The sequence below is a fragment of the Galendromus occidentalis genome, unplaced genomic scaffold (genome assembly GCF_000255335.2).
Source record: "Galendromus occidentalis unplaced genomic scaffold, Mocc_1.1 scf7180000077183, whole genome shotgun sequence".
In the NCBI taxonomy this organism is placed as follows: Eukaryota; Metazoa; Arthropoda; class Arachnida; order Mesostigmata; family Phytoseiidae; genus Galendromus; species Galendromus occidentalis.
In genome coordinates, this window is record NW_003805171.1 from 584,918 (window position 1) to 656,278 (window position 71,361).

At 51.4% G+C, this 71,361-nt stretch overlaps 3 protein-coding genes across 3 annotated transcripts; 1 reads left to right on the top strand and 2 right to left on the bottom strand.

The window, feature by feature from the left end:
• Positions 1 to 1,482: 1,482 nt before the first annotated feature.
• LOC100906300 (eukaryotic translation initiation factor 4E-1) lies at positions 1,483 to 2,037 on the bottom strand. The gene has a single exon (XM_003741481.2). The coding sequence runs from the start codon at positions 2,035 to 2,037 to the stop codon at positions 1,483 to 1,485; it is 555 nt and encodes a 184-aa protein (XP_003741529.2).
• Positions 2,038 to 4,334: 2,297 nt separating this feature from the next.
• On the bottom strand, positions 4,335 to 40,907 carry Jupiter (microtubule-associated protein Jupiter). The gene is made up of 5 exons (XM_003741483.2): positions 40,802 to 40,907; positions 5,643 to 5,742; positions 5,314 to 5,539; positions 5,126 to 5,181; positions 4,335 to 4,822 (listed from the first exon to the last, which is right to left on the bottom strand). The coding sequence occupies exons 1-5, from the start codon at positions 40,837 to 40,839 to the stop codon at positions 4,730 to 4,732; spliced, it is 513 nt and encodes a 170-aa protein (XP_003741531.1). The 5' UTR covers positions 40,840 to 40,907; the 3' UTR covers positions 4,335 to 4,729.
• On the top strand, positions 27,129 to 28,587 carry LOC100906443 (uncharacterized). Its single transcript, XM_003741482.1, has 5 exons — positions 27,129 to 27,244; positions 27,348 to 27,489; positions 27,721 to 27,746; positions 27,995 to 28,121; positions 28,362 to 28,587. Exons 1-5 carry the CDS (start codon positions 27,207 to 27,209, stop codon positions 28,368 to 28,370), a joined length of 342 nt encoding a protein of 113 aa, XP_003741530.1. The 5' UTR covers positions 27,129 to 27,206; the 3' UTR covers positions 28,371 to 28,587.
• Positions 40,908 to 71,361: the final 30,454 nt, after the last annotated feature.

A 71,361-nucleotide genomic window follows, 5' to 3' on the forward strand; every position in this document is an offset into this window, starting at 1 on the left:
TCTAGAGGCTCCGTGTCCAGAATATAGCTTCTGCTCGTATACACACATACATGTACATACATACAGTAGCGACCAAAAGTATTTTTAAACATACATCCAGCGCTTCTTCGAGGAAACGGGTGTACGTAGGGAGCTGAAATTAATGTCTGAGATGCATCGCATCGAGGCCCATCCGGAACCTATGTGAGCACATTGATTCCACATACTGTGGGGGCGAAATTTTTTCTTAAACCATGTTTAATCACCATAGGGAAACACGTCGGCTAGCAGGAAGCGGTCTCTAACTTCGGCCCACGTGGAGGTACCGACCCACAAGATGGTGGCCGGGAGGTTAAAGTCAGGGCCGAACTCCGACATACTTTGAAGCTCGAACGGATACCTGCTCTCAAAGTTTATGATGGTGCCGGAATCGCGCTCGTCCGATGACGTCGCGTGGGGAGATTCAATTAATTCCTCATCCATACTTGCATCGGGAGCACCGGCTGCGATTAGCGATCCGCTATCACTCAGGACCGATGCACACTCGAAGAGTCTCACCATCGGCGGAGCTGACGCGTCAGTCGAAAACAATCTCCAAGATTAAGCATAGGTCCCCGATAAAGAAATGGCGCACGTCGAGATGAAATCATATCCAATTAAAATGAGATGGACGTGAAATTAAGGAGCGAATTTCTTTCCCGATTATATCGCCCTCAATACATTCATAGTGTGCTGAAAAAGCACTCCGCTGCCGAGTCTTGCTTCCCCGAGTGGAAGCTCGCCTGCGGGACTTCTTACCGAGTCAAAACAGATGTAACCTTGATGCCAGGAGTGCGAGATTACTGGATTGATGAGGGATTGAGGAGAAATCCTGATGCGAACGGGAGAAGGAGCTAGTCGAGCCGGATAGAAGAAGCCTAACGCCTTAAGCCGAGGATTGGCGTTCGTTTACCGAAAGCCATCGGTGAGCGACCACAGAGTCTTGCTCGAAGAACATCCTCAAAGTCGTCTTTGAGGCTGCATGATGTCTCGGAGCTGAGCTAAGGTCTCTCAGTTATAGATCTCGGAAAGCGTTCCCCGGGAACTATAATAACAGCGGCGGTCTCGTGTAGCTACCGAAAGTGATCGAGTTTCACGAAATGAAATCTCTGCTCGGGAGAGGGAGTTCCGTTGTATTCTGTTTCGCTGGAAATCGGCAGAGCCGGGAGAAATTCAAATAGTATGCAGAGGGTTCAACTTCTCCTCACCATTTATTATTGTGAGTCTCACCACCTTTTGTCGCTGGCGACGGAATCGTTCATTGGGAGGCATTCGACAATCATCCCAACGTTCCGTCTCGCTAAACACGATTCGTCCGAATGTTAAATAATTCCACCGATTCTCTCTTTTGGGTTTGTCTGTGCAATGGGAAGCTTGCGGTGCCTCATCCTCGACCCTGCCCGATTGTCTGATTGAAGGCTTAACCAGAGATCAGAGGAATTCAGACGAGCCCGAGAGATCGGCTTAAGCAGCCGGTTGATGCATATTACAAGATGCGTTGGATGTCAAATCCGATCCAATGACTTCACTCCAATAATTGCGTATATTCTTGATATCTGACGTGTCGGCGCCGTCGGCAAACCATAAGGCGATCCTCGCTCTTCCTCGAATCATTAGGTATATGCCGGTGACCGCGCTCCATTCGCTCTCTTTGGCGCGGAACCAGGCCATGACGCTGCGGTACCACGCTATGTCGACTTGAGGTTTTTTCAAATCGACGGTCCATCGGCCTCCTCGAATTTGGAGTGGATCTTCCCACATTGGCACGATGTGTGATCTGAAGATGCACAAGTCACCCCTAGGTTGTCCGGGACTCGAGGGTAATCCAAAGGCATTCAATTCTTCCAGAATCTCGATCGCTGTCCCCGTGGCTATTTCGAGCAGACTGTCGGACCACGGGCCAGTATTCTGTTTAAGATTGTACCACAGAGTGTACGTTTGTGCGGGATGTACGTGATTGATTGAGCTCCGCTCAGCCTCTTCGGGAGCCTCAGACGAGCTCTTCATGAGAATGCCCATCTGGAAGGTGCAGGGAACCTAAATTTTCAGAAGCTCTCGATCTGAGCGAGTTGCTCCGGCTTCGAGCATTGAGAACACCTTCATTAAAAGTTTCTGCCATCACACGACTCAGCTCCGAGACTCGGTATTTCCCCCCTCCCTCCTTCAAAGCCTCCTTTTCACCTCCCATACAAAGATTCTAATGTCTGTCGTCTTAATGAGTGATGAGATGAAAAGCTTCCCAATGCTGTCCGCCGGTGGATTTTCCAAATTGCAGGGACGAAGAAGGAGAGAGAATGAAAGCCCCCGGCTTTGGGGAGGAAATTGAATGGGCGAATGATTCTCACTTGACCAACCGGAGACGGAGCGGGGCTATCTCGAATCTAATGAACGAGAACAATTCCCTCACCTTTAAGGGAACTTTCTTTGATATCTCACAGAAACGGCACTCGGAGACGACGTTCGAGAAAGTGGGCAGTCTCGTGAATCCCACACAGGGCTTCAAATTCCATTCGGATTTCCTCCTCACCCAGCCAGCCGGAAATGAACTTCCAGCCAGGCAGCGGGAAGGTCGGTCCCCTCGGGCAAGTCGCGCCGCATAGGGTGAAGAGCTTTTCTCGGAAAGATGTCGTTCGACAATCCATGATTTCAGCTTTTTAGTGGGCGCACCGCACCAGAAAACACAGCTCACGGACGCAAGACTATTTCGTTTTCTTTCGTGAGCGAGACAACATAGGGCGACGAAAGGATCGAGTTTCGCAGCGGCTCATGCGAACTGACTCGACGCTCGGAGATACTGGCTCCAAGACTTAGTATAGGAATAACATCACTCAAACGACAGCGTTGGGCTGCCGAACTCTCGATTTCTACCCTATTCCCTATTAGATCGCCGATATCGACCTGACACAAATCTGCTGCAGCTGATGATCATAATGATTTCTGCTGATATAAATTTTTCTCCGAAGAGCTCCGCCACAACGAGCTGGAGTGAGAAGGGTTCTCGCTGCGGGAGGGCTTGATCATTGTATGAGCCGGATGTTGATGTCGACTCTGATTCCGGCTCTTATCTGAGGACAATCAGCGCCTCGCAAGCCTGCAATGGTGTTCGATATCACATAGGAACCGTTTGGATTCCGGTGCATTGTTGGACTCTCGTCTCCTGAAGTAGCTAGAAGGATAATGATTATACATATGGAATAGACTCTAATGTACGTGTACACATATTTTATTCAGACTTTGCTCGCTCGTCCCATTGTGTTCGCTACGGTACGCTTATCGATTGTGATAGCTTCATTTATTCTGCTAGCAAGCGATAGAAGTCCCAAAACGACTATCGACGTATTGAGTTCATGTTCTGCGTGCTGGGGCGTGGTGCTACCAGGGTTTGGACTGCTGCCGCTGCTAACGCTGCCGTTAACCACGGGCAGATCCTCTCCTAGGGCTTGGGCCCAGAATTCCATCCACCTTCGTCGGCTTTACGACAAAGTCAGAGGAGGGCAATACTTCTGTATGTACACCTCATACACTCCGCGCGTTGTGGTTTAGAAAATAGTTGCGGTGATGCAACGGCGGACGAGACGGGTTGTCGAAGGGGAAGTTTCCAGTCGTTCCCGCGGATTTTCTTTCGATCCCGCTGCTGCTGCCGTTGTTCTCCTTGCCACACAGACACGAAAAATAAAAGCACTGAATTTGCACTGGTTTGTAGGTAGGTCGCTTTGTTAGTGGGTTGGTCGGTGTTTCAAGGCACTCGGGGAGGCCAGCCCTGGCTTGTATTATTCTACCTCCGGGCTTCACGGGAAATACGGGACAGTAATACACTGACGAATTCGACTGGCTCATTATCCTATCGTAGGGGGGAAGAGGGGACCGACGGATTTCAGAGTGATTCCGCGGTTAGATTCCGGGCTTCAGTATCGTTCCGAGCGATTCAGACTGCTGTGTGTCTCAATATCCGTAGCTTATCCTAGAATATGGCATTGTTGACGACCTCAAGCTTGCGAGACGAGTTGTTTGCTTTGTGGATAGTCGTCGATCGGCACTGACGACGAAGAATATTCCCCAGTTCCCGATCCCGGTGAGTGCTCTCGAAGACTGCTGAAGAACGGTATACGGCACGGCGAATCACCGAAATCTCGAGCAGAGCTGCGAGCATGTATCGAGAAATTCGTAACGGTTGAAGTCTTTGAAGCTCGACCGTCGGCACTCACACGGATGATTTCTAACCTTCATTTCTCGACTTCGAATAATGCGCTTGCACGGCTTTTCATATTTCATAGCTTTTTTTTGTTGTTTTTTTCCTCTGTTTCTTTCCCTCGGTATCCTTCGAAAGAACTGCGGAAGGGACGGTCCTTCTCAGATTTTTCTGACCTCGGCAGAATTCTCATTCGAACCCATCGTCTCTCCATCTTGAGTGGTGCAGCGAATAATTGCAATGGTGCAATCGAACGAGATCGGATAGATCGGCTGTATGACCGGGTGGATTCGAATTTTCGCTCACATAAATTAGTGAGACCCGATGCTTAGAGGGATCGTTTTTCGGACTTGGGTGCCTCACGCTCGCGGACTCTGAGCGGTGGAGTCGAAAGACGGAGTACAGAGGTTCCCAGAACCACAAATGAGTGAAATATGCCAATTAGGTCGTTTCAGTGCAATACGCAGATAGGTTACGGATATTGTGTTGTTTTTACAATGTAAAACACGGCAGAAAGATTGCTTAGAACAGTGGCCCGGACCGGCCGTTTGGGCGAAGGCCCTCCACTGGCGACACGGATCCGTTGCTGGAGCAGTCTGATGAGCCGCCACGGATCTGGAAACGGCAACGCGTTTAGTACTACAGATGATGGGTTTGAACGCTTCGGAGGAGACTCATCCCAGCAGCCTCTTGAAAGCGGACACACTCATCAGTCATTTATGTGATAAGGCCCCGGAAAGATACATGAATTCATCGATCTCTCCACGGTCATTCGACGATAGAGACCCTAGTACCTAATTGAAGTTCCTATCCGGTCCGAATATCCGGCAAGAGAAATTATTGCTGGGTCTCTACAGATAGGTCGATTCCCCGACTTCCGTTCCAGGAACGCGGGGAGTCAATGAATCAGCTAGTTACCTGACGAGTTGGGGATCCTACGGTGTACACGTCTCCTGTGATGGGGTTGCGAGAAACTGGAATAGAGGGAGGTCTGAATATTGCATGGAAATCAGGTCAGATCTGTCAGACCGTCGCAATCATGTGGGGAGGGAACACAAATTTGAATACCGGGAGACTGGCTCTGTGCCCCGAGTTCGGCTACTCACTATACTTCTTGTTCACGGCGACCGGAGTTGTGGGCGCTGAGCGCTGGCCGTCGAATACGGAGGACTTCATGCGATCTACGACGCGTCGTGGAGTCGAGAATTCCTCAGAGCCGAACAGACGTTCTTGAGAAGAAGTCGACATCTTCCTGCGGGGAGTCGAGGCTCCAGAAGAAACCGATGCTCTATCGATTTCATCCCCGTAGCCGAAGATAGACGAGGCCTGACCCTGCGGCGGGAGCAACAACGGTCACAAACCTACCGACTGAATTTCATGACACCATCATTAGAATACTATCGATGATATCCGTCAGTAATGAGTAATGACAAACCTTGGATCGACGAGGGGAAGCGGTGAGAGGAGTGGACGGAGTCGACGGGGTCCTCACGCCGAAAATGTCGCTGTCTTCACCACCAGGAGGCTTGAGAACCCTGGAAAAATCAATTCCGATCAGAGATTGAATGATTCTGCATTTGGCGACGACCTTCATATTCTCAGCATCACAAGACCTCGGCCCACCCGCCGAGCAACAAGTCTATGAGGCTGGTAAGTGAAGCGTCGGCGATTTCTTTTTCGCGAAGCGCTCGCTTAATTCACTGAACAGAGCTAAGGCTTCTAATAGCTGATTAGGAGAGAGAAAAGTTTCGGCGCCCGAGAACCAAGCCAGACGCTCAGGTACTAAGCACGGCGCGCTCTTAAAACAGTCCAAGGTTGAAGAGGAGCATACGATACTATTCTAGAGAAGTCCCGAGCATGCGAATCTGAGCTTCGTTCCATCGAGGGCTTACACGAACGAAAAGTCTCGGAGGTGTAATCCCCCTCTATTCTCGATCATCACCCCCTCCCTCAACCGGCTGCCGTCCCGCTCGAATAACAAAATCCACCCCTCGGAGAATAACTGAGTAGCTGACTCACTCACCCGCCCGCTCCCTTCCCCGCATCCATCGTTTATGCTCAAAGATTAGAGGAAGGCACAAGTGGCTTTCTATTCCAACGATTAAACTCTCTGTCGGTGATGAAGCGACGTTCGAATCCTTCATTAATCGCGCGATACGAGCGGCCCATCCGAAGGACGCTTCAAAGTCTTCATTCACGCGAATTCAACACCGACCCGTCAACGATCCGCCGTCGTCTAGCGTCACCGGTGGCACACGTCCCTATCAGAATCCTTGCCTCAGAGTCACGGAGTGAGCATGAGGAATTTCTCATGAAATAAGGCCGACTTTTTTGATTCACGCCACTAAGTCATGGATCTGGTTAACGATCAGAGCTACTTCCCCCACAATGTTTCAGTGGGAGCGGATATTTTTTGCTCTGTGCTTCGTGATTGTATCGCGGGCCGGTCAGAGAGATGGTGACGCTAGTCAAAAATGCACCCAATGCCGACTCGGACTTCATCGACAACATGAACTCTGCGCGGCACTTTAGGTGGAGTTGGATTTCGTTCCGTCATTATCCTCACTCTCGTCATCATCATCAGCTGCTACATCGCCAGCTCTGTAATTATGGGTTGCTGCTGGGAATGAGATACGAGTGTTCTCCTCACGCAGTACCGTACCGATGTTTATCATCTTGTGGTTGTTTCGGACGGGATACGATCCTACCGAAATGACTTGATGGTCGTATCTTGACGTATTAATCGAAGCACCGCGATAAAAACTATGAGAACGTAAGACGTGTATCGTAACGAAAATTATCCTCCCCTCGTAGGTCGTCTTCAGTCGTCCGCATGATTCTGACTGCTGTTGCCTTACCGGGTGATCCTCAGAGAGATTTTCTTCTGGTCAGAATATATCGTACCATTATCGGATCATCTGCGTCGTGCTTGGAAAGAGCTTCCTCTCCCGAAGCATCCGTCTAGCGAGCCTGCGTCATGCGACCGTAGCCGCTTGCGAGACGGAAGGATGCAGAGGTCGAGTTTCGAGAACTTCCGAACCCGAAACTTTGATGCCTGAGCAAATGTCCAAGAGATTCCTATCTTCAGCTCGTTGACCATGCACTCGTGATCAACATAGTTAAGCTGAGCCACCGACCAGCTCGTGATAAACGAGCTTATTTGGCACAAATGATTTGGATCGAGCGAGTACCTACCCTATCGAATTAAGATCTTTCGATTGGTACGACCAAGTGCTGAGCCGACGCTCGGAACCCAACTCGTCATCTGGGTCGTGGGCAGGCATTTTTGCATTCCCAGCTCCAGCATCGAGCGATTCATCGATCCGGTTCGAGCTCGCTCGCAGTCGCGAGGCTCATTCGAGCGTGGAATTCTCTCCCCATTCATCTCCATGGAGCCCACCGCAAACGGGTCGAGCTGGACTCCGGTGGAGACATGGCGAGAAACATATCAAATGATATCGCTGAGAGACCATGAGCGGGTCAGTTTCGGCCGTATAGAAACGAGCAGCCGACGAGAGAGCAGGGTTTGGGAGAGAGACCCGAAAGAGGAGAGAGGAAGAGAGACTTCGTGCACAGTCACCCAACGGAGCTCGACCCGGTCACTCCCCAACCAACAAGCTCGTTTCGATAACTAACACGACCTGCGTGACCTGCCCAGGTGAACATATATGCTTCTCAGGTTGCTGAGAGCGGGAGCGCTAGCGCTCGATGGACCCTGATTCCAAATCGTGTTTTGTCAAAAATATTTTTCAGAGAGCCACGGAGTCTCCGTTGATCTTCTCTGCTCGCCATCTCTCGCGAAACGTCGATCAGGCATGTTTCCGATGGGGGATGGGAGTCTTTATAATAGACTCTGATCAGAGGTCGTGATGGGGTCGCGTTTGACAACGCCGGATAATATTATTGACTCTCTCATTTTTTGAATGATATTCGAGTCGTGCTTCGAATGATTGTTTCGACTGCCTCAACCTCCAACGTGATCTCTATCCGAGTGCGCAGCGCTTTCCCGGACAGCTGCTCCTCCCCAAGCTAAGCCGTGAGGCTATTCTGATTTATTGAAAGTGAAATCAATTTTCAGCAGAGGAGTCTTCTCGTCACTTCTGACCGGATCTCGTGATTCACGATCTCCGTCGATTATCAGAAAGTCGGCGGAACTTTCCGGCATAATCAAATACATAGACGCATGTCAACACAGACGGAGGGAGGCTCGTTACAGCTCTGATCGATTCGGGTCGTGCATGAGTTTCTTCGGCGTAAAATTAGGCGCTTCCTCCGCGAATCTGATTAATGCGAAGAAAATTCGTGAGGTGAATGTGTCATGTTCCTAATAGATGGTTGAAATATGTCGTGAAAAGCATGATCAAGCATCCCATGAGTCCGACGGGAATGCAGGAACCGTGACTCGGACCAGGAGGAGTCGCCGGGAGGCTTAAGTGAGCTTGACACTGGGCAGTCTCGAGAAACATGTCCATCTTCATTCGAACCCGTTCCCTCCGTTAGCCGACGAGACGAGCTCGCCGTACAACCTCTCGGGTGAGTGATAATCCGACGCATTTCATTCGCTCGAATGTTTCCGTTGAGCTCGCCGGTGGGAGGTCACAGGATTCGCGATTGAGGCAATAACAGTTCGTAACTGGTCAAAAAGTAAAAACTTTCGGTGGAAAACGAAAGAAGAGAACGGTTGAAAAAATAGGAACGATAGACGACGGAGAAGAAAACGGCCAGAGATGAGCACGGCATCCGAGCAGGGCGCCGACCTGGGTGACTGGTGAAGTTTTTTAGAGAAGCTCTGGCGGCACCGTGGCTCCGGCAATCGAGCTGCTGTCGGTGGATCTTCGTCAGCAAAGCGCTGCTCTTCGGCAATGCGAAGATTTTCTAACCTGACTTGAAGTCGTAAAGCCGTTAGAAACGTCTTCGCTGTCTAGTAGTGGCCTACTACAAAGAGCCCTACTCATTGACTCTCTCTCTTCTGATCTCTTCCCCTCGATGTGCTGTGATAGTAATGGCCGAGCTGGCGGCGGTCTGTCTTAACGATTTACGCAGAAGATCCGATTTCACTCTGTTCGAACATGCTTCGAAATCATTTGGTCGATAAGGATTATGCGGCGCCGAGTCTTCGACGGGCTCCACTTTCGTGGTCGACATGGGTACGTTCGTTATTATTATTATTTCCTACCCTGCAGGGTGGGAAGGGATTCCTTGCTTGACGTAGTGAATGTACAAATAAATATGAAACAGTCTGCGTTCTCAAACTCGGAACCGGCTGAGGGGACCGACGCGCCGTAGACAGGAGCAGAAGATCGAACGAAGAAGATACTTCTCCCGTCAGAAGTTGGAGCGGGGATATTCTTTGACGATTCCGGATTTGGAGCAGAGTGACTTCCGCGTCCCAGATCACTGCCGATCGCCGTCAGTTTTTTCACTATCCGACGTACGTGAGATTTCTTTGGCGTTTCGAATACAAATCGAATGGACACATCGAACGTCAGAATCGCCGCGAGAGAAGTGAGCAGGTCAGACAGATAGAAAGAGGAAACGAAAAGTTATAGGAAAAATAAAAATCGGATTGATCCACTCGGTTTTTTGGGAACCACAGCTCGACGGAAGCAAAGTCCGTCATCACGGGCTTCTGCGCGACAGTCAGGTCTCAATATTCCGAGGGGGATAGCTCCCGGAATCCATTTGACTCATTCGCTTCGTTTCACGCGTTTCCGTCGCTTTCTATTCGAAACGAATCACGATCTTCGAGGAGCTGACCGAGGGTTCGACCGCCGGCGCCGCCGTATTCACCGGATGGAATTGTCCAGTAATCTCCCTCTTATCGTTCTCATCGACACCCGCTCCGTGACTTCAGAGAGAGATCGATCGATTCCAAAGTCACATGTGGAAAGCAAATTCTCTCATCTTCGGTCTTCCGGGACAGGGAACAATCTACTTCTGGAGGGAAACTCATCGTGACGAATAAATGAAGTTTCCGGACGCGAGCGAGCGACAAGAGGGCGAATCGACTCGCAAGAGATCTCTCCGTTTCTGTTGACAGTTGGGTGCGTATGTTCACACAACCATGGCCATTTGTGCGCACAATTACCGGATCGTTCCGGAGACGGAATTTTCTTAATGACTGCGGCACGATGAGGCGTCAGTGCCCGAGGCGGTCGCGTGTCACTGTCGCATCATAACGGCAGCGTCGGCAGGCTCTTCTCGGTGGTCGCAGCAGGATATTAGATTGAAGGTCGGGAATGAGGATCTTCAGAAAAGGATCAGGCACCCTCTCCGGGACGCGAGATCTCCTTTCTGGCCTCGGCGCATGGGCTGCCGGTCGAATCTGCGGCCGCCTGTCAAAACCCAGCGATCATCCAAAATTACGCAGTGACGGAAGATTTTCATTCTCTTTGTGTCGGCAGAGACGATTTGTTTGACGCGACGTGAGCCAAAAGGTTTACGAAAACGCATTTTTAAAATAAATGTTCAACTCGGTGTATGGCGGATTGATCGGGATTAAAGTTCGAGTCGGTCAGACACCGTCGTATTCTCAGAAGAACGAATGGGTTGTCAGGCGTGATACGATTCGATAATCCTTGCGTGGCATTCATACCTATGTTTCGAATCCGATCATTCTCAATAATCTCTTGTTGGACATCGCCGGTCGCTGAGGCGACACTATCCGTCATGGAACCTTCGGAATTTCGTAGACTCGGAGCGATAATAGATCATAATCGGTGACGTGTTTCCCTCGGAGGATCCGCATTGGACGCTCAGAGCTCGAGCTCGGTCGCGGGATCGGCTCTCTCAATAATCTGTGGACTCCTCAGTTCCTTCCAACCTAGTCGGACTAGTCGTCGAGCTCGAGAGCAACTCCAGATGAAAATGGTTCTGTGACACTGTAGGTGTAGGGATGATACAGATCCACCTGACCGCATCGAAGTCTTCATGCTTAGCGATACTTCATGATCAAGAGAATTTCTCTCCTCATCAAATGACGCGTTCCAGGATTATCCTCAGGTGTTTTCTCGACATTACCATCAAGGGTCTCTGGAGCCGTCTCGACTCGGAAATCGGGAGGAGTTCATATATTCCGTGTTTCTCTGTAGGGTACACCGGACTCGTGAGTTAGAGCATCCTGCTCGGATTTCTTGACACGGATTCCCGTGCCCGCACCGTGCTTGAACCTGTTCATGTGAAACAATTAGTGTCACTTGAGAAATGATCTGGCTCCAGTACCGAGTCGCCAGTCGACACTTCGGAGTCTTCGTTCGAATGGCGACCATTTTTCAAGATTCGAACCTTACCGCTCGCGACTCATCTGCATTGCAGATCAGTACGTGATTGGGGATCGCTTTTGCGGTTTTCGTCTCTCACATTGTGCTGCGGAGGAAGAGCGCCTTTTCAGATATATCGGGGCCAGAATACATTGGGCTCTTTCCGTCGTGTGTCTGAACCTCAAACATTCCAGTCCGACTTCTCGACCGAAGACCGAGGTGGACGCTCGACGTCTGCTCCCAATGAATGCTTCCTTCCTTTCTCTCTCTCTACCGACTGAATGCTTCGAGTTGCGCGCCGCGTCCCCCGGCGAACCTCGACACGATCAAGACGTCATTGATTGTCATGGCAGAAATCTTCCTAAAGCTTTTTGTGCATTCAGGCGTCTGTTTTTTTCAGGCAGAGCGAGTTCGGCAAAACTCCCAGAATCCAACCATCCACGATTTTGATTCAGTCGGATGTCGTTCGCCGTAGGGGTCGGACGTGAACTTTGCCCAAGAAACTCGTCCGCTTGTGCCCGAACACTCGCCCGTAATCCGAGCATCTCTAATGATCAAAACAAGGGGAATATGCATTACTTCTGTTTCCGTTGCATCTAAACCCGCAGGCTGGTCTCAGGCTAGAATGGAAGATGCGAAACCCAGGTATTTCTGCTTCGCGGGAAGAATCATTGTGTGGCATTCGGAGAAGCCAGACAGCGAATCATCGTTCGTACGAGTGGCAGAAAAAGGAACGTGGAATCGGCAACGATCTCGGCGCCTCTTCACGCCTGGCTGGCTAGCGTAAAAGCCCCGTGGACGCCAATGGAGACATTTCGTAAAAATCCCCGAGCAAGTTGAAAAACCATTAATTGCAGTCATATCAAAGGAAATGACATGACGAACCAGTCGCCACTGTCCTCGCCTCCGCTTGAAAGGCTGGAGTCGCGGCCGACTTATCGTCGCTGCAGCGAGTCAACGCTGAATCATGTCCTACAAATCATGTAAATCTTAAAATTTAAATGAGAATACAGTGGGTTTTTCTTCCGCGCGACCTCAAGGAACCCGCAGCGGACCAGGAACGTCTGTAAATTATTATCGGATCTTAAGCGACTTCGGAAACTCGTAAAATGTAGTACCCGGGGCTCATGAGCCTTCGACGAAACCGTAATGAAGAGCACTACGTGATTCCTGCGTCTGAATGGATCGAACGACCGGCGATTTAATGTGCGTGAAAGCAGCGCTAGTACGAAATGCGCGATTCAATCATGGGGCATTTGGTTGCGGATTCAAAATCCCCGCTCCCCCTTCCTATACCTCACGTGTTGAAGAAGCACGCCTCGAACGCGCCGCCGCGCCGCTCTTCTCTTGAAGAATTCTACCCCTCCCCATTCCTTCCAGGAGAAACCCGGGATCCGCCACTTGTGCAGAGAGCGCATGCAGTTGCCAGACACGGACTGGAGCATGACTTCGATTTCCGAGCCCCCGGCTCAGCTTCGTTGGGAATTCTCGATATTCCTCCCACATGGAGCGTCCGAATGCGTTCCGATACGTTTCCAAGCTCACAATATTCCATTTCGAGGAAATTTGACCCGCGGCTCTTAAAACTACTCACTCAGCGCTTCGCGTGGAACCCAAATGGATACTCGAGCTCTAAAAGCAGTTCACTTCCCAATGCTTGCGGCCCGATGAAAGATTGACCTGATCCTGATGATCGCTCGAAATCCAAACTATCGACAATACGGCCACGCAGCGGAACAACGACGATTGGCCGATTTTTCGCGGAATTCCCCAGAATCGAGAAAATTTCCATGTCGCTCTCTTGAGCGATCGGATCTAGTCGTTCCACGTGGCGAACCCTTGCAATTTTGATCGCGGTATCGATAGGCTAGACGATCAGATTCGGTCGTCCGAGACATCCGCGGCGCGAAGATGCTCCTTTGACACTTTTCAGGCGGCGGACAACAGCAGCGAAGTCTTGCTTCTGAAAATAGTCTACCAGTCTGACACGAGAATCAGCACCCTGACTCGACATTTGAGTCAAGAGCAACGGAGATCTCACTGCGATGAGACGAATCACTTTCAGCGATATTGATCTAAGGGGGCAATCATTTGCAACCATGCGTCATCGATGGAGCCATGTCGATGAAAGGTGGCCACGGAGCTTGAATCTCGGCGGTGCGCCTCAGAACGGAAAGTTGATTTAAACTGTCATCAGACGTGGGTCAAGTTGGGTTTCCAGCCAAATCCTTAGTCCTTGAGTAAGAGTTCAATCGGCCGTTTGGAACAGACAGGAAATCTATGGCGAATTCAACTTCGGTAAACAAATGTGTCGTCAACGACGCGAGTTCTCCCTGTGTCGCGATGAATTTCCACATTACCAGGGGTCATCACTCATCACTTTCTTATTACGCTCATCAGATTCTCCCAGTGACGAAAATGCCACGCTCGACTGTTTCCGATGCAAAAATGCACAAATCGCCACGAGCTACACCGTTGACTTGAACATCAGCGAGGGGGCGAAAATCATTTTAGGGCATGGACTGTATACCCCGGGTTCCCTATCCGCGCCTGCCGGTCCACGAAGCGTAGATCTTCAGAAAACTTTGCATGTCGTCTCCCGAGTCGAGCTCCGAAAAACAATAAATTCGTTCCCGATCGACAAAAAGGCATCGTTCAAGAATTTTTCGACGCTGCGAGCAGACTGATCCCGGTGCTGATCGCTATCGAGATGTATCACATACAGCTACGACTGGCATGGAACAGAAAATTCAGACAACAAAACAGATTCATGAAAATGGATCCATGGTCCGTGGATTGCCGATAGGCCTGCAATCGAGTTTTTCGATTTTGTCGTCGTGGTTGTAGTTTCGGGAGTTACAGCCTCAACGGCTGTCCCGGGCAGCGACCGTTGTCGTCGTTGCCTCCACAGCACTTCTTGATACCGACGCCTTTGTTGCCGCTCTTGAGATGACCACTGAAGTCGAAATTGATCTTTTCTTGCGAGAGGCGCCTTTCTTCGGGTCAGAAAATAGCTGTTCTCGTTTCAAAAGTTCTGTCCAAAACGGCTACTGGCAGGCTTGCCTGTTCGGTCAGTCGTTCGGACGCTCGTTCGGTCAATCAATGCGACTCGAGCAGCCCTTCTTCCACAGAGTCCGTTCGACGAGCTGCCGAACAGACGGTGCTCTGCCCGAACGGAATACCAGACACATCGCCCCCGTCGCCTCGCGAACAAAATGTTGCGATGCGTGAAACAGAGCGATAGAAAGTACATAGAATATAAGAGTGGACGAGTAGAAGCACAGAAGCGGGCACAGAAGGAGCATGGGAGGCATAAATTACGTTTATGTCAGCAGTCGGAGTTCGTCGACACGGCGATGCTCGTCGTCTGTTTTCCGGCCGGCTGCCTGGCTGGCCGGCCAGCGCTCCGAGTAAACGTCGAGCCATCGTCGACATAAATGTGGCGTGACTTGTGAAAGGGTTTTTATGTCAGAATGGTCAGAGCTTTCCTCCTCGGACCGCTCACTCGACGATGCTTCCGTCGTTTCGTTTCTTTGATTTTTATATTTATCCTCAGTCCTCTCGTGTAATTAGACCATACTGTGCGCGCTCTCTCTCTCTCGTTGGCGGGAGGTATTATTACCGCAGGCAACATAATGACGGGCTTCGCCCAGATCGCACGGGGGGATTTCCGCTATTTCGACTTCACGGGCTTGTGCAGTGCTTCTCAACGCGGGATGAGACTCCGATTTGGTTTGACCGCGGCCTTGCGGAAAACGATCGAGACTCGTTCAGAGCTCATGTCCCAGCATTGGTTAGAGACAATGGACGGATTCGAGTCGAGCATCGCCGGGAGGCGACATTCAGAAAGGGACCGATGTTGCGAGCGCTCTGTGGTAAATTTCTGCGGAAAACATCTGATTACAAGACATGAGCGGGACAGCTGCGCTGGCAACAAGAGAAAATCACAGTCATCCGTTCTCGAGTGTGTGGTCCTCACGATCAGTGGTGGTCGAGGGGAGCCACACCATCGGACGAGGGTCGACATCCGCGGATCTCGCTGGGATAAGATGCCACGAGATGAATTTGTCGTCGTTGCGATCGTTTACGTTGTTCATTTCGCTATTGTTGCTCTCATTTTCGTCGCTTCTTCGGATCCGATCATCATTGTCGTTAGGATGAGCTTTTCCCGAAAGACCCTTCGAAGCGACCGAAGGGACCGGTAGCTCGAGCGGCGAAACTGCTTCCAATCTCGTTAAGAACCAGAAGAGGAAATGACCTCTACAAAAGATCCGCTCCTTTAGATCCGTGACCAGGTCTCAAATGGGTGAGCGAAAGCACCTCTTCTTCACGGGATCATAAGTCGAGACGCCCACATCGGTAGATTTACGAAATCATCGCTTCACCGAGAAGCTGCTGATCCCGTGCTTGACCGCCACCAACGGTTACGTTATCGCGTTGTCTGCTTAGCGGATTTCGCTTCTCAACAAAGAACAGTTCGCCCTCACCAGCATCAACGAGGAGGTGTTGACGTGGTAAACCATGCGTTCAGACAGGCTTTTACGACGAAGCCGGCGTTGAAAGATCGACAGGAGCTCGTCGGAATCGTTCTCATGAGCCAGGAGAATGCGAGAGATCATACACCCGTTGTTCGCGGTCAAACTGATTATCGGACCGAGGGCTCATGTCAGGCTGGCCTTTTCGGTGTGATCGTCAGTTTTTATCATTGAGAACGACGCGCGTTCGCCACAGAAAACTGATTCTTCATCGAAACATGAGGGTGTCTGGTAAGCCCGTGCGCTCCAGATATCTTCACGATGAAGAAATCCAATGATCTTGATTTGTTGTCGCCGATATGAGTTACTCAGGACGGCTTGGTGGAGAGTCAGCTCCTCTTCGGTACTTGCATCAGGCGTCTGTGCGAGACTGCGCTGATATCACGGAATCACGACTCACCTGCAATAGAGAGAAGGTCGACATTCAAAAAACTGATTCTCCCGGGACATTGGAATACAGAGAAACCTCTTCGCAACGGATCGCCTTGGGGACGAAAATCCCGCTCCTTGTGCCGGGATTCCTCCATCGAGCCGATCATGGCCATAGCCAGTAATCGGCTCCCAGGTCCCGATCTCTGACCAGAAGGACGGGACGCGATAAGTCATTCCTGTCCTCACGGTGGGACTTTCCCACATAAACAGATCGACCAGGTGATATCGGACATCTGGCAAATTCGGGGACTCATTAGAAATCCAGAAAAGCGTGGATCTACTCGAATGACAAGCATACTCTGGGCTCCCGTAGGAAGCAGCCAGACGCTCCGTTCGGACTTACGATCCCTTGAGCCTGCATATCTGGTATTTTAAACGATTCGCTCAGATCGTCCGCCGATGAGGAACCATTTAATCAAGTGAATGATAATCGAGAGCTCGATTGACAAAAGGAGTCGAAGTCGGGTGGTTGACTCGCCTGCGGACGCTCCGCTTCCGTTATGAGCGTGAACGGGAATCGCGCCACGTGATTTTCCACGTCTCTATCGGCAGCGCCGAGATGAAATTGACTGATAGGTGAGCCTCAGACCGTAAGAAAATCTCGATTAAGAAATTACAGGCGCGAGGGTTTGTCTTCTAACAATGAACGGACTTTTTCGGAAGCTTCTCTGTATTTAGACTTGGGCAGGGCACTGTTGATCGCTCGGTCGCCATCTCTCTGACGATGTGCACTCCCTTGAACACAATGCGGGGCCCCCGGCCGGCACTGAAGCTCGCTCAGCTTTCTCTTCTCGGCTTGCTCTCTTCGCAGTCAGTCACTTCTCCGAACGGGTGGAGAACTTTGCCACCTGGCAATTGTGGCAACGGTGGCAATTCCGACCGCACAATTCCCACTCTCTCGCAGCGCAGCTAGCGGAGCGCGGTATGCGCGATTCCGAGCTGGCGTTCTGTCATCATTGTGTGTGAATGGCTTATAGCAGTTCCCGCCCCAAGTTCTCCACATGTCGAGTTTTTCATATTGCTAATTACTCGATCTCACTCATACGGCAGCAGTCCGAACGGTGATTCCTGCACTGGCCCCGTTCACACACTTGATGCGGGGAAGACGTTACAGTCTATTCATTTGGTATAGCCTTGCGGACGATTGCGTCCGCGTGCCGCATTTGTAACGAGACATGATCCTTCACGCATGAAGGAATGATTCTTTTCCCGAGTCAGCGCAAGGTGAACTCACTCGACATGTGAAGCTACGGAAATTCCATCGAGCTTCTCAAGCTTGGACGTCGTGGATCGTCCCGGGAAACGATCCATGTAACGAAGCCGTCACCGACGTCTGCACACCGAAGGGATAAAATCGGATAAAGAAAACGGGGCCATGTCTCTAGGTTGACTTTTTGGGCTGTTTTCAGGTTAATTCCGCGATTTGCTGTCAACTAGTCTTCCATGCGATCTGCTCGCTGTAATTTCGGTGCACATACTCTTCGACGGACATCATAACCGTACGACGGAGTTTTATGCATGGCAAGCCCCTATTATAATCCGCTGGCCTGTCCACCGTATTCAGCATCAGCAGCCGTATTCCGGGACTGAAGAAGCGACGATTGGTCGGAATAAACGGAACACCGAACAGGAGAGAAATCATTGTCGAATCGAGCGAACGCAAGCGATCGCCATTCTCACATGATAATCAGCTGACCGACCGGCTAGCTGGTGCGCTCGATGCTAACAGGATAATGATAAGGAAAATCATCATCATCAGCAATAAGATATTTGCCGCGTTTCGCGTGTTAACGAGCTCGAACGCCGTTACCGCGAACGCGGCGATGCTTCTCCTCTGATTCCGTCGTCAGAAAAAAGCGAACAACACAAAATCTTCGACCCTGTCCATCAGTGGCTCGAATCTGTACCCCTGCCCGACCGTCGATCGGTCGCTCGGTTGGCTGCTCGATCGATCGAAAGAACGGGTGGACAGATGGACGGACGGACGGAATACGCAGTGATCATCCCGGTCCTCAAACGTTACCGCCTCTGCCGGCTGTCGAGAATCGACAAAGCGCTGTCATCTTGCGTGTTTTTTTCGCTATTCGTCCCCGCCGGAATTTCTGGCTCGCAGTCCCGAATGGAGGCCTGCTCACTCGGACAAGTCTGGATTCGTTAGGATGAGCCAGTCCGAGCGATTCCTGATTTAGAAGATTTACGATGCTCGGTCACTCATCGGCTCCGAAAAACGAATCAGGAGGATCCGACGTGTTCAAACGCCAGAGAGAAAGCGTCGACTTTGGATGAAAAGAGACCGACGTCCGGAAGCAAAGACGAAATTCCCCGAGAAGTTCGGCATTCGCAAGCGCTGATCGCTATCCCGAAACCGACAGGACATCAATTAATGCTGAGCATGATGTCGCTCACCGAATCCTTCTTCAAAACTCAGATGTGAGAACGTTCAGTGTCGTTCGGAAATTTCATCATGCCCCTTGTTTTCCCCGAGTTTTTCTAGGAGCCCATTCTTGTCAGATTGAGCTTGAAACATTTGCCGCAGCGTCGGCGGCGGCTCAATTTTGAAATCCGTCAACGGTGGATGGTAGTTTGACAAATTCCGGTCGAGTCACGCTTATTCCGCTAGGTCAACAAGCCGTCCGAGAAGATCCCGGACGTTTTGTCCGATTGGCAGACACCGGCGTTGAAAGGAATTTTGACGCATCCAATTTCCAGCCGAGACAGGACTTCTCTAGAGCGCTAAATTCTAGCTCGGGCTCTTGCCCGAGCAGTTCAGACAGTCGCTTCTTCACAGTTTGCTTCCCGAACAACGACTGCGAACAAGCGTCTTTTCTCACGCTCCGCAATCGGTAGGGATTTCTAGAAGAATTCAGGAACGACATCGAGGAAGAGGGATGAAGCCTGGGGTAAGAAAATATGAATCACAGCGAGAAGAGCGTCCCGACCGAGAATATTCCCACTTCGAAATGTTTTCCAGCTCACACGAGCGTCGAGCCATATGCACTCACGAGGAGCGGAACATTTTTGACTGATTCCTCGGTGGCCGTGGACATGACGTGCTACCCGACCCATGGTCCGACGTGTGAAACAGCAATGGGTGCTCGGTATGACGCACTCGATCACTGCTTCGGAGGAAATACCGCTGAGAACGCCAAACCGCATTCGGTTGTTGCCCGCTTCGAACATGTTCCCGGGTCATTACACTTCCCGGAAGATCATTCGAACGATATGGCTATCGCGGGTCGCCTCGAGAATTCGAAACTCCGAAACGCATATTTTTCCGCCGAGGATTCTTATCTCGACGGAGCTCACGTTCGGGCATACCACAAATGTACATGCACACAGACAAACTGTCGAACCTCAGTTCCGAGAGCTGGGATTCGGTCTTGTGCTTGCGAGTCATTTGCGCTAAACGCTTCTTCTCCTTCTAGAATGAAGCCAGATTAAATGACTGATGACGGATAGTATCCAGACGTTTGATATTCTTCGCAAACAGCTCTCTGTCGATCGTAAACCGCATGAGTCAATCAAGTGCTCGATGGACTGATAAAAGACAGCGGTCTACTAAAGGCTCGTAAATTTTTCTTCTAATCCAGCTTCGGTCTCTGGATATTAACGAAAAGTTCGCCACCTCTCCCGAGGCAGACGGCATTTGTTAGCTGGTCATCGTTTCGAGATGTCAGCTCGGCGGCGGGCGACGGGCGGCAACCGACAACTGGCGTCATTAAAACCAGCCCGAAATGCGGGAATCGAAATTCGAAATAAAGAATATCTTGTAGAGCATCCAATGTGCGGAAATCTTCGTATTATAAGCAGATCCCTCGGGGACATCGCTCGCAACATATATGCAGAGCTATCACGTTCTTTGGATCTCGAAACAACCCGGCGGGTTCTCCGATTTTATCGTACGAACAGTCTCGCTGCGAGCTGAGTTGCAGATGCGTCCCGAGAAAATCAAGAATCCGATGCCAGCGGATCGCGTGGGAGAAGAGCGCCGCGTCGTACGTCGAACGAGTGGGTCTGCAGGGAGGGAGCTCTGAGTTCAAGCAGTACATACTCTTTACATACATGAGAGTGTTCGAGCCCGGAGCAGCTCGGGTCAACAGGTATGCTGGCGGTGTGTTGAACATCTTTAGCTCGTCCCCCCACCTCCGCACCGAAGCCGAAAGAGAGTAGAGTGAATGATGGCCCGTGGCGATGCCGACCATTGGGAATCCTCTTGGAGGGGAGAGCGGGGGAGCAGATATATTTCGGGAGGGTGCTGGGTCCCTTCTCCCGCCAGCATTCATTTTTCACACACACACACGACGAGCTTTACGAAAAGCGATTGTTCACCTGGGAGTACTTTTTTTTTCGACGAAGAGTCATTCCTGACCGTGGCTTAGCGGGAGTCGGTCGTGGTGCATTATATGATATACCTATAATACGATTTGAGATCTGCTCGAGCTCGCTGATCAAATCGTTCGACCCTTCCGAACATTCTCGAATGGCTATGCAAAATTCCGGGGGAAATCCCGACAGGAATCAAGAAGAAAACAGATACCCGTCCAGGCCTCCTCTTCCTCGAAGTACTCTGAATAGAATGAATTGCACGAACATCCAGATAAATAAGCCAGAGATCTGCCCCTCTCGCTTGATGACCGAGCCCAGACGACTTCCTCCTGCCGGAGCGCTGTTCCGATAGCGGTGAATCTTTTCTCGAACGAGACGAGAGAAGCCGCAAGGGGCCCTGGCCCGACTCCCTAGGACACTGACCATATTCGGAGGGTACCTTCTTGGCAGAGTCAACTCCTTTTCCGGCAGAGACACAGACACAGCGAAAATATATAGAAGAAAGCTGCGCGACCCCGACCCGCCATGGTAGCAATAGGGCCTCCAGAAACGACGACTCTAGCCAGCTCGAATCTTCTTTCCGACTCGCAACGCACTGGCCCGCCCGAGTCGGACACTCCACGCGGATCTTCCGAGGAGATATGAGACCGCGGTGTGGCATCTGTCTTTTCTCACCGCTCCGAAGTCCCTCAGAGATATAAGAAATTACTTCCGGGTCGAGTTCCGCTCTTCAGAGTTCATTGCGCTCGAATGGGAAAGCTGTCCTAGGGAGAGCTTCCTATGGCCTTGACTCGAAGGCGAACTTGACCGACGCGGCTCGTTCGATCGTCACATGGTTGACGGTAATCGCTCCGGGCGATACACGGAATCCTCTCGTAGATCACCGGGGACATCAACTAATTTACGATTAACGACCCATCGAAGGGACATTGCGGGACCGCTCCTCGGGATATTCAAACGGCAAATGAACTGGGATTCTCATATGCGGTGCTCTCACGCTCTGAATTCGATTGACAAATCACCGAGTCCTGTGTTTGGGGAGAATCCCCGTCGGAAAAGCGCATCGGAATAAATGAGCGAAGCACGCGGCTCGAGTGTAATTGCCTCATCGACTCATCACCAATATTTCCAGCATAGCGCACCCAAAAGCGATTCGCGCAGAGTCATTCAAGATATTCGGTGTAATTAGAAGCCTAAATGAGACCGCAGACGCTATAGGGCATCGTTTTATCCGTTGTAGTCTCTCTGAAATACCTACTTTCTTTTCCCGATCGGTGTTGGAGTGCCGTGTCGTGCGCTCGATCGTTCCTTCGCTCTTTCGAAACGGAACCAGTGAGTCACCCACCGCTCGCTCAAAGTTAGTGCCCGGGATCTCCAGCCGCGACTTAGTTCACAGCGCACTGGTGGCCGGAGACTAGCTCTCCTCTTTCCTCTCCGCGTCCCCTAGCACCGCGTGCGAGCGAACTGAGCAACAGTCCATAGGAGCCACACTCACATTTATTGGCCTTATTTATGTGTTCTTTCGCCAATAGACATATTTATTACCACTGAAGCCCGATGTCTGCTCACTGCCTTGCTCCCTCCGATTTCCAACATGCGGCCTGCCGATACCGACAATACCGCGCTGCTTTAGCTGCAGAGGCGACAGGTTTTGAGGGCATTCGCTTTCAGCCACAGGCTGAGTGCCTGACACGGCGATCGCGGCTGCTCAATCCCGGAGATCGACAAGTTCCTGCGTAATGCAAGTTCTTGAGGAGACGTTCCGCGAAGATGCATATTTGAGGACTCCGAGGATCGATAGCGTCTCTCGATTGGATTTCGCCTTCGCGTTCCAGAAACCAAATTGTCCCAAGTCCCCCCAATGGCTATAATCGGCCGCACGGCGGAACTCAGCCTCTCAAGCGCGAAGTGAGACAATTGAGACATCAAAAAAAACAGAAAAGCAGCTGCCGCGAGAACAAGAGGAGAAAAGTTGTCGACTGGTTAATTCGACTGGATGGGAGCACAAAATCTGAAGAATTGCCGACATTCAAAACAGATGATCTCGGGGGCGGTTCAGTGGCTCTACTTCTCCATCGTTCCCCTCAACGATCCCTGGTCGCAGAATAAGGCTCAAGTTTCTTTAAGACCAATTTTGTCTCGATAAATCTTCGCTGCTCACCGACCGAGAGCCATCTTGAAACTTTAGTTGATGCTATTTTCGAGCAAATGGTTGACTGCTCGACTACAGCAGCATGTAGCAGCAGCTTTCCGTGTTCATGATCCTCATTACTCATTCCTATGAGGATTTATTTTCTGAGCTCACCAGAAGATGCTCCGTGCGACTCAGTGAGGCGATTCGACTCTGCACCACACCACCGCATTCGTCAGGGAGGTGTATTCCGTGATTCGAGAACAAGTTCGCGCTTCCGTTCCGATCATGTTGAATGATCGGCGGAACTTCCGCGGGAAGTTCTTCTCGCACGTCCGAAATATTCCGAACCTGCAAAAAGCACCGTGTACAGGCGAGACGAGATATTCTCGCGGAGATTCACGGTAAGATCGATGCGCCTTCGGATGCTTCTCCTCTCTATCGAGCAGTGGTCTTTGTGCCGACGCGATCTCAGAATAGAGACGCTTTGAAAAGCGGGCTGGGGAGGGAGGAGAGCGCCCCTACAGCATCTTGGGAGCGTAGCAGGGTCTTGAGTTGCATATCACGGGCCAAGCGAGCCTTGAGAGACGCTTAGTCATCCCGAGTCGATCTCCAAACTTAAGTAATCGGCCACGAAGATCTCGACGAGAGCAGCACACGCAGCTCCGGAAAGGGGGCCACCCGTTATCATTGATTAGATCTGCCTCCTCTGTTCCCATGCCCATTAAATAGCTGCCTCGTGTAGCATTGTCCACCCTTTCCTTCTGACCGAGCACGACTTTATTTCGTTACACTGTGATCCATCTTAGCGTCGAGGAACTTCGTTTTTCCCAAGTCTTTGAATGCCGCATGTCCCGAAGCAACAAAAGACATCGCGATGGAAGTCGTCGAAATTCAGCTTTCGTTCAAACCTCCTCAAAGAGGTCCCGTCCCTCGAGCGGTACGGCCCTCCAATTGCTAGGGCACGTGCGCTGGAGAAGCTCATGGCCCATGAGTATAAATACGATCCAAGTCTGACGAGAGGGAAGACGGAATGTATATGGAACTCGAAGGGCAGCCGCTAATGAGCGCACTTCAATTCATTCTTCAGCAGGGGCCAAGATGGATCCGAGAGAGCACTTTTCCTTCTATTGACGGTTCCCGACTTTCTCTATTGTGTGCTCGTCTCCCGCGGTCGTCGCTGCTCGGGTCGTCCCGTCCTGATGTCCCTCGTTGCCCTGGCGAAAGTTCTCTCGATTCTGACCCGCGTTGCCCTGTCAGAGTAGCACAAGTAGCACCCACGACGGCATCATCTTCTCTATTACTCTGAATGCTTTTCCCGCTCGGTTGCATCTGGAACCCCCGTGAACGAGGGAGAGAAGGCCACCGAACCAAACCCCAGCCCAAACCCCGCTTGGGGCCCCTAACTTTGCTCTTGAGTGTCCTCACCCGACTCCCTCCGCGATTCTATTGCCATCTCATGGTCTGCCACTTCGACCGATCCAGACTATTCCTCGCATTCGAATTCTAACGGAATGCCGCACACGAGACGCGTCGGACTCTTTTTCCATCGCGAAGCGGCGCGGGAACGACGAGCAACGACTCCAATATTCTATTCGAAAATTTCTCTTCCCTTTCGGGACGACCGCAAATTCTGAGGGCGACTCGTGGAGCGAACGCCGAACAGGCGGCTCTCAGTCAGATGAGAAGCCGCCCGAGACGCCAAATTCGCTGTTCGCTGAACCCTTGTCGAGAGCCTGCTCCGATTTCTGTTCGCAGCCATTGTATAACGATACAAAATAATCCTAATTCAATTCAGAGAGAAAAAAACTGCCAAACGGAGCGACTGGTCATTGATCTTTCCTCCTGTCTGTGTGTTTTGGGTGTTGTGTGAAATCAACCAAACCCAACAGAAGATCGGCAGGGCAGCAGCCAACGAACTGTCATAGTGGCGGGAGCAAGAGGAGGAGGAAAACAAACTTCGGAAGTATTTTTAGCAAAGTTGAGGGGTCGAGCGATCGTCGGGCACTTAGATGTAGTGTTTGAACTCCACTCCAGTGACGTACCGCAGCTTGGGCTCTTTCTCGGAACCCATGAGCTTTTGCGATTCTCATCTCAGAATAGAAATAGACGAGAGCTAGAGCCTGTGCGTCGAAGGAAAATTACCGCCTCGAGGCGGATCGACAGAATCAGAATCTTTGGATTAGAGAAAACACAGCTCCTCCGAGACCGAAAACAGGATCGAGGAATGGGAATGTCGCGATTCTCGTATGGGAACCTCGGATCTTTGCCGGAATCAGTCCCCTTCCGACCGAAGCACAATAGGAGAAAAATCTTTGTCGGGCTCTCGGCCTGTGCTAATCCGCGACATACTCATTGAACCGAGTCTCTTCCCTCTCACGAGTACCCACGCCAGCGTCGAGGAGTGAGACTTCGGGGAACTTCCCCGTCATTGGATGTATTGATACGAAAAAATCTACTTTCCCTCCAGCTTTCCGCGTAATGAGGTCTTACTTGAATATTAAAGGCTCAGGAACGGATTTACTCGGGGAGCCCAGGATAGCAAGTGAGGTGATGAATTATTCCACTAGAGGCTAGCCGATTCACCCGTCTCGAGGGGAGTCGACTGCATCCGGAGGTAAGTGTCAAGTGAGGCTGGCTTGAACTCTTGGGAAGCTCGATGTGGGGTTGTGATGGTCGTTGTTAGCGGTTCGCGGGGAGATGCCTTGCTGCCAAGAGCAGAAGTGCCTTTCAGCGGTCGAATTGTGTCTTTGAAAGCACAACTCTAGCTCGAGGGCTTTTGGGGAGAATAACAATTACCGCGATCGTCGCGTCGTAGGAAAATTCACTGAAGTCCTCCATGTAGAGGAAAATATATCGTTTGGTTTTCGGGAAAAATTAATCAAATCTGTCTGGATGCGTAAATGGAAGAAGCGATGCGGGATCATGTCGCGGCTACTAGACATTGATGGATCGATTTCGTCATTTGGAAGGGAAAAATTCGGCGACCGAGCAACGTCCCAATCCATGCGTTTGTTGATGGATATTCAGGCGGTGACCTCAGCGCGTCCCGTGTTTGACCCGACATCGTACATACTGACCTCAGAATTCGAACTCATCTACGTGGCAGCGAACGTTTAGGCGAACAGGCCAGCAAATGCGATTATCGACTTACCTGGAAAGAAGGGAATGTGAGTTTTGAAATGGATTTCTCCGCGAGCTCCGAGTCTCGATCCGGAGGAAAAATCGAGTTCACATGGCGTTCGGATCGCCGAGATCCACGGGCTCGTCATGTGAATACCGCAGCACACAACGTTCAATGAGAAGACCGAACCTAGAGATCATGAACTGGAACTGCCAAGGAAGGCAATCAATTCGCTCCCGTGACGAATCCAAGATGCCGTGATACACGTTCGATTGGAGCACATCCGCTTTCCGCGGAGCGACTCCTGCCGGAGAAATAAAAAGTTCTCGAAGCCCTCAAAGATCGTCGACCTGCTCCTCGGGGTGGAGTTGTACCGCAGGGAGGAAGAATCGCTTGCTCACCTCGCCATCCTTCCGACGATGTACTCGTGAAGCCATTGACATATACACAGGACTCTCGTGCCTCAGTTTCGTCGAGAAGATTCCGCCGGCGAATTTATGACCGCTTCCTCGAGTCGAGTTTATGGCCACCCGGAGCGTGATTCGAAAGAAAGAAGGGCCCGGAGCGCGATCCGAACGCCAAAAGGGAAAGAAAACGGAATCTGCCGCTAGATTCGAGCGGGACTCGTCACCGCTGAAAACGGAAAGCCTCGACGACTTTGTTCACAAGTGTCGCGGAGGTGAGAACGGCGATCGTGTTGGAACCATTTTCTGGATTTCTGACCATTAAGCTTCCCTATAGAATGATCCGAATGAGGCGAGGCAGTAATCGTGAACGACTAGAAGAAGAATGAGAAACCGACCAAAAAAGCTGAAATGTATCAGTCTTTCCCTCTTTATCTCGTGATGGAATGGAATTCGGGGTGGAAACGGCCTGCCGCTTATGGGCCCCACGCTCGGAATGTTTTTCCCCGTGTCACGAATATCTCCAATGTTGAAACGAGGGGAAGATATCTCAGTTCGTGGAGCGGAGATTGTCGAGCGAATTCCATCCAGCGCACGCGTTCCACTCATGATCGGCGTCAAGACCATTCGTTCAGGCTATTCCTCTATAATGGAATGTTCTCCTCGGCGGGAACAAAGTGCACGTTCTCCCACGATCGACACACGATTCGAGGTCTGTGCATCAGGAACGGGATCGGAATGTATACATCGATTCACTGACTGAGCTGAGCATCGCAGGGGGAGACAACATGAACCCAGAGTCCGATTCGAGAATCTCGCAGAGAAGGTAAGCACGTGGGGTCGTCGGACAGACACCCGAAGATCTCGTCCGATGTGCGTCGAATTGGAGAATCGTCGAAATTGTCAATCGGGCGATTCCATCGTTCCAGAGTGATCGAACCTCCGGACGGCCTGACCCTCTTCTTGATGGAGCATAGCGAAGATGATTGGGACGGCCTCGAAACGTCGCCGAGTTTTCATGACGGAGAGGAGGATGATCCCAACTCCACGGGACAATTTGATGATTCGACGGTTCGTGCTCACCATTCGAATGTACCCGAGCGCGTCTCGCCCGCGGTATTCACAAACTGAGTCAGTTCGAATTTCGTTCGAGTTCGGCTGCCTGGAGCGATTCCCCTGTAGCGCCGAGATTCAGCCAGTTGGGAGAAAAACACAATTGCGTGTGGATTCGCCGTCTCGGACATCATTGTTGATGGTTTGAGCGTAGGAGAATCTTCGAATCTAAAGCTGGCGACTTTTTAGAGTCGGGGCGCATCTCTTCGAAGACCGTGAGTACCGAATCGCCGCAGTTCGGATTGACATCGGCAAATGGACTCCAGAGAGGGAAATCTCGCGAACGGAAGCAGCGAGGAGCTGCACCACGTCAGGAGACAGCTCAGAACAACAGCTCACGTTTTTTCACCGATGTGGAATCGGTCGCTACTTCGGCGAGCTGAGAGAGCTCGTCGCACAGAATTCACCTCAGAATCGCGCTGTCCGTGAATGTTCTCTAATAGATAATGTTCTTTTTCCACAGGGTCCAGCCTCCGTTCGAGCTGCGGTCCACTCTGAGAGATGAGGCCGAGGGAGAAGGGTTGAAACGTGCGAATAACTTCGGTTGGAATTTCTTGACCGCCTTCATGTGGTCATTGTCTCGAGTGAAGGCAAGTTACCCACGTCAGCGCAAAACAGCCTGTATTTGCTTGCCAGTTCGCATCGCAGTGCCGGTTCCCATTGATCACGGGAGGGCGGCCGATTCGAGCCGATCAGCGACTCCATCGTCTGCAGCGACCACACCACTTCCAAGCTGTGTGATGGACGTGGGACTGTCGGCATGGCGCTGCTCTGAGTTCTAGAAACTGCAACTACATTGTTCTCGACTGATCAGACTGGAACTGTTCCAGATTTCTTGAGGCGACATCCTTCAGACGATCCCGTGTCTCTCCCGTGAGCCGCCCCAACGCAGCGGGATCTTGGGAAAGAAACATCGTTCGAGCGCTTTGCATCTTTTGCCGCATTCAGATGGCTCTCTTCCGGCTACGTGTCCCCCTTTAGGAGCTTACGGACTCTGGTTCACGCCGCCGCTCGATGATGTTGGAAAATTCCCCAATTTGATATAAAGTATTCTAAGGCTAATCGCGGGGACTATGATGAAATTCCTTGAGCCCATGAGAGTTTCCCCCCTTGTAGAAGTAGAAAGTTGGGCTCCACCTGCCGGTGCCAGAAGAGCCTTCGGAGGCTGCAAGCTCTGATTCTTGTTTTGGAACACGCGCGACAATGAGGCGGATGATTCGATTGACCGGCGCGCGTCTCAGTCAGCTAAAACGTGGGAGGAAGGAGGCTCCCTTCTCCGACCCTCTTCCCGTTACTCGGGCGATCCGCAGGTGGCGAGTCTCTGTCTCGCCACGGATCCTAGCTTCCCCGGAATATGCCAAATTTCTTCTCTGCCCCAAGTTCCCGGCCTCGCTGGACAGCTGGTGGCATAACGTGCTCCGATCGAGGCACGGGACTCTGCGCCCTCGGAGTAAGCGGAAGCGGAAGCCGTTCTCTCTCGGAGCGATTGACTCGTCGTCGAAACCCCGGCACAAAGTGGTTTCGTTTTTTGCCCAACATGCGACAGGGCGGAGCAGTGTGCGCTATACCGTGCCTGCGCCGACGCTCGCCGATATCTTCCAGCAAAGAGAATACGTTTCGAGCGGATCTCCTCCGAGCTATTGACAATCCGGCACCGCTGTGTCAATGTCGATTAGCGGAAGCAGCCTGAACCATCTCTCAACGCCAGTCCACTGCTTTTGGCCAAATTCTGAGCGCATGCGAGCGGAACAGATTTATTTACATGTCAAGTAAGCAAGCACCCAAGTCTCGGTAAGGCGTTGGCGTTTAGCCACCACGACGGCATCAGGCACATGGTGAGATCAGCGTGTCGCTCTACGCCATCCGGGAAGCCGCCTCGACGACTGTGTGCGGTTAACCGGTTCAACTACTGTCGATGATGTAAATACAACTACGAGTCAGCTTGACTGTAAACAGTTATGTGCTACCGCTCTGAATATGTTTCAGTATGGACAGACGCTCGCTGAGCGGATTCCCTGAACCAAACAGATTCCACGGACGAAAAATGCTGACTGGAGCAGAAAATTCTTGCGAAGAAAAGCCGATGGATAGCTAGTCGTGGATGGGGATTATTCGGGTCTCCGCTCGCTTTCGGTGATCTTTCCGCGCCGTGTTCAGCCAACACGTAGTACCTATGAAAGCGTCATTCCAGGGTGGATGAGTTGAGAATCTATTCGAGCCATTACGCACGTTTGCGGACCCAGCGTAGACGGCACAACGATTGCGGGCGTGCAAGTATGAGAAACGTCTACTCAAGACGGGTCGTTACCCTTTGCCCGTTTGTGCATAGAGTTCTATCCCACGTGAGAGCAACTACCGCTGCTGCTGACGCCGACTGTTGGAATGGAATGCTGAAGTATAAGCAGGTTCCTGTTTACAGGCGCGGCCATTTATCCACGATCCCTCAGGCTTCGAGCTTTTCGCAAATACCTACTCCGAAGGTATCGAGTGCGATCATTCGCCACTCTCATTGGGTCGCTTGTCCGTTTATCCGAGCGAGCGAGCGTCCCTCTATCCACCCACCCATCTCTCTGTGTATCTATCTGTTCATGAGTCCGTTCGTCGTTCAGTATATTCAACAACAACCTAAACAGGGGTCGAGCACTTGAGAGGGGCCCTGGCTTAGGTAATCGCCAGAGCCATCCAGCCACGTGCGCCCGTCTCACTCGCGCGCGAGCGTAGTAAATAGTAACAAGCTTCCACTTCTAAAAATACTCGTTTTTGAAACATCGAATCGGTTGACGCCCTGAGTAAGGCGGGCCACGCGTTTTTCCGCGCGATTCACGCGTCGGAACGAACTCGGTCCGGAGGTGTCGATAAAGCAGCGCGACTCTCGCTCGAAAGCGATAGTCCGGAACGACAATACACAAAATCCGTTTCATGCTCACAATAATTCGCACGTCACTTCTTCGCCGTCGCGTCCCCAACAGTAGAAGAATCCACTCTCCGGCGCCATCCCATCCTGTTAGGGTGTGGTCTTCCACTCTTTGACTTTTCAGCGGTTTTCCATTCACGCTCATCTTCTCCCCGTATGCCATTCCGTTGCTCGCTTCTCCATTCACTTCGCGCTCATCTGCAGGACAATCCTGGTAATCACGGTGCGTCTACGATGACAGGTCGGTACAATGGATTTTCGAATCGATCATCAATCATAGAGCACCACCGGACACAGCCGTCCATCGATCGATCACTTGAACGACTCGAGGCTGATTTATATATCAATCGTCAAAGCAATGACGCTTGAGTCAAGAAGACGAGCCTACAACAATCATCACAGTCATCATCATCATCGTCCGTTCTTTCGCATCTGACGTGTGTCAGTCTGAGTGTGTACCGATGCTTTAACGTCCTGTCGGAGCATTGTCTCGGACTGCGAAATTTCCGTGTTTGTGTTTTTTGTCTACCCCTCCCTATCCCGATTTTTCTCCGTGTATGAGACATCGATATCCCCGTATTAGGAGGCGAATGATCACCTGGCCGAACGGAAGCTCGCACACCGGTACGTTCGTAGCGACAACGGCATCCCGAACGAACCCACTCAGCAAGCTTTGACAGTTCAATCAAAACGCATTCGAAGACTTCGCACGATGGAGGGACAGGTTTCCAGCTCTTCTGTAAAACATTTGGTATTGTTCTCCCCCGCCGAACTAACGCTCAATCTTCATCAGAGGTTAACGTCAGTGACGGCGTCGTATTTCGTTCGACGAAGACAACAAGAACGATGACGCTTGACGAAATGGATGGTGCGAGATGACGGAGAATTCACCCCGCTTCCCATTATCCCCTCCACCACCGCCGAAGCCACAGCGAGCCGTCTGAGAAGCGGCCAATCCGAGAAATCCTCGGTCGAAGAAACGGATACACGTACGTCATTCACGTCAGAGCTCCATTTTCGTGAGATTGTTGTGGGAGTCAAGTCTTCTGTTTCCTCCCGATGCCGAATTTCCGCTGCCGCTATGACGGCACAAAACGCAGCCGGCGACAGCGATCCTTCGGGCCAGAAAAAAACTTCGAATTGATTCTGAGGAGCTTCGCCTCGCCGTCGTTGTACTCAGCCAAACATGGCTCCGTTCATTTGAATGTCTTCGTATTCCTCCCGTCTTCTTCGTCTTCAATGTCCAGGACACTACGGTGGAACCGCGACGAACTCATAGAAACGGGGCGCTGAGGCGCCGGAAGCAGGGCGGTCACCAGCTGGTCCTTCGTCACCGGTTTCGGTAGTTTTATTTGCGTGTGTGCGTTTGTAACAATACTGAAGAATCGAGAACTCCTTTGGGATAAAAACGAAAATTCGTACAGCGGAAAACCGGGACGTCGCGGCGCTCGACAGTCTCAGTCGTCAAAAACTTGCCGTAGGTATAAAAATTACGCACAAAAGACAAACACGCGCAAATAACCAAGAGACACACTTAAATAAACTCGCACAAGGTGCCGGATCTATGTGGAACACCGACAACGGCAGACGAGTAGACGACGGCGCAACCTACCACTGTAGACTTCGGGACCAATGCACAAATGCTCTGACTAGCCGGATCTACAGAAAGTCAGTCAGTCAGTCAGTCAGTCAGGCACTCAATTGGATCCGACGGAGTCAGCAAGACATGAGTCAACAAAGTTCGCAGAGCGGAGACGCTCCGAGGAAAAGAGGAACAACAACAACGTGAATAACAACAATAACAAAAGCAGCGACTGCAACATTGTTCGATTTTGAGGTCGCGTTCGACTCAGTGATTTTTCAAGAAGAGCGCAGGGCTGCCGGTCCGCCGTTTCGGTTGTCGGTCCGTAGCCTGGCGATAATCAGCTCGATCTACTAATCATCGAGCGGCCCCGAACGAAGCGTCTCTGTTTGATGGAAAATCAAAACAGCCAATCAGGAGCAATGTAGTAAAGGCACATTCAAGAATCTACAGGTAGACAGGGGCGCAACAAGTCACTCCTTTCGATGTCAGAGGCGGAATCGGATCTCGGAATGATCATCTTAGATCATGGTATCAAGCATCCGGCTCACCAAGAACCACTGGTTCAACGTTTGGCTTTTCGCGGAGATTTCCTTCGTCTCCTCGGCTCCGATCGGCGTTGACTAGGGCGGATAATGTCATTGAATCCCCAAGCTAGGGCTCCCGCAATCAGTCGTCGACCGGTTCGTTCGGAGTGTGCATGCAAACGTCCCCCATCCGGATTCTGCATCGTCAGCGGACTCCGGAGATGAGTCACTCGGACGCGGGTCGTTCATCCATCCATACATCAATCATACGTAATCTCTGACGTTTTTCGAAAGTCTCTTGTCGTTTGAGCGCTTTAATTCAGATAAATGTTCCCGCTCATAGAGACCGGAAGCGATGATCGGTCGACCGTCTCTTAGGATAAGTTCATTAAACATGTTGTTTCTAATGGAACCACAAGTTTCAACATCCTTTGCGGCTAGCCATCGGCCGTTCGAGCTCGTGACGAGCACTTATACAGCGCCTATTCGGCAAACAAAGTGTCGGTCGAATACTCTCGATCTATCTTTAAACTTCTATTCGAGTGTCGAGCCGCAGCAAAATCATGGCGGGAATTTCGGCTTTACGGATCGGATCCTTTAGGAAAAAGTACACGAGAAAATTGCGGTCATTCTTCACGGACTTCAAGCGCAGCTGTTGTGTTGAGTTCGTTCAATGGCCACCGGGCGTGTCGATGATCATCTCAAAAAATGTCGAGTTTCTCTTCATTCATTCGCTCTGTCGTTCATCTATCTATCTATCCATCCATCCTCGGAATCTTTTTTCCCTCATTTCCTCGATGCGGGTCGACCGAGATTATATTAAAACCACGCCCGATCTAGTCGCCGGCCGTCTGTCGCTGGCAACTTCGGCGGCAATGCCAGCGTCTAAGCGTCGAGTCCTCGGCGCAAACCCAGAATGGTAATAGGTACCGGGACGAGTATTTTGTCGCCGGCTCATGGTCGATTACGGTATGTGCAAACCTCCCGAGAGGCTTTAGCAGAAGATTTATCGCAAGCTGTCGTCTTCTCAACAGTGCCGGCTACAATCTCAGAAGTGTTGAGCCCGAAACTGACGATGGATACTAAAAACCGCAATTACCAGAAAGGGATCCGACCCGATAAGCATACAGATCAGTGATCACAGGGCAATAGATTTCCAGTAAACGCTAAAGTCGGCTTCGGAAGCGACCGAAGTGCTTCGAGCCCGATTTCGGAGCATATCATAGTAATTACTCTTGATGCTCGGACATCTTGACAAATGTCAACGCATCGGGCGGGCTAGGGACCGGCGGGGCTCACATCGATTGATGATTCGACATACCTGGAATAAGAGAAAATTTTTCTGAGTTTTCCCCTACCGCAGACAGCGAGGCTGACCTACGCTCAAAAATTTCGAAACATCGGTAAAAATGTCGCGATCAGTTACGAGTGAATAGCCTCCTTCTTCCGGGGCAAACGCTTCCTCTGGTCGACGAGTTCATAGGTAAACCTGGAAACTTCTTCAATCATTCCCGCAGGAGTCCACACGCGGTGGGATCGCCTCGGCTTCGAATGCATCGGGAGAAAACCGATCAGATTCTGAGTCACATCTCGCGTGTTACTCATGCCATCCACAGAGACATACCGAAGAGCGTTCCAGTGAGAACGGACCAGTCAGAGTAGAGCTCAACCCCATCAAATCGAACGGAATCAGATCGAATCTAGAGCAGTTAGTCGAGTTTCACACGACAATGATCGCGACGAGAGGGAACTAAGAAAATCTGAAACGTCTCAACGGTCTACGCACGGCCAGTTTCTGTGGCCGTTGAGATAATGGTGGTAGCGCTCCGATTTTCCCGCCAGCTAATTATATTGAATTAAATCGCAAGGGAGATTTTTGCTACCAAGCGCTCGTGAAGGGGTTATGCCCTGGTAGCTGCTCGCTTGTCGCTCGTTCTTAATATTCTTCCCTTCAAGCACCGCGAGCTTCGAAGGTGGATATCGGACTGGCGAAAGAAGGGTGAAAAAATGGAGAAGGAAAAATTGAACCAGGCGGTCGCTGCAATTCTCGAACGATTCGGGAGCGCGTGTCGGTTACGGGCAACCTCCAGAAAGCGCTCTGGAACATTCAGTGTGTACCAATATGGATCGCGGTACCTATTGATTCCTTCACGGGGATTGATGTTCTTTGAGGAGCGACGATTGGGCTCCCTACCCTTGCCCCTCAGTCGAGATGCTTGAAGATGCGGCCGAGATGCGGAAAGAAATTCCAGACAATACGCATGGGGCATGGACGTGGAAAGAGACGTGACCGACGTGACATCGAATTCCGGCACTTGGTGGGAAATCGCCGCAAGGATTAATCATTAATCATTACTGACTAGACTATCCCCGGGCTCGGTATTGTGATGAGAATAGTATATCCAAGAGTGGGAAATAGTATTGTGCTACGAACGAAACGTCGGACAGCGACTAATCGCCCTCTGTTGATACTGAAACGGCTATTTGTCGACGGCTGCCAATACTGCTACCGTTATCGCCTCCGCCATCATTGTCTCGAAACGATGAGAACGCCGGAAACCACCTGAGATCCGTGTTAGATTTTCCTCTGTCGTTCTATTCGACTACTTTTCTGCCTCATTCTTCTGAGATTTTCCGCTCGTCACTCATTCGTTCACTCGTTCGTTCTCCCGCCGATTTCTTTCCGTCCGAGCACTTGTCGTTGTAGAAAGTGAACAGGTGCAACTCTTTGAACTACGGAGAACGACGGCAGAATTCTTGCCGCCGTTGACGGATGGTCGAAGAGTTCATCACGCGATTCCGGGGCCCCTCCTCCCCGAGACTCCGCGATTTCGTCTCTTGTCCGCTCGGCAGCGACGACAAATGCAACGGAAGGCGTTCCGAGCGAACTCCATGGGTGAAAATACGATCAGAGAGCCCCAGACCCCGGACGGAGACAACATTGATGACAAGCTCCAACGAGATCCAAGAAATATCATTACCGTGGCCGACGTAAATATTTCTTTACGCAGCGGGGTAGCGAGCGGACTTCGATGTTTGTCGCAAACTTGGACCAGTAGCAGTCGAACGAAGCGATGTTTTCGATGGATTTTGGATCTTTTCTCGTATCATCGATCAATAGCGGCGTGCTCACGAGAACGTATTCTCTCATCGTTGATTAATCGTCTCAATGGAAAAGGTGCTCCGGCGAATCTATTGATGTCTTCCTATTTATGAGTTCTCGAATCGAGTCCGGTGGCCGGCGGCGGCGGTCGGAGCCATTGAATCTAGCCGGTAACAAAACCACGGCTGATCTGATCGCGCGCACGGTGTTCTTCTCCTTCCCATTGTGCGGCTGGCTGAATAAGTATTTCGATGAGTTCGGCGAGATTGGAGCATGGCTCCGCATGATGTAGGCCGACGCTGAAGACGGAGTCATTCAACGGGAGGCGGACAGTGTCGAGCGCCGAATAGGGTTGTCTGAGGCCAAACGTGCATGAATGCATACGACGACAATGCGGTCCGGAGCAAACTTCAGTAAAGCGTGGAAGACGTTCGCGACCCGTACACTGTCACGACACTCTGTACAATCGTCCGTGGCCTTCAACAGTCTTGAGGAGCTCCGCACGAAATGTGTCTCCGACTGTATTCTCGCATCCTACTAGTGATTCCGGCCCGCATGTCCCGGCAGCTTGATTATCTGTCTCAATATTCATAGTCCTCAATCAGAGGAATCAAGATTCACTTGGCCATCGGTGGTTGAAGTCGACTCCCTTGTCGTTTCGGAGGTGCCTGATCCCTTTTATGAGTTTGGTCTTGTTGTGCGCTCCAAACGGGAATCATTAGTAAAGGAAGCTCAAATTGTTTTCATACGACGCCTCGGCGGCCTTCGCGTGTGCTTATACTTGATTCTAATTCTTTTTGTTGGTCTCCGACGGCGAAATCGAATGCGGCAGCAGGATCCCGCTCTTCTTTATTTTCATTTCTCCCCTATTTTTAATTTTCATCTCGAAGTTCGTGACGGTCAATCCGGATCGACTCGGTCGTGCACCAGAACACCAGCCGGTCACGAACGTCGGAACAGGCGAAGATCCTGTCTTCTTTATAAAACAACTACTACTACTTCCTCGGCGGTTCGACGTTTCACCGGGAATCTAATTGTGCGGTTTCTGAGCTGCTCCGGACTAACGGAGGAAGAGAAATGAGAATCACGTCGGCAGCTCCGACGCGACGTGTGTGACTCTCGTCGTCGTTTTTTTTCCCGGTGACGCTGAAGATCGTACCGAGAGCTCTGGAGGGCTCAAGATCTCATAGACGCCGCTTGTTTCGTAGTCCGATTCACCGTTGATGCGGGATCGAGTACAAGTTGGATTCCCGTGGAAAGTCGTCAGCTTCCATTCCCACGTCAGAGAGCAAGAGACGGTACATGGTTTTTCAGAACGAGAGCTGTTTAGTCGGCGCCGACGTCGGTCGCCGCCCGCCCGCCTAAATGGACGACCGCTGCGACCACGGGGCATCGGAAACAATAAACTTCCTCTCGATTTCCGGCTTTCTTTCTCGTTGTGACCGAGCAATAATTGATTCCATGTTGCTGAGTGGTGGTGACCTGTCTTTCTGAGACGAAAGAAGAAGAACGGCATTTCGATGATGATGGAGGCACCGGAGTGATGGATGGACCAAAGTCCACAGGCAAGGAAATGGGAACACGGTGGGCGGCTCTCACTGCTCCACCCAAAGTTCCCTCAATAAGAGACGGCGCGGGATATGGCACCAGATTCGACGTCGGAAACTCACGGTATTGTCCTAGATGTTCGATACAGCTTTTGATCGGCGTCGACTAGGTGTATCAAGCCGTCTCGACAAACGATCGTTCTGAAGTCGTGGCGGACTCGATTTGCGGATAGCCAGTCTTACGTCCGCTTGCCGGTGAAAGTTCGGCATCGGAAGCGAACGAGCTCCGTCCCACCCGTGGGTAAATTGTAGTGAGAGTATCATGACAAGGGTGGAGAAACATTACGTGACCCACACGTGGGGACCGTTCCTGGCGGGAGAGCGGTGAGTTCGCTCCCCGTGGTACCGCCACGCTCAGATCGAGAAAAAAACGCCGATGCATATGAGGACAAAAAACTCCCGAAACCCTCGGAGAATCCTCGACGAAGTCTGTTCCTGGCGTCCAGCTCCCTGGACAATTTTCGTAATTGAAGCACGGCCGTACCGATGCCACAAACATCATTACAACGCAGCAAACAGATAGATCGGGTGAGCTTTGCTTCGGCAGGTCACTGGGGTTGTCGGATCAAGTCGTCTGACTGGGATGTGGCATCAATAGATCCGTGGCCCAGCTTGCTGCCCACATTGCTTTTGGGACTAAGGGAGATGGGCTGCTGCAGTAGAAAGGATATCTCATCCACTGATCGAGGGGACATCGATAGCGGTCTGCTCGCGCCATCCCCCTCGGAGGATCAGCACGTCAGCGGTCTCTCGACACAGAAATTCCATCAAGCGCTCCGTCATACCCATCCAGGCATATCTATGTGATCCAGGAGCTGCGAGCGATGATGCCTCGCTCATTGTCAGCTCCGTTGCTCTTGACCATCTTGGCGAGCTCAGGATTCCTGAATCTCCTTACGTTCTTCACATCTTATCCCTCGCCGCAAAAGTGTCATCTCTTTCAAGCCGGTAGATCTCGAAATATCCGAGTCCTGTTGCCTGGAGGAGGATGATCTCGCTGACATCACCTCCTCGGCCCCTCAGCTGACATTGTCCGTGAGAGCTGACTCAGGAATAATGGATCCATTGGGATCCGGAATACTCTCGACGGAGACAGGTGGCGAGCAGCTCCTGAGAGATTTATCGATGCGGCAAGAAGACGGTGCGGCAGCCCGAGCCTCGATAGAATCTTTTTGCTGTGCTGCAATATGGCAGACGAGAATCGGAGGCTCGAGGCGGTGCTAGAGTGCGAAAACCCAACGAGCCCAAAATGCTCGACCGATTATTATTATTCATCAGTGCTGGGATTCTGAGGATCTGTCCAGGGAGGGATTCTACTTCCCGCCTACGCTTCCGCTGTTCCCGTTGCAGCTCCGAAACAATCGTCGAAGTCCGGTTGGAAGACTGAACTGTCCGCGGACTGGACGACGACGTTTGTCATCCTAAATAGTTCGGGTGCTCAGCACTGGTCGCAGTGCTGAAAGCCAAACCGACAGGGTCACGAAACGACGCACAGGAGGCTCAACGGTCACGTCATTCGCTTCGGGCTCCGTCAACCGTCCTGGAAACTTGAGCATCCGCTACGCTAACCACTTATCGGACCGCTAAAGCGATGCGAGCTCCTTCTCCGCACTTCTCGCAATCGGTGTATATGTGAGTTTTGTAAACTTTACGTGTTCTACGAGTGTCTGGACCAGTCACCGAGAGCATGCTCTCGATTCCATTTTCTGACCGACCCGTCCGTAGATCAGAGCCGCCGCCCGCTGTCGCCTCCGCAGAGTGCTCCCGGCTTGGTCGACCGAAGAGCGAATGGACAATACGTTGGGCTCGACTACGACCGACGTCGATCAAAGAGGACTCGTGACCCCTAGAAACGTCCATTATTCGCTCATAGTCTGTATCAAAGTTCTTCCGAGCAGCAACATGAAACGTCACTTTCGCTTTGACATCATTACATCACAAGGAGGCCCCGTCACGGCTTCGCGGTGGGCCACGTCAAGACATTCTGTCACCTAGGCCTCTTCATTCAGCGGCACGGGAGACACAGGACGCCACTGCTAACACCAAATACATACTCCACGTGCTCTGACGGATTACGATACAAGACAAGTTGAAGGCCGATACTGGATGCATCGTGGCTAGCCGGAGGTATCCCGGCTCAATCGCTGCCTTCGATTCTCAGCTCATCGTGAAGCCGCCTCGGGTCGGAGCGGTCTCGGAATTTCCAGACGCGTGTGACGACGTCCTTCGGAATCGAGATTGTCCGCCGTGATGAGAGACTTAGCCGCTGTACTTTGAAGCACGCGCTCGAGAGGCACGATGATATTCCGGCACTGACTCCGAAAAGAGTCGCGATTCCTCCGCGCGAGACCCCTCTACGATAAGTCGGGACCTCTTCGCTCAGAATCGCTTGAGGGTGTGTACTCCTGCGGGGATGTGGCTCCTCGGATCTCGTTTCCCGTTTTCCAAGAATCGTAGACTGGTTTCTCCGTCCAGCTCTGGGGACTGGAGGTTGAAGTCTTGCTTTCCAACTGCCTTATTTGGCGAAGCGGTTTTCTGTCGACCGTAGATAGTCTTATCGTTCAGACGCACGTGTGTTACGTTGTGTGATAATGAAATCCGCTTTGAATCCCGTCTGACCATGAGTCGCGATTCCGGAGTCTGTGTCCGATTGTATTTTTCGTTCTGATAAGAGTGCTCCCAACCGATATCCTTTTGAGATTACAAGTAGAACGGGGAAAATTCATGCAGTCACACCTCTGTCAATGATTATCGGAACCAGTCAAGTCTCTCGCCGTAGAAGTGTCTCGCCCGTTCCAGCAAAGTATTCCTATCTTGCATCCGTGTATCGTATCTTTGCATACTCAAAGAGTGTTCTAAACGGTCCGGAAAATCTGAGATGGAAGCAAGGAGGCGACTTGAAAGCACGCTTTCTCCAGCATGGCTCATCGGGTGCGTAATATTACGCTACTAGGGCAGATGCCGACCTAGCATCCCTCTTATTTGCGTCAGAGGAAAGAAACAGCTGTGGTTTCGATCATCCTAGTCATCCTTGACTGTGACTCCGTGGACGGACGAGAGACTTCTGGATAATGAACGGTTGAAACTGATCGATACGATTCGCCCTGACCAATTGATATCCTTTGCTTCCAAAGAAGTGATCAGAATCAGCCGTGTCCCTGCGGACCGTTCGTCTAGCGTTTGCCGTTATCATATCTTGTGTCAGATAAGTGATGAGTCTAGAGTCTAGAATGCCCAATAGTTTTGATGGCCACGCTAACATCTTTCGAGGGGCTCGAGGAACTCGGGAGGAGCAAGGGGACTCTACAAGCCCTCAACCGGAGAATTGAGACGACAATTCTCAACGGATGGTTGATGTTCGGGGGATCATGAGTCCCGAAAAGAGTCAGAATGTGATAACTGATCACCACGTTGAAGTCCGGGAACTCTTCCCAAGAGATCAGTCACGATGACCGGTCATTTTCTCGTGAGTCCCCAAAGCTAATGCGCTTCCATTTGTACCAAAATTTCTAGCTCCTTTGAAGGTACAGAACGTACCTCCTGAATGTAAGATCCTCGCCGCTGCAGATGCTCATATTGAATTCCTTCGTAGTTTCACAAAGTCTCGCACAAACTTATCCCGGGTCACCGTCTGAACAGAACTGACAGTTAGTTGATTGGAGCAATGCCGGGTAGACCCCATGCTGCCCTTTCCCATCCTCTCCACAGAACTCTCTCCGCCACAGCTGACAGGCTTTTTTTCGTTTTCTGATCGACCGAGCGAATTTGAGCGGAATTTCGCCGGCTTTTCGTCTGCCTCGACAGCGAAATTCCTCCAGTAATATTCTCAAGATCTACTTGAATGGCGCCGCAGTATGAAGTCATCCTCTCCCTAAACCCTGCGAACGGTGCTTCAAGTGCGTAGAGCGAAGCTTACCCGAATGGTAGATGGTCGGATCGGGCTACGTGGCTACCCTTCCTCTCCCTTGGTGGGGTGGGGCCGCAGCCATCATTGCGAGAGCGTAGGCTCTCCTCAAAGAGGAAGAGTGCTCTCGAACTAGTCCATATTACTGAACAAATTATCGATAGAGAGATTTGAGATCATAATTGGCCTCATCGGAAAAATGACAATGGGCTAGATCAATCTCACGCGCATTCGACCGGGGCTCCGAGCCGTCGAGAGGTTCGAGAACATTCCGGGAGCTACCTCCCATTTCTCAAGCTCATACCGAAGCGTTACCATCGAATGGATATACAGATTGCCGAAAGTCGACCATGCCACATCTTCGGCAGCTAAGTGAGAAGCCCCTACACAGGAGCGGACTGGTTGAAGAGAGACATGCTCAGGCACCGTGATAAAGACCGACGCCACCAGAAGTCACAACTCCCTATTCAGCGACTGGTATCGCGATCAGTATGTCACATAAGACGCGAAGACCTGCTCCCAGATTTTGTGAAACTTCTATTTTTGGCTTCGCGGCTCGTGAATAAGAGCTGACAGGCGGAGAAACGATTGTCGGATCAAATCAATCCGAATCACCAGCTCAGACGAAGCCGGAGAATAATTCGGAAGAACTGAGTGAGAACAAAACCGCGAAGGAAAGAGTCTGACGGTGCCGTCGGAAATAATAATCACCTGTGACTCGAGAGCTGAATTCAGAGCAGCATCAGTGAGAACAAAGAGACCTCACATCAACACGCTGGATCGATGTTGTCGTTGTTGTTGTTGTTGTTGTTGTTGTTGTGCCAAGAGCAAAAGTCATTCACTTCAATGATTTGCACTGATTCCAAGCAGATCAAGTGCCGGTTGTCGGATGGGGGCAGAGATTCCGGCGAGACAATTCATCTAGAATTCATGTGTCGGAAGTGCTCAAAGCTCTTGTGTTTGCCGCTCCGACTAGCGAGCCGTTCCTCGGCTTGTTTGCTTAACCCGGCGGCGCGACGTCGGCGTCGTCGCCTTCACAAAGATAGTCTACATAGATGGAATAGACACGATTGTCGAGAAGAACGCGAGGTGGCAAGCGGCGGGCAAGTTGCATGGGGGTAAGTCGGCTTGGCATCGATCCTGAATATTCCTCGTCCAAATAGTTTTAATGGCATTGCGCTCGAGTCGGAACGTTAGCTGATACCAGCAGCGGTGAGACGTTCAGACAAAAGCGCGATGTTCTCGCCACCTTCCTTGCTTCTGCCGGCTCAAAGGGAGACTTGCTCGCTGACCGTTCGGCCGACAACATATGAGAACGTCTGTGCGCATTTGTGTGCGACCAAAGGCGCTAAGCGTTGCTCAAGTGGCTCCGGTCTCATTGATGGATCGAAATCGACTTCCCAGCATTTCTGTCAGTCTCATGCACTTTCGCCGCATCCTGCACGTCCAGCATAGTCTTCACCGTCGCTCCCACAGACGACCCGGAGTCCGATGGACGACCATCGCTCGTACGGCCAACCGACTTGCGGGCCATGCGGACGAGCAGATTTCATAGCTGATCAAAGGTTATTCGCTTCCAAAGCTTGTCCGAGCTGTGTTTGCCGATTCAGAACATGGTCGTACGGGCCGGAGGCTCGACTCGCCCGCAAATAGCGCACACCGGACAGTGGTGCTGCTGCTATGTGTCACGTTCCGCAAATTGAAACCGAACGAATACTCGCTAACTCGGTTAGAGGCATCGAGACAAGAGCCGAGCAGCCGTTCCTTCCCCGACCGGGTTCCGAGTGAGTCATTTCCTCAGAATTCTCCGCATATTCTCCGTCAGAGTCGCGAGAATGAGAAATGTCACCGGTTGGATGTTGTTGTTGGTGGTGGTGGTGGGGAACGAAATTGAGGGTTCCAAGCGTTAGATGGCAACATTCTTGGAAAATGATCTTTTTCGAAAATCTGTCGGTCTCTTACGTCATAATGACGCATCTTTCTGGAAAACTCTTCGGGATCTTCGAACGGAGTCGACGGTTAGGGATCAAGGCTCGGCTCCACTGGAGGTAAGCCAAGCCACAATCTTTGGACACGACACCGAGGGGAGTTGACGCATGTCGTTCCTCGGATGACTCTCTGTAGTTCTCGGCCCATGGTTAATAACCGGATCGGGAATCCGCGGGAACGAGTACGGTCTCTTATTCAAAACAGCTGGATCGCAATAGCTCGATGATTTTTCTTTTCCAGACGCGGGGAGAATAAATGATCGGACTCCACCATCCCTGGTCTACATTCCCTCCGCGATTCTGGCAAAACGAACCTCCATACGTCAACCAAATCATTTTTCAACGCCGATGCGTTGCGCGCACAAAATCTCCGTTGGAAAGTTGTCTAATCCTTTTCTGACTCCGAATCAATTCCAGAGCGCCGGATCTCGCGTGGCGGATCCTGGTCCTGCGTGAATAATTTGATCAGTCACCGTCACTGCGTTCCCGATCATGATCCTCAGGCGGAGCTCATGGAACTTTAAGTTGGGTTAACTTCTGGAGCATCCGATACGAAGCGGAAATACCCGCCTGGATCGGGAATCGATATCGGGAATCGGATTGGGCTCACGTGCATGCATAAACGCACGGTGCTTGGTGGTCAGGGCCCCGCAGGACGGTACAATATGGGATTCCATGACTTATTCTGAAGCATATCCGACCGGTCCATGATCGATTAGGATTCGAGGATAGGCTCCACCGTGCGCGGCCTTCGGATTATCCCTTGAATTTGATTGCGCTCCCAAGGGAAGTCTGAGAAATGAAGACACGACTCCCGATATACTGGATTCGAAGGAGGGAGACGGGAAGACTCCATATACTCCAGCCTCCGACGGGCTTCCTTCCCTAATTATGAGCTATAATGTTGAAAAAGCGCCAATGGCCAAGTCGACTTCCGGGCGTACGAGTCACTTCATTGAAGTGGAACCCTAACTCGGTGTTCCGAAAATTCGATGGATTCCCATTCCTGGCCGTCTGATTCTCCGAAAGAATGGGACCGTATCAGTCGCAATCAAAGTTTCGATTGTTATATCAGCCGGTGTCGGTGAATGATTCAGTCGCCTCTGTGAAATTCAACGAGTTTCCAATTCGACCTTCGACATTTCGTCTTTCGTGAGCAATCTGTCAAGTTCCTCATCAAGTCCCAGAATCCGAGCAGCGAGCTCCTGAGCCTGAGCGCAATCGCCACCGACAGGCTCGACGACAAAAACTACAACAGCAAAGGGTGTGCGAACACCACGGAATTCTCCGACGAAGGAAGATCCACTCGGATGTGAAATGCGCAGGGAAAAACACTGGCTCCCTTTCGGACAACTGTCGCGTGCAATTGATTCGTGGCGGGTCATTGAGCGACCGGACGGCCGGCAGCCGAGCTGTCCGGCTTGCTTCTTCGATGACTGACTGAGTGACTGGCAAAGTCAATCACAGCGGCACGACGAGGAAGAGAAGAGGCAAAAATATCGATGCTTCCTTCGGCAGCGAGAAGAACAGAGGTCAATGCGCACTGAAAATTGGATCTCATCCGCGAAGGAGATGCTCTGTTCGGAAAGAGGATAATTTGAAGAAATGATGATTGGGACTAGAGAAAAATGTGCGGACCGTTGAGCGGATTTACAGAGCGAGTTCCGCAGCTTGAGAATATCTACGATTAGAGATGCTCATCTCTTGAGCAGTACGAGATCTCATCCGGGTTGTTTCGCCTGTTTTAAATAGGAGCTGCACGTCGAAACCCCCGTCGGAGGCGCTCGCAGTTGAACGAGTTTTCCAAGAGGTGAAGGAATTTCCTGCGGGTTCCTCTCAATGAAGTTCTTCGCTCCCTCAAAAATCGTCTGATGAGTCGTGGCTCCGACGGAATAGACAGCTGAACTCGTCTTTCGATTTGAATTCTTCCGTTTTGATTCCCACCGAATGGCGAGTGTTTCGAATCGCAGCCGTCAAGTACCCTTACAATGGAAGATTTTACTTTTCCATCGTTAGAAAAAAAAATGATTTTGGATCGACAACTTTGTTGTGTCGAATGTTCATGTGGAGCTTCTGACGCCAGAACGGTGTCATTGCGGGATGGAAAAAGACGGAAGACCGCTTTCGCCACCATTTCGAGTTTCCGCATCGTGAATACATGACTTTCGACATTGTATGCGTGAATGAGGCTCATTCCAGGCTATCAATTCATTGGGTTTTTATTCTCCATCGATGCCGTGTGCCAATCGAATGCCAGCCGAGCTCTCCGTCGAATTCATCTCTATATCAATGAAACAATAGTGGCCGCAACAAAAGGTAGGAGGCAGGAGCTCAACCTACCTACGTCGGCTCGGTGGGCAATAGGAGGACGTCCACCGGCCGTCGGATGCTGGGGCTGGGTGCCTGAGTCCCGGCTCACGCTGATTGTTTCATAGGAACCCAAGGATCGTCGCAGCGCTCCATGTATCGTGTCAGTTAAGTCGCAACACCACCGTAAGTCATGCTTGTACTTGTCGTCGGCGTTGATGATGTCTGTGTTGTTCGAATTTTTCTATCTCATCTCCGTTGTCGGACTGAAAATAAATTATCGCCTTTGGAAACGATATTTCCTGGTTCCATTCGCCTTTCGCTCATTGGCTATCCGTTAGCTTCTTCTTCGGACGTCCACCAGCCATCGATTGATCGACGGACGGTCGGAACGGCTGCGTCTTCTTGCCGCGTTTCGATGAAGTTTTTTGGTCAAAAATCACTCCAACGAAGGCCCTGCCCCGGGAAATTCTTTCCTGGCGACCAACTACTTCTTTAACGGCTTCACCAGCAGCGTTCGGTCGGAGCTGCGGCAACGCGTGCTGTTGATTCTGTTTCGATTTGCTTCAATCTTCGTCCGAAAATCTCTTCCGAAGCGGAAGACTTTGGAAGAGGAAACAGTGACGGGGCAACGTTACTCCTCTTTTTTGGAAGCCCGTATTTTTGATTTTTCACAAAAATCGACGGGGGCTGTCGCATTTCCTGCGCTTCGCTTTCGTTGTGCCAGTACATCATTTTGTTCCTTACTGAGTGAGGCATCGCCAGATCGTGATTCTCATACACGAGCCGTTTTTGCTCTTCAAGCGTGCCGAGAAACACCTTCCCGTCCCAGGGCGACCCCCTATTCAAGATCATCCGGAACTCTGACTCCGAATCGAGGATTTCCCCGAGATTTCCCGAATAGGTCGTCAAAGTCAGCCTCCCCAGGCTCTTGTTCGGTGTTCCCTGAGAAGCTCTCGATGAGCTATAGGATCTTCTCAAGCCCGTTTGGCTTCCGCGGAAAGTCTCGAGGCCTAATCCCCATCGTGGATGTGGCTCCTAACCTCGGGAACCCCTCCCAAGCGTATTCGTGGAGCTGCCGGAGACTGCTGGAGTTTGTTTACCTTCAAACCTCTCTGCCGACTTTCCCCGAGCGAGAAAGTAACATTTTGAGAAGCGCTCGAAGTGTCGACCTATCCGTCAAATGTCGAATGTGAGCCGAGTGAAAGCGTCGTTATTCAATGATGAAGTCATCTGTCTAATAACTCGACGGGCAGAAATCAAAAGGACATCTGTATCGGCTTCATTGCCAGCTAATGGGCTTGCCGCCGACGGTGTTCGCTGCCAACGCAATTTCTGTTGCCCGAGGCGATGAACGATTCACGTAACTCGGTGCCGATCGTAGCACACCACCCGCATTCATCGATACCCAAACGAAAGGAACTACACGCTCGATCTGATCTCGTCGATAAAAATCGCCGTCCCTAATTCGAAGCTGATAACGGGATGATACGAAATTTCAGTACGACAGTACATTGCGGAAATACCCTGCACTCATGTCCGAGGAAATCTCACTGGGATGGCAGAAATCGACTTTGCAGCAGGACCCGGTAGAATCCTCTTGATAAGCTCCGTGCTGTGCTGGACCGTCTCGATAAAAAAGTATACTCCCTCTGTTCAGATGCCGCTTTCGCAGATCGAGGGGCCGATGCTCCTGATTACGGGTGAGCTCTGCACCATGGGATGACCTATGGAAGCCGCGGAAGTTTATGAGGACGTAAGCGAAATCTATGCGGCTCCAGAACTCCGGAAAGCTCGGGAGGGAGGATCGACATGTCATCGGGCAGCGACGAGTCGAAAATTTTCCACGGTATCCAAACTCCTTGATCAACTTAGTTCCGTAAACAGCGGCCGCTCTTATAGTCATCAGATGGCGTAGGTCTACCAATATCAAGCCTCTATAACCCAGTTCCGAGCCGAGTGTTCTCCGAATTTATCCGGACATCGAAGGCGAAGATTACATCCCGATCAGCTAACCCAAACGCTCCGATATTTTTTCTCTATGGTAAGCGTAAATGTTGTTTTGCGATCTGGAAAACGTTTACCCCGCTCGGAAGATTCACAACAGCTCCAAAATCGTACGCATGTGAAATTGGGTCACCTTTCCGAAGTCAATAATCGGATACCCGTTTGTGCGTGTAGCTCGTATGCAGTACAATTGTGAAGTACGATCCGACGCAAAGGAGGGTGGACGTTTACCGCCGATTATTCCGGAGGGATTATTGAGAGATCATCTCGCGCCAATAGGTTTCACGTGGAGTCGTCATGATGCATCGGCAGCAATCGATCGGCTGTTATCCAAAGACAAATAATCCTCCGTTCGGGTCAATCGTTCATTATCTATGCAATTCAGATTATAGGGATCGCCGAACACACGATTATCTAGACGATCATCGTTATTATGGATGTTTTCCCTGCTTCAACGCCCTCACAGCGAACAATCCGAGCCGGATCCATGCGCAGTGAGTCAGAAATCAGCGGTCTTGCAACGAAATAGTTGAGAGACTCGTCAAGTTATGAGAGTCAGGGTTCTATCAGCTCATCCAACTTGCGGTGCGCACACCCTAGACCCTGCAAGTCCCATATGATCGAATATTCGTCCCCATGAGTAATTATAATTAGCCATGCGCTCGTCCACTAGTCCCGAGCGTCCCGTGCGACGAATGGCGGAGGTTTCGGGAGGGTATTGACGGAACGTGAACCATCAATACAGAGGATTCTCGGTCCGAGGATCGCTCCATACCGCCAAACTTCGTACTTCGCGCAATGATCTCAAGATCCTACGTGAGCGCATACAACTTTGTACCATTCGAGTCCTCGGGTTGACAGACTGAATGTTGTCGCGAACAAGTGAAACCGAAATTGCTCCGAGGTCGGATCGACAGTCTGCGGGATGCGTTTCAACACTGACATGAGGCAAGCTCCCCTCCTACAGATGGCTCTCGCTCTCAGTCGCTGATCTACGAAGCGCTCCGGTACCCGGAGGCTAAGCTTGGGGAAGTTCGTATTTCGGACCCGCTTCCATTCGGAATACAATTCGAACGTCTAACAGCACAAAACAATTTTCACCGAGATCCACATATTGAGTGCCTCCGCCAAACCGCATACATTTATTCGAACGTGAAGTGCATTCCCGCTCAATGCGGCCCTTTCGGGAGGTTGCGCTCCGCGTAGAGGCGGCGAATGAGGCCGGCACGGCGTTGAGACGAGTGTCTTTAGAATTTCGACTCTAGGAAACCAGGTTTCAGAGTGGGCGGGGTTTGGTACGCATTCGCACATCTGAGGATTCGGAATACCCGGAGGACCTGTTCTGTACGACGTGAATCTCGGGAATCGTATTCCGGGAGACAAGAACGCAAAAAGGTTTTCCAGCCTCGTAGCCTACGGGACTCGGCTTACTGAGTAATGCGGCACATTCCTCTCGATTCAATGTTTCTGGGGCTACCCCTTTCATCGAGACTCTCGGTGTCGATACCTAATGGAAAGATTCAAACTTGGAGGAAAAATATTCTCCATTATTTTCCACAAAGACGAGGCGGGATTCCTCCCGGATTTTCGTCGCGGCCAGAGCGGTGAAAACAAATGGATTTCTGATCTCAGATTCGTTTTCCATCACGCAACATCGGGAAGCACAAAAGTGCGGGGAATGAATGCGAGCCGAAGTCAGATTCTACGACGGGCTCGTGTTCCACTCTTGACGTCTGGCGGCCAGTGCGTACATATGCTGAACGCGGCGATCTTCGTTCGATAAAAATCCGTCGTCAGGACCCAGAGTCGCCGCATCGCTCAGACCCGACCGACGCTCGTCTGCTGATTCAAAGCGCAGTCCCTTCCCGTTTATGAGAGCATCACACGCACGCCGCACACGGAGGAAGGAAAAACAAAGAGGAGATCGGTAATGGTGCGAAAACTTGCCTCGCCCCATTTGTATCCACTGCGGAAAATTTGAATATTTTTCACATCCACTGCGCTTGAAGAAACCCTCGCGGCTGCTTTCGTTTACAGACTTCAGTTCCAGATTGCGGATTCTCATTCGGAGTTCAACTGCGACAGAATTCTACTGAATTTGAGTCGCCGGTCATCCTCGATAAACGCTTCCTAAACATGCAGCGTGAGGAAGATCTGCACTACGGAAACGCCCGAGAGTGCTTATAGTGAATCATGGCAGGGGTATCGAGGGACAAAGTAGTGATCCCGCGAAGCAAAACCCAGCTAGTATTGGTCCCGCTGAAACAGCTCGTGCAGGACGCAGTGGAGTCGAAAAAATCGTTTCCTCTGTGGAGGGCATGAGCAGCGAAGCGGAACGAAGCTTCCCTAATTTCCTGTAGGTGTGCTACCCCACCGAGACGATGATTTTGTCTACTTTTCTTGCTGACTACATCCGGCCAATATCACAGCTCGTTAGCATCCGTCCATAACGAAAATTCTCGAGCCGCTGACCCGCGCGCTGCACGGGAGAAGGTTCTCCAGAGACGTCGCGTTCTCCCGATCTCCACATCTTCCTTACTTAGAAAACGTAAAAGTGCCCGAGACAAAGTTTTCAGAGGCCGTGACGTATTGAGAACTTGTCAGGAAGCAACTCGGTGAGCGAGTCTTCCTCCGGAATGTACCTTCTGAATGGGTGGATGGATCAGTGAACGGCTAGAATAACTCTGAATATGCGATGCTCCGATGCGTTTTCGGAGGTTTCCAATGTAGCTCAGATGCCTCGCGGGAACTTAACCAAGGGCGATGTGCGACGGCGCTCTCCCGTTGATCGTTGCAATTATTCTTAATGTTGATGTGTTCAACAAGTGCCACACCCTCTGGGACTCTCTCGGGGTTTGGCTGCTCTCCCCACCTCACCATCCGCTGACGACGCGGCCCGTCGAGAGCGATGTAGGCCGAGGAGAAAACGGTCTCGCAAGCGCTCTTTTGATCGAGCAAGCTTCTCGATGTCACGACCGATGCAATCGTCGCTCGGTCCGACGGTCATCTGTTGTGAATAAATACTCGATGACAGTGTTGTCAGACAAGGCGAGAATTGCGGGAGGACTATCGCTGCCGCAGGAGCCGCTGGCCGACCATCCCAGCCAGTTGGCAGCGAGGCAAGTCAGTCGTCGCTAACTCAGGATGAGCTTCGTGGCATGCAAGCTCAATGTATGTCACTCAGAGATGAGTCAGGTTTTGTTCGACCGACAAGTGACTCACGCGCAGCCTGTTGAAGCCTAGGGGCAGAGAGGGATTCGCTCGCTGCTCCGAGGCGCCGACTCGACGAGGCTCCGGAGCGGGCTTCTGGGTGCTCGCCCGTCTCAGACAGCGTTCGTTGTTGCCTAGTTGAGTGTGCGGCTCCCGACAACAGACCCCCTCCCTTGCTCCCTCCAACCGATCGACCGAGCTGGTCCTCACCGCTGCGTTTGTTCTACTCCCAGCGACTCGTTTTCGTTTTTACGAGAAGCAGCGAAGGCCTGCCTGCACGTGCCCACGAGAGAGCGAGTGAACTATCGACCATTGGAAAAGTTATCGTTTTCCAGAAGAGGTGAAATTCGATCAGATCTCTAAACTCCTCTGGAGTCGGACATATGTATGCCAGGGACGACTGCGACGATGGGGGCTGGGATGAGCTCAGGAGCATGATGGGTAGAGCGCAAGGATATGCTAGGTTGGGGTCTTCGCTCCGACTGCCTCTATTGTGCCATTGTCCACATCCGTTCGCTTTCGTATCGGATCGGATTTCTTCCTCATACGGAAATACAATGATTTCACTGATATCTGATGCTTCCGGCAATCATGCTCGAAATGGTGTTAACTCGGTTCACTATCGGAAAGCGGAATTAATCGAGAAAGAGGGAGGTTATTCCTGAAGAAAAAGGAAGCGAAGAAAAAGGAGCCAGTGCCCGTGAAATAGTGTTTACCGGAGTTGCATTCGCGAAGAGAGCACTGTTTCTTCGTCTCAGAGCTCCGGAGCAGACACGTCCGGCCCACCTGTAGTACTCTCTTCCTTTGGGTATTGTTCACTCGTTCCTCCTCCGGGACAGGCTCGTTATGTGTTAATGTTAACAACCCTGTTGGGAATCGGGCGTACCCCTCGCAGACAAGTCTCTTCTAAGAGGCGAATTACAGCCCACTCCGCGACCGCCACCTGTCTCCTGACCGACCCTAATCCTTGTTGCGTAGCACAGGATCGGGGATCAGATTTTTGGTCAAGAGAATCATCGTCCTCTTTCCAGCGCTTTACGGAAGATCTTCATTCTACCGCTTCTCATGAATTTGATCTACCGTTGCGAGTGATTGCTCCGTCAATCAATCAATCATTTGCATGACCGCAAAGAATTAGGAACTCGATCAAGTGTTCGATCAAAGTGTCATCCGGTCGATTCGTACGCGGTGTTAAAACTCGATGATTTAGGGGAAGCGGAAACTTCAAAGCGGAGCCGACGAACAAAACTCCGTCTATGAAAACCTCGCTTTCACACTATCGCTGTCCGCAATCTTGACAACGAATCATCCAACGCCGCGGTGAGAATTCTCGACGAAGTCGTACATACGTCGTTTGACGTGCGCTGTCTCTTGACCTGATGTCGGCAACAAAGCCGAGTCGGGGTTTATCGCGAAAGAACAAAAGCAAACCATCAATATTTTGATCGACGGTGAGAATCCCTTCGACAACGGGGAATCCGCAGTGGGGCTCGTTCTTCGTAGGCTTGGTCGCTTCAGATCCACGAATGGCTGAACCCAGGCCCCGTGTTCGAGGCTCACATTGATTCGGAAGCTTCCGAACAGAAGCCCACGACGACAGTCGGCGACTCGCCGCTAGCCATTCGACTCGACCGATCGTCCGTTTGTCTGACCGTAAGTTCGTAAGTTCGTCACTCAGTCAGTCAGTCAGTCAGTCAATCATTCGTTCCTCCATTCGCTCATTCATTCATATATCCTGGCGTATACATAACGGGAAGGCGTCTTCACTCCCCACTCTTGCTCCGAATGCTGGTCCCTCGATCGATCATTCCCCTCACTGTCTCGACCGCCGTGTAGGGCTCTCAACGTCAACGGTAGGGATGCAAGACAGACAAAAGATCAGCTGGGTCAAATAGTAAACGAGCCCGAGACCGTGACCAATAGAAACACATCATCGCAATCATTCGGCGTGTTTATTACTTTTTCAGACGGATCCTGAAAACGGCAGAAGCTGAGCAGAAGAACGAAGGAAATCACAGGTTCCAGCGGGACGCCACAAGTTCAATGAGCTTGGCGTGATTGTCGAAGGTTAATGAAATGAACTCGTTCGATCGATCGAGCGTTCGGAGCGACGATTCATAAAAAACTCATTCTGCTTTGCGGCTCGTGACCGAATTCCACCGCGGCTCGGTCTTACTTTTGATCTCGCTGGCGAGCATAATCCCAAACTTCCGTGAGAACTAGTAATGCATTGGATTTTCTGATGACACCCCGATCAGCCAGGAAACTTCCGATCGATCATTTTCGTAATTCGGCGATTCCCTATATTGCTTAGTTTTCCCCTATGAGATTTCGCCTTGTCGAGAATTCCCGATTTCTGCTTTAGAAGTCAACGGTCCTGGTCCCTTTGTTTCCTATCCGTACTGTCACAGTTCTTCACATACGAGAAGCAGGTGCTATCCCGCTCTAGGCTCATGGTCCGTACCAGGCGAGGGTGTCAGCCGCGCAAGGTGGTGGACGCGGGCGACGATGACACAGGAGACCCCACCCAAGCGAGAGACCGGACACAGGTAAGCAAAAGCAGTCAGTGGTCATCAATAACTGCACTTGTGAGGTGTGGCGAACGAACTCCTCCCTAGATCCGCGTCTAGGGAGATTCACTCCACTTGTCATGGCTAGTGAGAATTTATGTAGGCAACTGGTGTGCTTGGTCTTCGGATAGGAGTGAAGTCAGTACAGGTCGATTCTACGCGTGATAATAAACGTGAATTTGGTTCGTCTGAGATGCGCGAAGAGTATATGCACTCTCGTCGCCCGCGGCCACATAGTCATGCACAACGAATGCGTGGCGGGTAACTGACACACTACTGACTGGCTGAGACCTAAAATATAATTCTTTTCCTATCAACCTCCGCATCGCCTGCAGAACGGTTCACGACTCACGCCTTCGGCAAATGTGACGCTGGAATGGTTATTGTCGTGAAGCCCTGATGGATGGACGGAAAAATGAGTGAATAAGCAAGCATGCAGTACATAAATCTAACCAGCATTCTTCCACGTCCTCCTCCCTCACTGCCAGCTCACAATAGCAGATAAATTTTGACCCTTGGGGCCAGAAACGTAGACAATGTTTTCTGGACGAGAATCCGATGCCTGACATTTCTCACCACGCGTTAGAACGTCGGCGTCGCGACTTCCGAAACTAACCGATCGACTGAATCAACAGCAGAGTTTATCTATTCGCTTCCTATCGATTATTGCGTTTCGCTGATGCTTTTGCGCCGGAGCCTCTCACCCTCCTCCTGAGTTCTGATACCCAAGTTCGTGGAGCAAAACGAAAAACGCTTAGGTATCTCGTTGGAGTGCCTTGACCCATACGCTCGACTCATCAATCTCATCGGATCGCGGAGAGTTCGGTGTTTCCTCCCGTATCGCAGCGTCTCGCTGGCCACACTTTGCACGGATCCTATCCTCTACGGAAGTCAATCAAAGAACGATCTTAGCCCTTGCACCGAGGAAAAACTCCGAACAAGGGTGTCGCGCGAATCACACTTGCGCGGGAAACTCTAGCATTACCAATCAACACAGAATTCCCATGCGCTTCCCTCAGAACGCAGCAGGTTATGTCCCGATGCTCGATGCCTACATCTCTTAAGTCATTCCATCTTACCCATGAAGCCTTGTAACGGAGCTCTAACTGAGTCAGGGACGCGAAGGTCATCCGAGACCGATTGACGTTCTTTCGAAGGAAGTCGCTTCGAATTGGAAGACCGCGGTCCTTGGAAGAACGCTCATCTTCCTAGCAGAGAAGAATGGTTGAGTATCCGGACATTCGGTACAGAGTTCAGAGGAACGCACGTACCTATCGTGCCCATCGGAGCTAGCTCTGACGATCTACCTCTCGCGGTTTTTCGGCGAGGCTTAGTTGCTCAGTGCATTCATGCAGATATAATTTCATCAAGGTGGGGGAAAAACGAATGGTTTGAAAGTGAGCAGGTGGATGGCAAGCCTGGCGGGTCTGCTTTGGCATCGCGTATTGACGGGCTGTCTTTGTCAACTAGATTAGGTTGTCCCATAGCCGCATAGAAGCTATGCAGCATGAGAGAGTCGGGATATGCTTTTGCCATCTCTCGCCCCATACATGTACGAATGTTTCATCCATTCTGCTCTAGGACCAGAGAGTTCATCCCGAGTCGCCGGCTTGCCATCGCGGGATAGAACTCCGTTCAGAACTCGCCCCGATCCACGTAGCTGGAAACCTCCTCCACTCCTTTTCCGTTTTTGCGGTTCGACGCCGCTATCGCAGAAGGATAAGATTCGGATCTGCTCGGAGGGATTACTCACTCCGTAGACACGAGAATCTCTCCAAGAGCACTGTGATGAATCAGGATTCATCGATTAACGTCCAACCTGACCGGAAAACGGTCTTCAGCTTCTGCAGAAACCGTTCTGACACGTCTTTCTTGGATATACGCTTCGCGTCGTTTCAAAACCGTCGACTGAAGATCGAGGCGACATAATTCTTCCTGCTTCCTGAGCTATCGAATAAATATTCGGAGTATTTTCTCAGCGATTCCTGCGACGTAACTACACCAAAATCGGGTGGATCTTCACTTCATGATAGCCATGGACAGATCGATGACAGCCTGCACCCCGTCATTCCATTCATTGGCTCATTGCGGCTCATTCCGTCGTTGGTGACGGCGCCGTGAACGTTTCTTGTACAGCGCTCCTTAAACGTGGTCCCGGCATGGCGACGACGTCACGAAAAACCGCCGAAATCGGGCACACAAATAAATGGTGGCATTTCCCAGCGTGGAGGCGCGTCGGCGGTCACAGCGATCTTGTTTTTGATCTGGGCGTGTTGCGTCCGATTTGACACGAAACTTGTTTTTTCGCAGGAAATCAGTTTGTGATCCGAGAGGATAATTCGTATGATCCGCACTGCTCCCCGTTTCCTTATTTTCCTCTCCCTTCGCAAGAACAAAATGCGACATGCGAGATATGGATCGATGTCGGTGGACGAAGCAGTATAAGTAAATCGAGCTAACCGGGAAGCCCCGCTCGCTGAAGGAGCCCACACGGCTCTTTCTGAGAATCTGAGGTTCGCCGAAAAGATCGGCTGGCATCGAAGAAAGTTGACGAGCGGAAGACCCCGAAGAAAGTTGACGAGCGGAAGACCCCGAAGAAAGTTGACTTCTCCTGGATATCCAATCCGTTCAAGCAAACCTATCCCTACGAACGTCGGAGTAATCGAGAGCGCGTCAGGAATCAACGAAGGAAAGTTCGGAATTATCGAGCGAGCAGTTCAAGAGGTTATTCCGAGAAGGGCCTAAGAGAGCATGGTGCGTATCGAGCGATGCGGGCGCGAGATATTGGCTCCTTTATTTCATCTGAACGTTGACGCTCAGGGAAGGTACATCTGATTCGGAAGCTGATTTTTTCCCCACATCCGGCTGGGCGGAAAAACAGAATATTTCTGTCACGCGATACAGCTCACCTCGATTTCGCTTCACATTCATACGAGGATATTTATGTCTGACCCTCTTCTCTCCTCGGACTATGTGGAATAATCGATATTCTTCCTATGATCACGGGAAATTGTCTCTCCGGTATTTCCGGACACGAACGAAGAAAAGCTTCCGGGGCTTCTCCTACTGGGTTCCCTCGATGGATTGGCCTTGCTATCTGGGGAGGAGCTCCTTTAGGTGTTCCCCAACATGAGCGCAGAAACCCTGTTTCGTTGCAATTCGCCTTCCCTCAGGAAGAGCGCAAGTGCGCATCTTCGATACTTTGTCAGGAGATCGGTGGATAATCGAGCCCTCGGACTGTTTCCTGTAGCAAGCAGGATCTTCTGTCCATGATTCGTCGTCGACGAGCACATGAAACAGCTCCGCTCGACCCTCGAACTAGACGGGACATCGATGAGAGAGCGAATCATGCTCATCAAGAACCACGCCAAGCCAATGATGAGCGAGGAATATCGATGGAAAATTACGCCCCGATAACGGGTCTGCGATCCGTCTTGCAAAACAGAGCCATCGGAGGGGAGGATAAGGATACGATATATTCATGACAGCTCTTCGGAGTGAGAGCCTAGTCCGATCGCATAATTCTTCCATCTGCCTGCGAATCAATCGAAGTGCTGACGCGGACGCTTCAGATTGAACAGTTTTTTCTATGATTTCGATTTGGGTCGCCGCGTAGATGAAGAAAAGTTCTCTTCCAATTCCGGACAATGGACGTATCTGACGGGATGAGGTAGCCCACGAGTCGACTTCCTTCTGGAGTAACCTCAAGCTTCGGGAAAGATGATGAGAACTCGGATCTCCTGCTTGGAATAACTTGATTACCTGATTGTTTTCGTCGGAGCCAACCAGGTTGAGTATTCGAGGGGGCAGGGCTGACGATAGCCCGTTTGCGAGCATGATCTTTCCTGGATAGTCACGGCTCGTACTTGAGCTTCCAGATAGACTTCGCGCGGTAGCGAGGACAAATCGGAGCGAAGAGCCCCACAACGCTCACAAGCATGGGGGGAATCGAGCATTGGGAAGTCCAAGAAAATTAGGTGATACGGGAAGGGATCGCGCGTGACGCTCAGCTCCGTGAGGCAATCGTCTCGCCCTGCTCGCCCGCGATCCGTACACTCCAACTCAGAATCTCGTTCTCGCGCATTTCCGCGCAGAGTGCGCCTCTTAGAGCATCAGGCACGTAAGATCAATGGACGCATCGCAAAGCCATGCCTTGATAGCTCGTGCTCTCATTCCCTCGTTGGTTCGTTTATAAATAGTGTGCATCTGCGAACGCGTCGTTTGTCACTTCCATGAATCAGTTTGAGGCGATTTTTTCGGCTATTTCTCTTCTCAGATAGATGTACGGATGGATCGTCAGTGATCGAAGTGGATAGCGACATAGATAAAAAGATGAAGAACAGATAGATCGCTCATTTATTCCGCCGAAACAGCTTCACCCGGATCGTTAACTCATCAATCCCCATGTCAGCTAATGACGGACTACCTGTTTCTGAATCCAAACCCAAATCAATTTCGTGCTTATCGCTGAGCTTTCTATGGGCGAAGGAGGGTCAGCCTCAATGCCGGGCAGTGCTGTTTTCATTTACCGTCTTTCGGATCTTCGCGGAAGCTTGGTCCCTAAGCCGGAGCGCTGATGCTTTAATTCAGCTCCTGAATCCCGCATCTAATCTCTGGTTCTGATCGAATACTTTGTGTAAATGTGTGTACATCGGGAGGGGGCCTCATTTTGTATCCTGTCCGCAACTGAGGTTTTTCTGCCTCATGCATACCGTAGAGTTGCGCTCTCACAAACCTCAATCGCTATATCACAGTTCTCTTCTTCCGAACGTGATCGGAGATTGGAAATTGCGCGTCTCTGAGGAAAATCCCCTAACGATCTTCCGTGGTTTTGGTTGCCATGGTCCCTGATCCGCGTGCTCTGAGAGTGACGCCGGGATCTGATGCCCCCGGTGCGCCTGCCCCCATTCAAGCCGCTAATCGCAAGGGAGTCGATTTTACCGATCACAATCTCTGGATTCGGGGAACCCCTGCAAAAGGACTCCCTGACCAGCAGCGACGGTTGAGGGAAAGCGTGGGCAGTACACATTTCTCATTCTACTATCTGAGCCTCGGGGAACGGATTCGATTTATCCCTGAGTATTCTTCCAACATCTTTGGTGTCTCATTCCCGGCCTATCACGGACGGTCTGAGCGACTGGAACTAGCAACTCAACGCATGGGTCGAGTGCTCTCACGTCAGATTCTTCAGGGAAGCTTTTTCGGGAATGCTACACGTGATTGAAGCAGCTTCGGTGTGACGAAGCCTATTCCGCATGCGACTCGCCCAGAGTGGATCGTCATCGAAGTGAGACCACCACGGCGGACCGGTGTTCGCGCAGTACCCAGGGAGCACGGCTTCACAGCTTCCCCGGAGCTTGCTCTGTGCCTGATCGATCTCGGAGATGACGTAAGTCCACTCACCTTCTGCCAAACTTGAAGATTTCGATGTGACGATATTGGGACATCGTCCGTCTCAGTGGTGAGCGGGTCCCATTGTTAGGTGAGGAGGACGCTTTTGGAGTATCTTTCACATCGAACTTCACTTTCGGAGGAGTTTTCTCCATGATTCGACGCTGAAATCTCGGAATCAACCGACGAGTTAGAACGAAAAAATGAACAGTATCAAGGTTTGCCTCTGCGCAGGCTGTAAGTTTGTGAAGATATCTTCACAAGGTCTCGAATGGACAGGCTGTCGCAGGCGAGACGGCGGGCCGCGTGAGCTGCGGGGGAGGACTTAAGAACGATAAGCAGCGTTTCGTGAGATTTCATCATCGGACTCACTTTCGCTCGAAGCTGCGAATAGCCTCGTCAAGTCAGGCTCAGAAGCCCAGATCACACGCTGGCCAACACATGACATGTATGCGGCTTCCATCTGGGTGAACTTTTTTGAATCAATGGAGCGTATTCCTCTACGCTGGCTCAGAACCCCGCTGCCATAAAGGAGGCACGGAAGTATTGTGAAATATCGAGCCTACTGAGAGATGGAAAGTGAAGACGGGGAAACGGTTTGGGAGAATTCAATGACAAGTACTTCTGATGAATTGGAGCGAAATCTTTTCAGGAAAAGCATCACGAAAGAAAGGCTTGGCGAGTTGAGCTTCATTCCGTGTTCTATGTTTCATGAGGGCACCCAAATCAGCTTAGAAGGCTCCCTTATACACTTCGGACGCGGCTGAAAGCCGAGCCGCTCCTCCGGGCCTTTGTTTTGTTATTCATATCTTGTGGTTCACACCAGCCCATGGATAGTGACCGGGAACGGAGCTCAAGAGAGGCTCATCTGGAACCCTGAGAAAGTGAGAGGGGGTTTCCGTCTCCGTGCAATGAGCATTCATACCTTGCAATCGAACAATTCGAAGTAGGAACCGGGCATCTCCTCCCGAAGTCCTGGACGGCGGAGTCGATCGTCGAGGCAATCAGGGCGTGTCTACCCTTCTCGCGGAAGCTCGTTGAGTGCTTCACAGACCGAGAACACTCAAAAATTATAATGAGGGGAATGATCAAAAGCTACGGCGCGACCGATCGCCAAAAAAATTAAGGGATGTTTTCTTGGCACCCTTAAGGAAGCTACAAGGGGACTCTCGTTAGCATGCAATGAGCGTTCATTCCCAACAAACCGAGCACCGAAAATCGAATTTTTGGGTAAAAACGGGAGCTCAAGGAATCTCCTTCCGGACTCTCAGACGGCCGAGCCAATCATCGTGACAATTCAGGACTGTGAGCTAGAGATCCCCAGAAAGGTTCCACGAAGGTCGTCGTCCCAATACCTTGAGCAATTTCACCTTGAACTCGGCGAAGGCTCGACGCATTCTAGGCCGGAAGCTCAAAGAAGGAAACGAAAATGGGAAATTCTCTGTACACTTCTGAACGGCTTAGCCGATGGCAGTGAAAATTAGATGGAGTGTCCCCGGGACTCTGGAGAAGCTCACGGTAGGGTCGTCGTCTTCCTGCGATAGGCTCTCCTCCCGGGAATGCTCGATAAGATCACTCCAAGTCGCGCGCAAGCCTAGATTCTCGGCGGAGTTAGGGAATGAGAAAGGAGGGAGGAAAGGTGAAACAGCGAGTAGATCAGCATCAGCGAGGGGATTCCGAAAACGATCTTACAAAGGGTCAGATCTCCGTCGAGCGTTGATAGGCACGATACGACCGAAATTATGACGCGCCGCCTCCTGTTCTATACTTTAACTTTGCGGCGGAGAAATCTCTGTGGTGAAGGCATGGCCCCCTCGACTAGACCCCTTCTCCGTGAGCTCTTCTGTCTGACGTTCTATTCGCTCCGTAGATATAACTTCCTCGTCGGCACGCGTGCGAACCGAATATAATCGCTCCAATGCATTTCGGAAGGAGCAGGGTCAGGGAAGGGGCTGACCTCCGCGGATCGGCTTAATCTGAACCTCCTGTCGGAGATGACGGCGCAATTTCTCTCGCGATCCTTGGGAAACAGTCGAGTATCTTTGCTCGAATGTGTATACTTCAGTCATGAGCCTGCACTGTCCGACTGTCCTCGACCCACTATCATATGCATCCCCCTGATTCCGGGCGCCATGAGGAGAGTTAATGCCGGCGGAGGTGCGATTTCCTAGCCTTTCGCCGATCAAGGACATTCTCGCGGGAGATGGTGATTCGCTCCTGAGCGCGCTCGAGCGGGATCTTCGGGCATTAGGAGCACAGAGTGACGCCACACAGAACCCCAGTTGATGCCGATGATCTATGGCGAGGGTCCTCTCGACTTCATCGTTCCTAGAAACTTCCGATATCTGCCTCATCCAAACTCGAAGGTCTCTTGGTTCCCAGCCTGATCCAAGGGAATCGTTTGTAGGGAATTTGAGAGCGGAAGGCTGTCCGATCTCGGGATCAATCACACCATCGAATATCAGGCAACGTAAATCGGGGAGCGGTCGACTGTCATGATGAGGCGCCTCGCCTGGGAATTTTCCGACAGCATCTCGAGCCAGGAGTCCCAGGTAACGGGTGGAGCTTGCTTCCTAAGGCCCTCAGCCGCTTCCCGACAACCTCGATAGAGAGTGGAGACGGGCCGCCGTGAGCGATTATGCAACGCTACCTACTGACGATTTCCCACTCATCGCCTGTCTGACTCTGCGACGCCTCCTGGAGTTGCCAGTGCACGAGGACTGGTAACCGTGATAATAGGGAGTCCTCTGTTTTCTTATGGGTAGGTGTATACCGATTCTGAGGAATAAGTGACACTTTACGTTTGCGGTTCGGGTTCACGAGACCACGAGGTATCTCTATGAGGCTATCAGGGGATTCTCCGAGTATCTCCCGCCGAGTACGGTCGAGCTGAAGCCAGTGATACCAGTCATTCGATTGCCGAAGCTCTTCGTACTTTCCTCGCAGCCTGCAACGGACCGCGGCACATGACGAGAGACATTCGCGTGTCATTTCATGGGGTAGCGGGTAGAGGGATCTTGGTATCGAAGTTCGCGAGTGCGCCTCACCAAATCAACGTCCCCCATGCAGCGAGCGACCACTTCACGAACGGAGGACCTATCCTAAGCAATGAACCCTGCTGTGACTTAGGTAAGGATCGGAAGCTGTCATTGACTGTAGTTCCAGTCGGTAGACAACTTGATCTCGGGCCTTAATCGCTTCCGGCAGGGGAGCTTTGACAGGACTCATACGTCGATGACACGCCGTCTCCGAGGTATTCATCTGAGACTGAGACCGCGCTTGTCTCCATTGATCGTGCGATCATTCAAAAATACAGGGTGTCTTGGATGAGCATCCGGGAGCGGCATGAAACTTCGATTTCAGAAACTCACCGGATTCGAAAACGCTGCCGGTGCAAGATTAAATCGCTCGAAGATCCATTAGACTACAGTCATCAGTATCAGAGATCACTCCGACGAGGAATCGACAGTGGCGTATTAGGTGGGGCGCAGGACGGAATTCATGCCCCGCGCGCCCTTGACGAGAGTGTTCGAAAAACGCTGAACTCTCAGGGATTTTTTTTCGCCGAGATGACGTTCGACGATATCGTCCCGGGCGCCGTTCGGGGTGGACAGATACATCATACACACTCGAGATGAGATGATGATCCAGAGAATCCCGACCAATCGATGAATTGATTGATCGAAGATCGTCCCATCCCGTGCATTACTGAATCATACCATGAATGAATCGCTCCCCGGAATAAGATCGGGATAAGTGAAGACAAAGAGCTGGGAACACGAACAAAAGAGCAGAAAAGCAAGCGTCTCGGTAATTATTTAACTAACCAATCGGCTGACAGAGTTTATTGGGGACGTGATAGGAATTCTCGGGCGCTCATCACTTAGTATGTGCGTCCTTCTGTACCGGAGGAAACAAATTAACCGAAGGGAAGCTTTTGTGTCTGTCGTCCTGAGGACGGCGAGCTTCGAGGAGTTGTCGAGTCGTGATTGGCTTCTCCATCGAATGAAGAAACCCTACAAGGATCCATCCACTTCCATCGAAACCCAGTATAATCATGTAACTTTCTCTCCGAGCTCCTCAGATACCTGGTGATCACCCATCGCGACTCGAGCCGACACTCACGATGTGATGCTAACACATCCTCACTTCCGCCCCTCAGGTTCCTGAAATGACAAATATTCCTCCCGGATATTGTATGCTCTTTCGCTGATATCTGCTCAAGGTCACCAGAATAAGAGGCTACACTTCTCGGGAAGAATGGTGGGCGATGCCTCGTCTCGGAAGGTCACGGGACGCTCGGGACTCTCACGGTTCCATCTGAAAAAATCCTTCGAGCGAATCCTGATCGACGCTCCCAGTTCTCTTCTTAGGATCAATACCGCCAACCATCCAACCCGGGTTAACATAATACACATGATTTGAAGGTACTTGGGATATCTGGCTAAAATTCGAAGGAATTAGAGGGCGGAGGCTTCTCAATCATTGTATCGACCAGAGTGGGATCATCTCGGTGGGGCATCGAGGCCAAATCTGCCACATAGGTAGATACAGCTTGGACGGGCTCCGCTCGGTGTGATATCCGAGATTCGCGTTCCATTCGTGTGCAGGGTATTCATCTCTCCCAACGTTCGGATGAGATTATGTATATGAACATAATGAGACCCCTTCCTCACAGGAACGGGAGCCGCCTGTCAGGACACGCGTTCCAGAGAGACCTTCCATAGCCTAATCTACTACCTGCCTCCACCCTATATTTATAAGAAGACCTGGCACGATGACGGGAAGGGATGAAATTTTTTGCCACTCCCAGGAAAAAATATGCGGGAATTACAGTGATGGCAGCGGCTGAGAGTAGTCTTTAGAGATTCCCGGCTCGCCTGGGGACAGAGAGGTCCTGCCAGGCTAGCTCCTTATTACAGACCGTCTCTTGTTAGAGAGACGGTCGCTCCTCTCTGTCCTCAGCAGTGCCAATCAAGGCACGCTCATGTGGCCGTCATTCTGATAAAGTGACTACATCAGGACATCGTGTCTCTCTGTCTCGAAAGAACGCGGGATAGCTCTGTGAAAAGCCGGAACGATACTACCTGGAAGCAGTGCCACTGCGCTCTGATCCGCCATTCACGATGGATTTCGTTCCAAATCGTCATTAGGAACTTCATTCTCTCCCCGTCCCGGAATACCCACACCTAGCGGAGCCTCCCAGGCCGGCTATCAGATGCATATGGCGTTCCTATGAGGAGCGTGATATGCATGGTCCAGTCCCTGAAATTCAATCATCAAGTCTAGAATCTTGACACCTTCATATGAAAATTATCACATCCCTGTCTCCGGTCATTGGATCAACCCCAATCGACGACTGGGGAGTTGAATCAATTTTGCCATCTTTCACTCAAAAGTCGCACAAATAGGAGCATCGGTCGCACACATTTCGAGCCACGAGCCCATGGAACGTCCTTGAGACTTCGCATGAGCAGTGCGTTGTCTCCGGCTGAAGCTTCCTAGTGGGCCACTCGGAGATTCCAAGTTCCTTCCCTCGAGCGGGAGACCGACGAAAAATCTGGCCCAAGCCGTTTGTTTTGTTTAGAGGGTACTTCCAGCTCGAGTACGTCGTTCAGAAAGTCGCTCTCAGGTCGTCTCCTATAGCGGTATCAACGCTGCCGCCCATCGGAGACTGATGAAGTCAAAAGGCTCCCTTGAAGGACATTCGTCTCCGGTAGACTTCAGATGCTTCAGGGAGGGAGGTTGAGGGAGCATCGCCGCGAGTCGCTACCGCTACCAAACTCCAGCGATTCTCTTCACTGTGAATCACTTCGGTGCGACAACGCCAGCAGCGTCGCGCCGTCTGCATCCTCACCCGAGAAACGATGTACAGATGTCGGTCATTTCGATCTGAGCAGACAGCAGAGACTCCATGAGCAAGTGAGTATTCAAGGCCAGCCTGAGCGCCTCTCTGCGCAGACTCCCACATACAGCCAGGGCAAAGCATCCGACGCCTAGCAGGTCAGCATCCGGGAACCTACGACCTCTCGGCCGTCGGAGAACGGCAAGTCATGGGAAACTGACGGATCAACGCACTCCGCTTGGAGTTGAATTCGGAACGCGTGTCCCGGAGGGGAGAATACCGGCTCATCAGAGAATGCCATTCTCCGCGCGGCTCCGCTTACTCATCAGAGCGGCGACTCCCGGTGTTTCTCAAGCCAGAGACCCCCTGTGCGAATCGAAGGGCGGTGCTCGGCAGCCCAATGGATATCTCCCTTGGAAAAACGATTAGTAGCCCAACCGACCCAGGTGAATCTCTTCATCATCATTCCATGAGCCATCTTAGATCGCGCGGGATACCAGACGCGGAACCGTAGGCGGATATTTGAGGAGCGTCCGACTCTGCTGCATATCCATCGAGGCTCTTCGGGCTTTTGAAAATCACCGTCGAGGGGGAGTTCTGCTGAGCAGGGATCTCCTACCACTCATCCATTGCGACTGATTGTGACTACGTCTTGTGAGATCAAACCTCGGCGCACCACCTGACCTGCTTCCCCTCGTATAGGAGCTCGGAGCAATACAGGCTGGACTGCGCGGAACTCGGCTCCTCTCTGTGGGGAATGAAATTTTTAACAAAGGAGGGGCAGTTTTTCTCCAGCGCGCATTTTCCATAGAACTCCCGCTCATTCAGAAAAGAAACGCTGGATTCGAAGGGAGCTCCGGAGGCGAGAATGGCGCTGCGAAGAAATCTCTCCGGCATGGGATGTCATTGTCGATGGCTCGATGCTTCCGAATTTCGAAATGTCTGCTCTCACGCCTTTGTCCGAATGCTTGCCGACTCTGACCCCGACCTCTCTTTCTTCGGAGGCCGGGTGACTCCCGACTTCTCCCGCGAATACTTGCCTACTGCGCCTGTTCCAAACCCAAAACTAACCCCGCCTCAGGAGTCATTTGGAGGTGGCACAAAGTGAGCCCTTGGGAGCATCTACGGAGTATTCTAGGATCATTCCATCTCCGAAACTCCCTGCGGAGCCTCTCATGAATATCTCATCTCATCACGGAAAGTCCCTGAATGTTCCGCCGATCCGAAAACACAGGAAAACACTGCGATGGGTTGGAACGAACAGAGGTTAACGAGCCGGCTGAGTTTTCCGTTCACTCGGAGGCGGTTCTCTAGGGGGGACATCACTCGCCTTCCCCTTGCTGACTTCACTCCGTCTCATCGGTCAGATTATCCGGTCTTCTGACTGAGCTGTTTCACACCTACGTTGCAGAGATGCAAGAGCCCTACAGCTGGACATACCGTGTCGGAGGCAATTTTCTGGTCCTCTCCATTCCTCGTCGCGGTCGTGTGAATGAGCGATGGCAAACGTCGATTTGTTGAGCATGACGATACAGATACATGTCTTCTTGTCCATTGAGAGCATTCGTCTGATCCTTCGCCGTGCCGCCACGGAGCTTGAGATTCGTGAATCGATTCTGATGGTCGAAGACCTCTAGTGGGACTTGACGGAGAAATGCAACGATTATAGACCTGTCAGATTCAATGTTCGGTATTCGCTACTTCTACTACGCGTTAGTACGAGCGGGGGAACGTAGCCCCCTCAACATCGAGATGCTATCGGGAACTCGTTTCTATACGCTCAGGCAGCTTTTGCATCCAATGAGCCCCAAAGTCCGGAATTCTGGAATCCACCAAAAGTATTTTGAGAGTGATCGCAGTGGGGATAAACGATTTGTCTTGGTCGTTTTCCTGAGCCGCTTTCGAAACCTCAGAAAGACGGGGCCACGGTCAGTTTTCTGCTGCTAAGTGCTTTTCTACCGCTGTCACTCTTTTTCGGGATGACCTTTTTCGTTGCTGCTCGCTGGTCCAGACTCCTCGACAGAGGAACACGGCAGGCAGCATGGGCTCGACTGAATCAGTTCGGTCGGGACGTGGCGTCCTTCAATTCAGACGTTCGTTACCTTCGGTCAGTGTTCTTCGCTAGCTCACGTCCGACTGCACCATGTGCCGATAGCGACCTCAATTTTCAATGGGTGCCGAACCATTAAAGCGCAGGACCCTACTATGTACATGGTCGTCGCAGTTGAGGAGGATAAGTGGAAAATGCTCTATGACAAAGATTCTGATCTTCCTGGGGAAGATCAGCTACACAATTTTTCGCCGATTCAGAGAGGCTACGACAGATTTCTCTGACTCATGCGGTGGAAGGCGCCCTGATCCGGCTCCGACCGGAAGCGCGTGAAATCCTCGCTCATCTCACAACGACCCGGATTGTTTCCCCTGGAATTAACAGAGAAAACAGATTCCCTTTGACCGCTTCCGCAGCCCGTCCCTGCACTCGAGGCTGAAAGCCGTGGTCACCCTCCTGATGACTCAAGATGAAAGGTCCGCTACCAATCAACCATCTGAACGGGAATCGGGCTGCGCTTCGTTAGTGGGTAGCTCTGGGCAACCTGGTTCTTCGAAACCTCTATTTCCTAAGTTACGAGCAACATGGGAAGAGTTCCTAATCCCGAGCATGCGATGATCAACATCACCGGCTGACCATCAATAAGCAAGGGACGCACACTCGATAGCCTCGTCCGATTCCGTGACAAGTTCGAATCAAAAACTAATCACGTATTCCGCCGTCTTCCGTCCTGCTTCCACGGATTTTCCACGATACATTAGCCGCATGAGGCAGTGATTTCCGGGGCGTTCGAGGAATAAATCCTCTTGAAAATTTAGAGCGGCCATCGACGGCCGAGAGCTGGTCGTAAATAAAGTATGAGTGCTCGCCTTCTATTCTGGAAAGGCCAAATCAAACATTCAAAAATGCTTTCATGGAAACGTCCGCCCGAATCCGAGAAATATCGTGCTAAATCTCCGCCATCGGTTGCCCTCTAGCACAATGAATAATTTTCGCCATCTTTTCCTCATGATTTCATGAACAGAAATGAGCTCGAAGCCGCTCGGAATCGCTCATACGTTTCTCGGTTCGATCCCAACCACGGAGGAAATAATTGATCGGCGCCGCTCTGTCTTCTTATAATTGAGTCCAAGTGTGCGAACGACCGACTCGAACCTTGTTGCAGGATTCGGTTGACCGGCTCGGCGTGCGCTTGTGCCGGTCATTGGTTTCATGTGGAGGCAAGCACGTCAGCTATCGTCAAGCGGAGTGACAACTGCGAAGAGAACCATTCTAGGCGAAGTTCGCGAGAACATGGGTCTCAGGGGAACTAGTGAAATACCGTCTCCGTCCGAGAACTATTGGGTGTGCTCGCTCGGAGAGTATCGAGACACTTCGGCAAGTTCACAGAAAGTACAGAGATGGCGAAAGAAGACATGGCTCACCTCTCACCCATATCCCCAAGTCGTCGGGCATGTAGTAGTAGGGCATGCCGTCGACCTGTCGTTTCAAAATGATCCCTCGATCGCAGAAAGGCGGCCCCTCAATCGCGGAACGCAGGTGTCGACCAGAGAGAAAAACGCGCTTTGCAGAAGTCGTGGGGACTTCAGTCTGCGGAATGTTTTGGTACAATGTGGTGCAACTCGAAAATGCGTATAAGGGCGATAGGAACATGCAGGAAAACCGACTAAGGATCATGTATCCGCAAACCACGAGCTAATCGACTCCACTATCCCGGGATCGCCGTATCCGGCCAAGGCCATTCAGGAAATGTACCCAACTCCGCAAAGTGGATCGGAAACAGCAAATTTTTACTACTCGGTTTAACTGGGACTCCGAGGAGTTTCCGCCGCAGAATCACCACTACCTCCTTCCCTCGGTGCAAGCTATGTATTTTCCGAGAGTGACTGGACAAACTACCGAAGAAGGGAAGGACAAAAGACTCGGAGAGTGAGTTTTACCCTCTTCCGAGGAAGCTCGACCCCGGAGAGCTCCGGAAAAATAAGCGTTGGCCGTGTCGAGGCGGGAGATCCCTCGAGAAGAACATGGCGGCTCGATCTGGAGGAATACGTGACAACACGTGTATCCTCGCTTTCCCGATGGGACTCTCGTCTCGCCAAATTATCTGGTATTTTTTCCCCGCTCCTTGTCTCGGCGCAGCAGCTCCCGCTTCGAATTACAAAACTGGCGGAAGGGAGAAGAAATCGTCAAAGGCTGGGTTTTGGGAGAACTGTGCGGCGGGCGAGCCTTCGCGTGATTTTAGGCGTGCGAAGAGCGAAATCGGATTCGTGACAGGAGTTGTCACGCGCGTGGGAAGCAAAGCGAACCTCCAGTGTGAATAAAGTGGACCTGCCGGGATGATGAGGGTCTCGCTTCAAGGAATGCGTACGGAGCTTCCGAGTTTTTCCGGTTGTTTTCGCAGGTTCCGTAGGACCTCCCATTTCCTTTCAAAAACAAAGAGAGAAGAATCCCCCGAGGTAGTCGCGAATTCGCTCCTTTCCTTGAAGGTTTCTTTTTTGGTCGTTCCGCTTGCTTGCCCGCATTCTGCCTCCACGCATGGTTCGGGCGCTATGTGCGAGCAACAGCGGAGTAGCTGCCAGCTGAGTCGTTGTGTCCACAATGAGTGATGGGGCGCATTTCGGAAAACATGCTTTCGGTCTTTCTGACGCTTGAAACACAGTTTACTCAACTCCGGAGCACGTCTCAGAGCTTCGTGAATGCTGCAACCTGCGGCGTCATCATTGCCGCGATCACCTTACGAGAAGCGCGCTACGTGTTCGGCGGTCGGTCGAGCCAGCTAGCATCTTATCTCCAGACCGAAGCAGGTACGCTAAGTCGGCAAACACCGTTACGACATCTCCCTGAGGATGGGTGTGTTTACCGAGGAGCGGCTCGGGCAATATTCAAAGCGGGCTTGACATGGGCATCTGGTTTTGTCGAAGAGATTTCCGATGTATAGAGAATTCATCGCCCGCGGGAAGCCCTTTTGGGCTCGGATATCCCGGCTGATATATCTGCTCATTGGAAATCGGGGAGTGGGCTAGTACACAGGTTCTCAACCGGGGCTGTATTGAACCCTTGGGCTCCATCGACGATTTCGCGATGTTCCACGTCCGGACTTCCATCATACGTTCCGGGTCCCCTATATTTTCCTAGACAAGGTTTCGAGTCATTTTTCGGCTTCCCATTTTTGCGCTGGCGAGCCGATAGAACATCTGGGGCGTCCGATAATATACCATTTTCGATGCAGCCCCGTCGAGACGTGATCCCTCCGCACGTTGTGATTCACGACTAGAGAGCGACCTTCCCTCGCCTCTGTTTTTCTCTCCCAAGTGGGAATTCATTCAGGGTCTTCGAACCTTTGAAATATTAGACGGTAAACGGGGTTGCACGGGTTGGATGAGGACTGGGGGGTTTCCACGAGAAAGAAAGGGTCGGGAACCACTGGGCCAGTGGACTGTGGTCCACGAAGGCACCTCGCGGCAATGGAATGGAAACGACTCTGGAAACTTCATCGATGACTCAATTCGATCAATTGAAAGGGCGTTGCCTGGAACCTGGATGCCAATCGGTGATCCGAAGGTTAGGCATCTGACGATTGCCTTCCATCTGAATATTGTCCTATTCGCCGCGATCCGGCATAATTTGCTATCATTCGCTCCGCGAGAGTGTGTCGCTTCTAGTGTGCGGCGAGAGTCATGCGAGAGACTTTCTGGGCCCAGGTGAAACTCCATGGCATGCCTGGAATTCCGGAACTCGGAATTCTTTCCCGGAATATCGGAGCTAACTTCGAATTTGCCTGTTGGAATCATCCAATTTATACCGCTGCGAAGTGGTCCCGTCGGGACTAAGGCCGAGCGGCGCGGCGTCCAACACAAGTTGAAAGGAGCAGAAGGAAACATGCAGAGGGAAGACAGCTACGAAGAAACTAATTGTGAGCGGATCGATACTGCCAGTCATGTTTCATGAGGATCAATGAGAACGCTTCATGTCCGCTTGGACGCCTGGGGGAACGGATATCCCAAGCGTATCCTGGGGCGTCAACTACAGGAGCGAGAAAAAGAGTCGGAAGACATCTGAGCAGAGTCGGTGGTGAAGAAGCTGGGAGCCCCAGTCGTGGCGCGGTGATGTCGCGGCATCCACGCGGGGCTCGGAAATACTAGGAGGACTTCCGAAGGCCCGAGTCGGTCGTCCTGCTCTTCGGCATGAGGCATGATCATAATCCCCCCCACTCAATAAAACGCAACAAATTACCCGATGAATCACTATCGTACTATTTCCTTCTCATGATTTCAATGCCCTCACGGCTGGTTGAAAATTAAAGGGAGAACGGCGGCGCATGTCGGAGAGATCCTACAGCATCGCAACCTTTCACATGGAATCTACCGCGGGCTAATAAGCGAGGCGAAGCGGAGCTTGTTAAACGCGTCCTGCGGGCTCCACCCCCAGATGACAATGCCTATCTTATCTGCAAATCCTCTCGGAAAGAGCTCTTTGATGAATGTCTCAGCGACACGTACTCATAGAGAGTCGAAGATAGCCTGAGCGGGAAATGCGCCGCGACTTCAATCGAATAGTTTACGGTCTCGATATCAGAGTAAATAATCCCGAGTGAAATTTGTAGAAAGCTCTGCGTCTCCTTCTTGAGGCTTCAAGACCAGGGATTTGAGAGTGCACCCGATTGGACGAAAATCGAACGCGCGTACTTCGGACTATTCTGGGAGTACGTAGCTCACTGGGAGCAGCTTCTATTTCGGAACAATACAGACATCTTTGAAGGGAAATAAACCCTTCGGGCGTTATCACGATCAATGAGATTCTCATTGCTCCTCCTTTCGGACACTTT

Coding starts and splice junctions, on each gene's coding strand:
- LOC100906443 (XM_003741482.1), top strand. CDS start 27,207: ATGAACCCAGAGTCCGATTCGAGAATCTCGCAGAGAAG. Junction 27,490..27,720: donor GACAATTTGATGATTCGACG/GTTCGTGCTCAC, acceptor GCGACTTTTTAG/AGTCGGGGCGCATCTCTTCG. Junction 27,747..27,994: donor GGCGCATCTCTTCGAAGACC/GTGAGTACCGAA, acceptor CTTTTTCCACAG/GGTCCAGCCTCCGTTCGAGC.
- Jupiter (XM_003741483.2), bottom strand. CDS start 40,839: ATGAGCATCTGCAGCGGCGAGGATCTTACATTCAGGAG. Junction 5,540..5,642: donor CTTCCCCTCGTCGATCCAAG/GTTTGTCATTAC, acceptor CTCCCGCCGCAG/GGTCAGGCCTCGTCTATCTT. Junction 4,823..5,125: donor TAGGATCCCCAACTCGTCAG/GTAACTAGCTGA, acceptor TGCCGTTTCCAG/ATCCGTGGCGGCTCATCAGA.
- LOC100906300 (XM_003741481.2), bottom strand. CDS start 2,037: ATGGGCATTCTCATGAAGAGCTCGTCTGAGGCTCCCGAAGAGGCTGAG.